Source organism: Cyprinodon tularosa, unplaced genomic scaffold (assembly GCF_016077235.1).
Source record: "Cyprinodon tularosa strain WSP-4 unplaced genomic scaffold, ASM1607723v1 ctg569, whole genome shotgun sequence".
Taxonomy (NCBI): Eukaryota; Metazoa; Chordata; class Actinopteri; order Cyprinodontiformes; family Cyprinodontidae; genus Cyprinodon; species Cyprinodon tularosa.
This window is the reverse complement of record NW_024039306.1, coordinates 286,674-358,762: the sequence shown is the minus strand read 5'-3', so window position 1 is coordinate 358,762 and position 72,089 is coordinate 286,674. Positions and strand designations below refer to the sequence as shown.

General features: G+C 37.8%; 1 protein-coding gene across 1 annotated transcript; it reads left to right on the top strand.

Annotated features, from left to right (window-relative positions):
- The first annotated feature begins 39,716 nt into the window (after nucleotides 1–39,716).
- Nucleotides 39,717–70,565, top strand: mgmt (O-6-methylguanine-DNA methyltransferase). Its single transcript, XM_038305874.1, has 5 exons — nucleotides 39,717–39,808; nucleotides 42,805–42,950; nucleotides 60,487–60,647; nucleotides 66,641–66,780; nucleotides 69,796–70,565. The coding sequence occupies exons 2-5, from the start codon at nucleotides 42,814–42,816 to the stop codon at nucleotides 69,922–69,924; spliced, it is 567 nt and encodes a 188-aa protein (XP_038161802.1). The 5' UTR covers nucleotides 39,717–39,808; nucleotides 42,805–42,813; the 3' UTR covers nucleotides 69,925–70,565.
- The last annotated feature ends 1,524 nt before the right edge of the window (nucleotides 70,566–72,089 follow it).

Below are 72,089 nucleotides of genomic sequence, written 5' to 3'. Positions count from 1 at the left end.
TAATCAGACCAGCCAACTGTAACTCTATTTTTGTTAAGTCAGAATGCACTTTAATTTCATACGATCAAGCTAAGTATTATTATCGCCAGGCAAATATTAAAGGATTTCTCTGCCTTATATGATTCTAAAAACACTAAAGAAACAATACAGTTCTATGTGTGCTAAAGGTTTAATGATATCCAAATCACCAGAAATGCAAAACAAAGTGTGACCTAAAGGTTTCATGACAATACATATGTGTAATAATCATTTTGAAAATTGATTTTAAAGTTGCGCTGGGAGCACTGGTATGTTCTCTTTGTACCGACTATGCAAAGAGAACCCACCAGTAAATCTCCACATCCTTTTACATAAAACTCCTGCTTTCATTTTTTGGATTTCAAGTTAAGCATACTCAGCTGACATGTTTGAAATTTTGTTATAAATGGTGTTTTTATAATGGTGTTTACTGTATGTCTTTCTAGATGATAAAAAACATTTTTATTTAGTGAAATATGTGAAGCAACCACACACCTGCATTGTTTTGCACGCTTTTGTTCCCTGACCCATAAATTACCCAATCTTAATACATTCATATGACTTATTAGACTTGTACTTTGACTTATACTAATCACAACAATTAAACTTTCTTAAACATTTTAAATTGTTTAAAAATTGGTATATAACTATTTTCAAAATTGGTCCATCCATCCATCCATTTTCTTTACACGCTTGTCCCAAGTGGGGTCGCGAGGGGTGCTGGTGCCTATCTCCAGCAGTCAATGAAAAAATCGGTATTAAAGATAATTGTGTTAAAGGTATATTGGAGGATATTCTTTTTCTAGGTGGATCATCAAAATAAGTGGTCCTCCTAATTGTCAATCATTCTGTTGATATGTTTATGTAAGGCCATCCTACGTGCTGGCCCCCATTTCCATTTACCAGTGGTGAGCCTGACATGGAAAAATTGCAAATCTTCTTTTGGAAAGTAAGCTTGTATGAGCAATGCAAACAGCAACTGTTAAACAGAGCGTGCACGAAGAGAAATGGGCTTATGCATGTTCTCGTACACGTCTACTTGGTGTTTCCCCTTGGGAGCGGGTACAGGGTTGTTCATGTACATTTTCGTTTTAAAGTAGAGAGGGCGGGTCTTTTCAAAAATTCGCGAAATTCCTCCACTATACCTTTATGGTTGTTAACCATCTCAACACATTTGACTATTTTTAAACTTTAAAGACACGGTTCTGAATTTTAATATCACCTACTATTTGTATAATAGTTTAATTGAATTTTCTCAAATTATATTCACTCCTACATCAGTGCAACAACATAACCCCTTCCACCATTCAGCTAAGCTCCTATACAAACGTTTTATTCAAACAAACCCTTCCTTAAATGATACCTTCAGCAATTTTAAACAAAATTACATGTCTTATTTTTTAAAGTTTGACTTTTAAATGGCAGTAGCTTAAATACCTTGAAAGGCATGAGGAAGAAAATATTATATGTCTAATTTTTCCTTATGTTATCCAACAAAAACCAAAGTAGATGAATGGTTTCGATTCATTGCTGTTAGCCTCCCCTCTTCTTGGGGGGCTAGAAGATTAAAACCACCACATTTGTTTCTCAAACTTATCTGTATGAAAATCCTCAACCATACTGAGTCCAACACCTTTAAAACATGTGACACAGCAGTCTGTAATATTACTTCTGCATGTATAAAACTTCTTTACCAGGCTTCATTATAACCTGACCTTTTTTGTGTCATTATGTATGTAATGGATAGAAACATACATTTTTATAATTTTTTAAGCGCAAATGGAAAAAAAAGGAGCATTCTTGTTTGTTGAGTTTAATAAGGCCTTATAAAATGGGAGTTAAAAATAGAAAAGAATTAAAAAAAAACAGTGATTAAGACAACCACATTATTTTGTGTCCTATTTATTTGCTGAATTATGTAAAACTATTGATATTATTGTCAAGCAAAAGCCACACCATCCTATATTATTTCATTGTTTGGCACTAAAAGAAATTGTGCTAACAGGCTCTTATGACCTTGAGCCACATAGATCAAGTTTTAGGTTTGCCTAAAAGAAAAAACCCTGAGAGGAAAACCATTGCATGCCTGTGTGGTTTCCAGTTTGAGCTCTCAAGATAAATTCCTTCACATCAGCCCTAATCGGAAAAAACACATCTTGCAATGAGCGGCAGCAGCAGTGTAGCAGAAAAGTAAGTATTACATACCGGTTGTCCAAGTGGACCACTTAAAAAGTTGAACTATTGATAGTGCATTAATGTGTGGCTTTAAACGTTTGTCGCAAAACTTACTTCAACAAGGACCTCCACCCACCTAGTTTGCTGGGAAACCCATTACAAATGGGGAATGCTAAACACATTAACAGAAAAGGGCTGGAGAGTAAAAAAAAAAAAAAAAAAGAAAAAAAAAACAGAAAGAAAGATCATTGTACCTTTGTCCAAACCCATTACTGCACTAACCCTCCCACTCTGACTTCAAAGTAACGGTGATTGAGTTGGTGTCATCACAAGAGCAGACTTCCGTGCCAGTACCTGGAAATCTCCTTTTTCGAAGTGGGCTCATTTGATCATGCGTTTGGGCGACGCGTGTCAAACCAGGGTATTCCCACCGTAAATATCCTTTCATAACCCGCCGCGTGAGTTGAACTTGATTATTTTGGCACCTGGGCAAACAGCTCCAGCTTTCAGATGGTGCGTACAGTACAGAGTTCCCAGTCACAAGGGTGATCTATTTGCTGAAAAGGCAGGGCTCTGGCAAAAAGACTCAGCACCTCAGAGTAATGAAGCCAGCTCTACGCTGTGAACACAGGCAGATTGGGTTACATTAGAAATGCATGGAGGCCAATAGGTGGTTACCTTAGGTTTGCTCCAACCCATTTATATTCCATAAACTCATATCAAAGAAGAAAAATGTTGCTGGAGTGGCGAGTGATATTGAAATGTCTGTGTAAACTAAACATGCAAAAGGATTTCCCTTTTTTTTTTTTTTCAGGAAGCATAGGCCATGTGAAAATATGTAGTTGAGTCTAATTTGGTTGTTGTCAGAGAAGGCAAGAGACATTTCCTGGAAAGGCTCAGCAATGGCTTGGATAACGGCTGGCCTGGATAATGAATCATACTCTTTGCAATACTTGAAAAAGAAAATAAAAAATTTCAATCTGTAATTTTTTTCTTTTTTTCTTTGCTTTGCTGTCTCATTACCACTGTCCACTTGGCAGAAGCAGAAGACCGTACTGCCGTGGAATGAAGGCCTGAACCTGGGCAACTTTCCTGCTGTCCACCCACCCTCTCCACTTTTGCATTCCCTCTCAGAGACTTGGTGCTTACTTAATCATGATTAATCGCTGCCTGGATAATCAGATACAACATCAAAAGGTTGGAGATGACAGTCCAAGGACGCCTGGGAGGAAACAAGGTACACCAGACATTCATTAGCTTTGGCATGGCAGTCATACATTAGCCCATAGCCTTTTATTGTCCTAATTAGGCTGGAGAAGGGCTGCTAACATTAACATTACCAATATCATAAATACACATGCACCAATAATTCTCCTTAGTTTTGTCCACATGTTGTAAAGTAAACATTAAGGACCCTTTAGATCATGCACGCCTATTATTTTTTTATTGTCTTCCATTTTTCTGCCCAGGTGGCAGTTTGTCCATACAGTCCATTATGTTCGCTCACATCCAGCCACAAAGCCGGGCAATGTTTCTGATTTACCATCACTTGCTCAGGACAAACATAAGACCAGCTTTTCCTTCCTCCATTATTTTACTCATCTCACTTCACACTGTGAGGTGCAACCTATACTGTATATTTCATTCCTTTTTTCCCTCCTCCTTCGCTCGTTTTAAGTCTCCCTGGATGGAGCCTGGCTTGCAGTGCACCATTTTCCCAGCTACAGTAGCAGTGGTGCTGGGCCCTGTTCAACCCCATTATTTCTGGGAGCCAAATTCCCATGGTCCCAGGAACAGGCGTGCCAGCTCTGCCGTCTTGGCTCTCTTCCCTGGTATTGTTTCCTTTGTTACATCCAGAGCTGCATTTCAGCCCGTTAATGTTTGCGCTGGGAGGTCCGAATTCCCAGTGTTCAGCTTTAGAAAAGGTAACTTGAAGTTCAGAATACAATCACTTTTTTCTCATCCTCAAATTATGTCTCTTTCTCCTTTATTTCTCCTATTTTTATTGTTTGTTGTTATATACAATATTATGGGCTATATGGCAGTAATAACACCATAAACGTGCTAATATACTATTTTTTTCAGACAGAGCATCTATAAACAACCAGCCTTGGAACCTGCTTCAATTTTAAAAAGACTTTTCAGGATCTTTTTTTTTTTAGGTGAAGTTCTAAAAGTTTATAAGGACTTTATCAAATGTAGTGTTTTTATTTTGCATAAATCCATTAGTTGGCCTTCTGACAACATCTTGTCTTATCAGGGCGATTACACAGGGCATAGATTTAAGAGGCGTGTGTCACCATTTATCCCTGTTGTGTAAAATGAGAACAGAACATGCAAGGTATTTTTAGTCAGGATAAGGTCTGACTGATAACAAATGGAGTACAAGGAAATATTTCATAAAAGTTTAAGTAAACAGTTCTTTACTGATTTTCTGCAGCCTTATTAATTCCAGTTTGTTACTTTAGAGTTCCTTAGTTGTGCTAACCTATTGAAAGCATCAATTTTTTTAGCAGGTATTCAGACACTGCTTGTGACTCAGAAAAAAAAGACTTGTAAAAAATCTAGTGAGTTTTTCTCTGATATTACTAACTCAGATTAGAAAATTTAGCTTATCATTGTAAGAGCTGTTTTTAGCCTCTGTATACTCACAGACGCACCACCCCTTACAGTACACAGCAGTCAGTCCCTGGTGAGGTCAGAGCAGAGGAAATCTATTTATTAATTTTACAAGTCCCAACTATGAATAAAGGGGGTGGGATTAAACTTTGGTTTGGAAAGTTACAAAAAATGAAATGGTTTGTAGTGTCATTCATATGTTGAGTATTTTTTTTTTCTTTTTTTCTCCCAGTTATTGTTTCTCTCTCTCTAACTGTATCTATTACAACTATTTACCCATGGCCGATGATGCAAATTAGGTGACATCACTTAGCAATTTCCAGCAACTCTTAGGTGTATCAACTGCTAATTCCTTTACAGCAGATTTAGCAGCCATGATTTACAGTATATGCTCTGAGTTTGTGTTGACACACATAAATACGCACAATGATTTTTAGAAGTTAAACTAGTGTTTTAGAGAGGAATGTTTTTTAAGACAGTAGTCAATTTTGTTCTAGGCCTATTTCTGTCTAGCTGCCTGCTTTAGTTTAGTCCACATCTATTTAATATTTATAGAACATAAAAATACCAAGTGTCGTACTAACTAAGATACTAACTGGATATACATTTATGACAAAATCCACTTAAAATATACTGATCTGCTTTTGATGAGTAAAAAAAAAAATTTTATAATAATGTATTAATTGTAGCACTTTAACATACATAAAGCACACAATTCAGCCTTTGTGATAATCACTGAAATGTCTCCACCTTTAATGTTAACAACATGACAGTATCTCCAGATTACACAAGGTTGATCACCAAACAGTGTATCCCTCTCTGTATTCAGGCATGATGGCATTTCCTAATCTGTAATCCACTTTATCACCCATCATTCCAGCCTTAGCACCTTAACTCTTTTTCTCTGATGTCAACTCATGTAGCCATCATGGCAGCTCACACATGGGATTAAATGCAGGGTTTGTTGGCTCAGCGCAGCATGGAGTGAGCATTTCTGACGGATGTTGGCTGTTCCACTCTGAGCCACAGCACTTGTCTCCCAGAGCGCAAACACGACAGTGTCAGGTAATTCTCTGAGGAAGAGCCACACGCCCCTGCAGAGAGCAGTGGGGGAGCCTGTATCACATCTCAGGAGTTGTAATAGCAGCTTTGAAGACTTCAGTCCGCTAATCCCACATCATGTGATCATGTGTTTAATAGACCGCTTCCTAATTCACAGCATTGTGGGGGATTTTTTAGCTGTCACTTGCACGGGTAAAGGTTTACGGTGGAAGAGTGTTATTTTTTTTTTTTCATTGTGAGAAATAAATGTAAGAGACTCCTGTAGCTACACTTGAATGCACACACACACACACACCAACACAAGACACACAAAAAGAACTGGAATGGAACAGGCAGACATTCGGTTAAATTTTCAACAGTTTGAAGCTAAAGTAGGAAAAGAAATCGTTTTATATGTCTAAAGTTATCAGAATTACAGTCCACTGTGAAATGAAATGATCAACAAAGAGCACTCTTTGTGCAGCACTAAAGCTCCCCCTTAATAAACAGTTAACAGAATTTATATTAGGTCAGGCCTATGATCAATAATAGCATCTCTGGTGACTCTGCAGACAGTCTGATCATACATCACAGACAATATCTCTTTGCAGGAAATTTGAATCAAATACCTTGAAGACTAGTCTCATAGAGGAGAAATAGTCTTCTCCATAGTCATAAGCTGTCAAATCTTGGAAAAGAGAAAAATGCAACAAGACCCTCTGAGTATAGCGTGTGATCATTGCAGAGGCCCAGGTCTGCTGAGGCTTCTGTGACATTTTTAAGTCCTTTCTTTTTTTTTTTTTATGATTATCTTGGAGGTGCCGTGCACATTAAATGGCTGAGTTAACCTTAACACATGTAAAACCATTACGCCTATTGACAACAGCAGTGTGTAATCCTGCTTTGCAGTTTGATATTGACACTCATGATCAAATGCTAAGCTCTGCTAGCAGATAGGTTGTCCCTCTCTGGGGGAATGAGAGACAGGCAAATGAAGCAGCACCAGATTGATGAGAAATGAGTGCTCTGTAAATTGTGTGTGTGTGCGTGTGTGTGTGTGTGTATGGGTGGTTGAATGTAGGGGGTGTGTGTGTGTACTCTCCTCCTGTAAGGGATACTGCAAAGCCAATCAATTAATACTTAAAGTGGAACCAATTCTTGTTTCACTTGGGAACTTACTGAGGGCTTTGCCCCTTCATTTTAATACAGAGGCCTGCATTCCTAATTATGAACAGTGCAAATGGATGTTAAGCCATGCCAAATTAAATCTTAGTTCATTAGATATAAGCTCTTTAAAGATTGAAGGAAAATATTTGAATTTTTAAAAAGTTTCAATGTGCAGTGTCCCATTTTTAATGAGGGCGTTGCAATGTGAGGGAGGGAGGAAAAAAAATAAAAACAGAAGGAAACGTCTTTGTGCAGAGGAATAATCTATCCAATATGAAATATTAAGTCTCTGTTTTACCCAGTGTTTCTCCTCAGTCTGCAGTGTTAGGCTGGATAATAGAAGAGTTTCCTTTGGTGAGACTCTGCTTTGAATGAAATACAGGGGTGCATAAAGGGGGGAGTAGAACTGTCTAGAGGGAGTTCTGAATCACACTGTAAATATATTCATTTTTCCAAAAAATAAAGGCATTGTTGACAGATGTCAGTTCCATCATAAGAACTATGCAACGCTGAGCAGTAAATAACCACACTCCCTTTTTTCTTCTTTTTTTTTATCAGGAAAAAAACTCACTTTTTTAAATTTTTAACAATGTTTGCTCTCTGGGTGAACAGCGGCATTATAATGTTAGCCTAATCTATATTGAATGTAGAAGCTTACAACGATCCCAGCCTTGCCGAGGAGTGCTGGGGTGCTGCTTACCTGTAGCTCTTAATGTGTTCTTGGCTCAGCTTGCAATGGGGAAAGCAGATGTTCAGTATGGCAGCACCTCCTCACTGCCTCTGTAACTACTTTCTCACACTACATTGGGAGACTAATGGAAATCTATAGGAAGTTTCACACCAGGGCTATTAAGGGAAAATTTCATCACAGGCACTGCCTTTCGACTACCTCATCAAAAGAACATAATGTAACACACTGTTAGCATTACAAATTAAGCTCCCACCAATTACTCTTGTCTTGTTCTTTTCTTTGCCATGACATACTTTTTTCATTTGTTTGTCATTGAGTGACTTACAGAGACGGATTGCGGTTCCAAAAATGGGAAGCTCTGTGGCCCTGGTGCCGTAAGAGGTTTACACAGTGTCCATTGTGTAACAGCTGTAAAACACAGACCAAATTATTAACTCTGCATGTTGCTCTGCCTCTGATAAAGTGGGATCCCAGAGCAACCTTTGGATTTTGGCCAATAACCTTGAAGGAAGATGGTGATTGAAAACAGTAATCTGAATCCAGGTCAGACATTAAGTTTCAAATAAAGATACTAGATCTGGTCGGATGAGACTTTAGTGTTGCTATGGCGAAGCAAAATTAAAGAGCATTCATATAGAAACCTAACTCATTTCATCCTAAATAATAAAATCTAATTACAATGTAACTCCATAAACAATTTTTTTAAAGGTTTTATTACTTCTATAGTTTAATTATGTTTGTATTGATGACCACATCTTTCAGCTAATTAAATCACAAAATGCAGAAACTTGGCCTTGACCTTACTAAAGATTTTATATTCAATACCACAGGGTCAGCCTACTGAAAGTGTGTCTTTGTTTGCACCCAACACTTGGTCCGTTTTGCATAAATTTGAACCATGAGGCGATAAGTCTGCAGTTCAGCTGTGATGTAAATGGATCCAAGGTTGCTTTAATAGACGCTTTCAATTTGTCTGCAGTTTTGGTCCACTCTCTTTTTTTTTTTTTTGCTGGGTCAGTTTTCTGGCTAATCCAACACAGCGTTGTCATGGTCATTAAAGCTGGCAGTGATAATCCTGCTTTGCGGTTTTTGACAGGGTTGCTGGTCCAACGGTAAAATGACATCATCTCCATAAAGCATAAGAGATTTCCGTGTAGATATCTGCCTTAACACCTAACTTGATCAAATTCAGTAGACCTACTCCAGCAGATGACATTGCTCCACACACTCTTGAATTATACTCAAGACTGGGATTATTGCCATCAAAGTTGTTTAACCTTTTGAAACTCACCTAAACTTTTGAATTTGGTTTTCACAACTTAACTTTTTATTAATATCTAAGGACTTTGCACTCTGTGAATAGCCTTTATTATTGGTGAAAGCCTTTTGTGGCTTACCCTCTATATAAATGCTGTCAGTGAGGCCTGAAATGTTCCCCTTGATTATTTTTTATTATAGCACAATCATAACATAAAGCTTCTGCAATAAAAAAAAAAAAAAAAAATGTGTATATTTGTCCAAGATTTAATTAGTTGTATATTAGAGAAATGGTTAAAATCTAGGACCAAATAAAATTTTAGATCATATTCTTTACTGAGATTCTGGTTACCACTTTTATTCTGGCAGACTTTTGCTTTTTAAAAGGATAACTCCTGGCTTTCTAATTTCACAATTTCTTGCTTTGTTGATTCTCACCTTACCTGTTGGGATGGAAGGAAATGTCGAATTTGCTCTAGCATCTTTTAGCTATGATATGACACCCAAAGCCCAGAAGTGACTGTGTCTCTTTCCCCGCAGGAGAAACAAGGAAGATGATTTGTCGAGGGGCCCCGGGGAATGCCTGCGCCTTGAAAACAGGTGGCGCAACATCGCACTGCAGTGTGCCTTGAGGGAATATTTGTAGATATTCAGGAAATGCAGAAAAACAAAACACCTCCCCTCCAACAGAAGCAGAAGCCAACTACAGTATATGTTTCATACAGAAGGGGTGATTAACTCCAACCCAGACTTGTTTGCCCTAACGTTATTTCCTCACACTCGTGAGGTTTTATTTCTCTCTTTTTTTTTTTTTGAAGTAGGGGCTTTTCATAGAGATGAATGCTTGTTATGACTTGGGTTCTCATTTATTCGCCAAGTCTCACCAACTGAGTCACTCACAGCTGAGCGAGATAGGTCAGCTGGAACAATTTCTTCATTTTGACAAATACCTCCAAAATGTATTAGCAGAGAGGCCAACTGTCAATCCAGCTGCCCAGAGGTCCTTACTGGGCCTTTTGGTGGGTCTGAAAAATGATGTAATCAGCCTGTCCTTCCTTCTCACCACCACTCCATCCATCCTCTCTAAAGGCCCAGTCCCCTTGGCCTCGCTCTGGATCAAGTCCCCATAAGGCCCCCTGACCCCGTTAGAGGCGCATGATGGGCGGTCCTGTCACTTCAAATGGCTGCCCAGGTCCGGTCTGAGAGTAACCCCTCACTGTGAGTAAACCTCCACGTTATTTCTGTTTTATAGGCTACGGGCAGATAACTGTGTGGAATGGATGTGGACAACTTAGTTATTGTCACTCTGGGCGAGGGAGGGAATGTTGTTACTGGGATGCGAATAGGACTTGATTGAAAGGTATGAAAAGTTATGTGCTGTAGTTTTGCAGAGTGAGAAAAGTGAGCCACATTTCTTATGCTATGTAATGTGAAGTTGGGAGGGTGAGTGGGTGGGGGGGAGAATTCAGCTAAAGTGTCTTGTATGAATGTTGTAAATTACAGCACCTGTAGTTACTGTACAGTGTGTTGCAATGGTGTTTATATTACTTCAACTTTTCACATTCCATCATCTTACAACCATAAATTTCAATGTTTTTATTGGGATTTTATGTGATAAACTAAAACAAGGCGGTGCTTCAGTGTGGGAGGAAATTGGTACCCGATCTAGGTATTAAAAATATGCTATATACTGTATTTGTAAGTTGCCTTTTTGATTCAATGCTTTGTAAAACCGTGTTATGCGGAAATTCAATTCTCTTTCGGATTTAATAAAGTTGGTCTTGACTTGAATTAAAACTGCAAATCTAGTAAAATATTTCTTTGTTGGTTTTACACATCTAGAAACTCCATTTTATTTGGCAATAGCTGAAGTTTAATCATATTGGATAAGGCATATCTGAAACATATATTTTCTGGTCATACTACTGATTTTGAAATACATTTAAGTCTGGTGTTGATTAGGGTCAAATTGGAACATTGGTCCTGTATTGTCCTGTATCCAGTTTAGTTTATTTTCTCAAACAACGTGCCCAGTTTCCCTGTCCCTTATGAAGAAAAACGAACCCCTCACCATGGTGGGGTGAGGACAGCAGAGAAGATCATCAAGGACCCTCTTGCCTCCATTAAAAAACATTTAATTCCATCACTGTGTGTCCCCAGCCCGTAACATCATCAGCGATCCCTCTCACCCCCACCATGGACTGTTCTCCCTGCTGCCCTCTGGGAAGAGGCTTCGCAGCATTCGATTCAGGACCAGCAGATTCTGCACAGCTTTTTCCCCTCTGCCATCAGGATGTTGAACTGTTGAAACTCTACTCAAGACTCAAATCAAGATCTTCCATCACACTTGAAAACATCATATTTGCATTACCAACATGGCTGATCCCTTTAGACGGTACAAAACTCAATGTTCTAGTGCATTTTGCACCATATTTATTTATTTTGCACGGCACTGAACCTTTCCATATCAATGTCTTTTGCAACATGAATTTTAACTGTTAAAAGTCAGTTAACCACTACTGCACTTAATAAATGGTAATGTTCATTTCACTACTAAGCTGCTCCTTCACTGTTGAAAGGTGTATGCATCGAAATTTCGCTTTGTAAACACTACACAAAATGACAATAAAGTTTTTCTAAGTCTAAGTGTAATGGTGTTACCACTGCCATGTATTATAATATATAGTATATTTCATTTTCAAAACGAGTTGTACATTTCATATATTTTCATTTGCCTGACTTTAAGTTAGCTTTTTGCAGTGCACACATTTAGTTAACTTTATTTGTCGTTGAGGTTATTTGAGGTTGTTTTTTTTTTTGTCAAGATGCAATTGATTAATGTCTTTTTTCTTTGAGTTGCCAGTTTCCTTGGGATCTGCTGGTGGAGGGCTGCAATGAGCTCCAGTTTTCCTCAATTGGCTGTTGCCAGCTAATCAGTGGGTCAAACCATTTGTAATGGGAAGGGATATTTGTTTATCATTTGTTTAAATATTCTTTGTTTGGGTAATTTTGTTAATTAGTTAAATTTGACATTTTTGTGTATTTAGTGTCTGGCCAGTATTTATCTGTTTAATTAAGTTTATTTGTTTATTAGGCTTGTTAGTCAGTTATCCACCTTGTGTGTCAACAGTGGTCCGATCAGCCACTATTTAAGTTTCCCTCATGTCCTGTTTGTTAGGTCAGTTTGTGCTTGAGTTTTTTATGTTAAAGCCTGGGTTGAATTCTGTTTTGTTGACCTCTGTTTTTGGGCCCAGTTTATCATTTTTTGAATTTTTTTGGGGATAAATTAGGACTTTAAAAAAAAAAAAACAATTCAGTGGTTTTCTGGCTAGTTTGTGCAGAATCCCTCACATTTGGTGTCAGAAGTCTCACATAGGGATAACATACTGTTGTAATGCTGATGTACACTTTTAAGTGTTCCGGCACTTTCTATTGGCCAGAAATTGTTTGGCTTAGCATATTTTTCCTATATTAAATACCTTTCAGGTGGCACAACTAATAGTTGTCCTGTTAACCACTTAAGCTTTGGATTGCTGCAGGTAATCCAGAGACACCATGGACACCTTGTTTTTTTTTCCTCCAATCCATGACCACTTTACCCTGCCTGTCAATTTACAGTAGGTTTCCCATCATGTTACCATTGTCTGTAACTAATATTTTAATGACAGGGTTAACCCATGCTTCATACGATGGTTAAAAGCTTGGGATGACTCAACTCAAAAAAACAACAACAAAAATCCACAAAATCCCAGAAGTCTAGATTTAACAGATTTATTATATGCAATCTCACATAGGTGGACTCTATCAAACATATGGAACTTTGGTTGACCTGCCAAAAACGTGAAAAAGTTCAAGGGGTATGAATACTTTTGCAAGGCACTGTACTTATGTGGCCCACATATTTCCAAAGACATTGTTCAAAGGAGTTATTTAAATTTCAAGGAAGATGAATGACTCATATATGATGTGTATCTTCACTTGTGGAGATCTGTGCCTTTGATGGCGGGGGAGATGTGAGTTTGTTATTGAAGTAAAGAATAATAAGGCCACTCTCTTCCCTGTACAAAGACCTTGATATGAATCCAATGCACTATGTATGGCCCTTAGAACAAGTAGGGATACAGGAAAGCACATGGCTTTTGATCCTATTTTCCTTCTGTTGTCTTTCATCTGACCCATCCACCAAAATTGTCACAAGGACTCATGTTGAAGACCACACGGAGATCTCCTAATATAACCCTCTGGGCCGTGATGCATTTCTCACTCACTTCCAGTTTTGGATTGCTCTGGGACATTTTTAGTCATTAACTTGCAGGAGACAGTGCCTTAAGTGCTGAAAAACCTTTAGCTATGTACATTGCTGTCCAAGCGGATAGTACAAAAATGCTATTCTAGTTTTGTATCCAGCATTTTCTGTTACCTTTGGTAAACAACCCTATCCATGAGTAAACCGTGCAGGATGTTTGAAGGGGTGCCAGGTTAGCTGCAGTTCTAGCTTCGTATATGCCTCCCCTCAGAGGTAGTGGGAGAGTGCCTTCTCTTAAGTCTCTGCATGGTGAAGATGTCAGCGAATTACACACTGTGAACAACTGATTGAGGCTATGAAGGGGAGGGCAAACCAGCGGATTATACATTTGGTTTGGAGACGATCCGCTGAACATACATTTTTTTTCTTCCACATAAATTTCCCTTGTCCGCCCTCTGCAGCAAATGACCCCCCCGCCCCAAAAAACAGTAGTAGTTTACATTTTTTCTATGAATTCAGCATTTCAACTTTATAAATTTTATTTATTTCACCTAAGGGTAGCATTCATAATCAGGAACATTGGTTTATGTGAACATTAAATGATGCATTTGGACATTTTAGTGTTTCCATACCACAAGCACAAGGGGAGTCTGCTGGGGAGTCTCCTGCTTCAGACAGTTTTGACATTGGACACCGGCGTATATTTCAGGTGGTTGCAGGGATGAACCAGTGAAGTACACAGCAAAACCTGCCTTGTTTAAAAGCAATAAAATAATCTGTTCCTGTGCTACAACATGGTGAGGGTATTTCAAAGTTGAATCTAAACCTCCCTTTCCTAGACATCCCATTCCCTCTTGATGCTTGTTTTGTCCATCATGACAACAGCTAAGGGCAGAATTCCTGTGATTTATCTTATCCACATAAAACAGGAGTTCTCATTTTCAAATTCAACAAACCAGAAAATCTATTACATCAGTGTTCCATATCAGTTTTTTTAGGCAACTTACCCACTTTCCAAGGTTATAAAAAAAAACAACCAAAGAAAAAACAAGGTGTTCATATGATAATAATCATAATACGTCAAGTATCCGCAGCCATCAGAGATGCTAGTCTCAGTTTAATGATTCTGGGAAATTGAGGATTACCCTGGATATGAGAGCAAGCCTACAGTTTTCATATAGTGTGGGAGGTTGCAGGGCTCTGTATTAGTAATCACAGGGGAAAGCCGAGAGGTGGGAGAGAAAATCTGCTTCTTCTCTTCTCTCATTCATCATAGCAGTCCTCTGGTGAGGAAACATGGCAAATGGCCAAATGAATGCACTTCATAAAGCGCAAATGTCTCCTCTGATGTGCCTCTCACTGAGGATCTGGAGAGAGGAGGGAGAAAGATTTCCACAGATATATTATTGTCAAACTCTGCTGCCCCCGCTTCCAAGTGTTATTATGATATTGTAGGAGATTTTACAATAAGATTTGGTGACTTCACTCGAGCAGTTACCATAACAATGTTACAATGATGGCAGCGGTTTTCAATACCCGCCTAAACTGAATGAAGCATATTGTCAGAGCGGATGATAAGTTTTCACAAAGAAGCGCTCTTTTTTAATGTTTTATGATGATGTAATTTACCAGGGTAATCTTAAGATGGCAAGAAAATCCTCAAGAGGTACATAAGAAGAGACTATAAGTAGAACAGATGTAAGATAAGATATTGGAAGTGTAGTCAGTTCATAGAGAACAGAACAAAATGGCCAGTGCCACAGGGAGGTGCTATGGATCTGTATCCCTATTACACTAAGCTCAAGTAATATTACACACAAAGTAGAATATTAGGTTTTTGGTGTATCTGCAAAATTTGTTTAAGATATGTAGTATTCTTCTTTAGGTGATTTGTTTGCTCATCATAACACCAACAACCAAAAATTCCCAGAAGAATTGAAAAACATGAAAAAAATCAATCAAACTGAAAAAAATGACATTTTTAAATAAATCACAAGCAATAAATGTGTTTTATCTTAATGGCTAAAATATAAAAAAGTGAGATATTATAACATAGTGGCAGTTTATCTATTTTATATGTACATATTACTCACAGGTGTGAGCCGTAAAGACTTTTAGGAAAGAAAATCACACAATTGTTTAATGTGTAAAAAAAAAAAAAAAAAAAAAAGTTATTCTAATATAATAATTCTCATTTGTGGAATCACCTGTTTCTATCCCTGATTAACAAAATACAATCCTTTCAGAAGAAAATAAACTCATAACCGTCTGAATTACTGATTAACAACTACGCAGCAGAAGCTAAACTTAATTACTCATTTTAATTAGGAAATACTTTTGTTACAAAAACAAAGTAATAAAGCGATACAGAAAAAATGTCTGAGTTAAGACCTTTTCAAATTAATTGAAACAATTTGAAAGAGCATTATTAGAAAGAAAACTCAGATACCAAAACAGGCAATTTACCTGGAAGACTGCTCAGGTTTTGTGTACATGTTTACTAGTAATCATGTTTTTTTACTTAGAGTCCCTTTGTATCACTGTATTAATTAAAGTATTGATTCTACTTAACACCTAACTCCCAAAAAACATAAATCATTTTTTCCCCGCTCTTAATTGTATGTTTGAACTAATTAAAGGCAGAGTCGAGGCTGTTGTCTTTGAAAAAATAATTATGTAGGATTGTTATTTATTATTTATTCCCTGTGCTGTCACAATGCAATACAAATGTTACAATGCTGTTTGTACACACTGAGACACACCTCACACACACACCCATATATACATATATATATATATATATATATATATATATATATATATATATATATATATATATATATATATATATATATATATATATATATATATATATAAAATAAAATAGTATTTTTGTGGAAAAGCCTTTTTACCATTTCAATTTAAATAAGGTTGTTGAAACCTTTTTTGTCTTTTTGAAACCTTTATTTTTTTTTCATGGATGCCATTTAAAAGCAGGTCTTCATTTAACAATTGCTAACAATACTGTACAACTGCCAATCGTGGCATTGGTACAGTATGGTGCTGCGGCTTTGTTTCATTCAACATGCCAACTTACACTTACATTTGGACATCTAAAGTGGGATTGTAAGATAAGCGAGTAGCACGAGAGGGCAAAGGAGGCGGGGGAAAGGGATCCAAGAAGGCTTGGCTGGTATAATTACACTCTCAAGATGGCATATTTACCATCTCTGCCAGCGAGGTCATGCCTTCTGTCGTAGTAAACGTAGTGGAGTATGAAAGAGCCAATTACGGCACACTGGGTGACCTTTTAACAACTATTACCACATCCCATCAACACATTATCATGATGGAGATTGTGATTCCATGAGAATTACAACATTATCCTGTCACTTCGTGGCCGAGATGGGCTTCCTGGGTGACGGCAGTGACAGACCAGCTTTGAAGAATCAGCACAATAAAGGAAGACATGTGAAATGAAAAAAGGAAAATAAGACACAGAAAGAAACAGAGAGAGATATGGAAGGAAGCAAGAGTGGATGCTTAGAACAATAGCCCCGTACAGTACATTAGCTGTGGATGTCAAGCACCCGAGTCATTCCCAATGAAAAGCACAACAAATAAGACGTTGGCCTGTTTGTATTCATTATCAGTCAGCACATGCCCCGGCTTCTGCATTAAACATTAGACAGCCTCTGATGTCTGCTTAACAGTTTAATTCCCTCCCCGCCGCTCAGCCTGTCATAATAAACCCAGCGAAGCACACACAAAGTCAAATAAGAGTGTGAGGGGGCCTCCTTTGTGTGTGTGTATGCGTGTTTGCATTGCTGTTTGTGTGCGCCTATGCTTGAGTGACATAAAGATCATTCATAATAGTCCGTGCCCTCTATTGCCAGACTTGCCTTTATTGTAGTTTATCTGATCACAGATTAAGTGGATCGCAGAGTGGCAGCCCTGTTTACCAGTGATCTGTGCTTGTGTGTAATATTTATATCTGTGTATACATCAAGTTTACAACTGCATTTATGAGAATATATGTGTGCATTGTTGTTTAGATGTGTTTATATTTCTGTCCCAGTATTTCTTTTTTTCTTTTCTTTTTTTTCCCCCCTCTACACTGCCTATCTCCTCACCACAGCCAGAGGTTGGCAAGAGCTACACATGGTCATAACAGTCTCCTTGAGAAGGAGACCAGCCTCTTAGGCTGGCAGCCTGGATGCCTGGCACAAAGACGCCAATCTCAGTCAGAAAGGAGAAGACCAATGGGCATGGAAATCCCTATTCAAAAGAGATGATTGGATTAATTAGATAAATCCACTGTATCCAATGCAATTGTGTGTTGTCCAGAAATATGTTCATGTTATTGGTAAAGGTACGGCCTCTGACACAAGCGTTCTCACTGCAACGCTGGCATAAGGGTGACCATCTGCTCTCTAATCTGACGGCACCGGGAATATGAAGTCCTTCACTTCCAATAAACATTTATACCATTAGATTTATTCCACTTTGATAATTTAATCCACTTACGAGTTTGCTCACTGTAGCTGGCTGTGCTAATCACTCGAAAACACTGCACACAAAAGCTGTCTTCTAATATTAATAAATCACAAGCAGTGGTGCTCTGTAAATATGTTTCTGCAACATTATCAAAGAAGGGGAGGGTTTCTTTTATTCCTCTCACTCTGGGAAAATATTGTAATTACCCCTTGGCGTTGTAGGAGAGCAAAACAGTTAGGCTTTTGCTTTTTTTTCTCCCATTACATCAGAAAAAAAGATGTAAAATTTAGAAATAAAAATAAATAAATATCTATTATCCGTATGCTAATGTTAACTCCCTGAAAAGGATTTGACATTTGTGTTTCAACTAATTATCATGGTTATATTCGGGGTCCTCTTAATTTTGTACTGAAAAGCTTTTATTTGTCTTGTAAACAGTAGAAGAGTGATATAATGCGTGTATGCCTTTTAAAAGCCATGTTTAGCCGGCAGAATGTTAACTAAGGTAAGCAGTGTTGTTTTAGCCCCTCAGTAACCACGCCAATTATCTGTAAACTTATTTTTTTTTTTCGACTTCCATGCATACTTAATGCATCCCCAGTTTCCCTCTCGCCATCTGCCCCCCACCCCCACCATTTCACCCATCGCCCCCCCAGCCCCCCCTATGCCCTCCCTCCCTTCCACTCTCCCTCCCTCACCCCAACCTCACCCCCCCCCCTTCCAACACTCTGGAATTTTTATGAGATAGGACAAAAATGGGCACTTCCCTTATTAACATCTCACAGTGGAAATCAAATATGCAAGGAAAGTAGTGTATCTACTAATTAGTGCTGAATTCATAATTACTGTGCTCATTGATGGAGATACATTTGAATACGTTCATTTCCTCGGGGAGAGAGGCAGGCTGTCCGGGATAGACTTAGAGAGAGAGAGAGAAAGAGAGAGAGAGAGAAAAAATCCCCTTCAGCACCCCTCCACCTCCTCCTCTCCTTTTTCTTTTGGAAATTAGGGATCCGTGGCACATGGCGATACTACCAGACTAAGATCCGAAGTGCCCGCAATTTTCTTCAGATATAATTAATCAAGTGAAGCATGTAACCTAATGAATGTGTTTGATATCCGCTCCTATTCAAATATGGGCTTTATCGCGATGTGTGCCGGAATTGCTGGGAGCTATGCACAGACAGTGACATTGCTTGGAAATGTTCTTCAACAGTTTCTCATTGCGTGTAAACAATATCCATGCTTGTCAAGGCATGAAAAAAACAGGCAGAGAGACACATTTTAATTGCAGTAAATTAATAACAATTAAGCCGCAGGATGCTGGCTATCTTGACAGTGCTTTGTTGTTACCCCTGGAGATAATTCCTCCAAGAGCCTTGCAGGTCTGACAAGCAGGTGAAAAGGTAGAAAAAGCAGTAAGATAGGGATTTTCCTTATAAACCAAGATACCGATTTGTTAAAACAGAGCCCCAAACTTAGAAGTTGGGGATTTTTTTTTCAAAGCCTTTGACCACAACATTTGACAGATGAGCTCAACTTTCAATTGAGGATCTGTCCAACAAGCGTACAAAAAAAATGAAAAATTGGAAGTTAGACCAGCTCAAGCTGACAGATAGACAAACTGACTTTGTGGGAAGATCCATAAGTCCTTACCATGACCTCAGAATGTCAGAACCGCAGAGTCACGTGACAGACAAAGGCTCTCTAATTAACAGAGAGGACTCTGGAAAGCCGCTCTGTAATGAGGCACCATGCTGGACGGGCCTCCAGTGAGGCAAACGGCCCATATGCAAGGCCAGCATTGCAGGAATTTACATACTGCAGGTCAATTGAACATATGCACACTCAAAACTGACTAATGACTTCCACTCGCGCTCTGATTCTATTTCACAGCCTGCTTTCAGGATGGGCGTAGTATAAAACACTAATGAGGATAACACTAGGAGGCATGCAGTGTGACAGCAAACATTAATATATGTTTTTAGACATGGGCTCAGTAGTAAACTTTGGTTGCTGGGGAAATAGTTGTAACCAGAAAATTTGCAGTGGCCCAACTTAGAGCTGCGTGACTTCACCTTCGTTACCCACAAAGAAAAGAAAGTGATTCATGGTGTTGCTGCTCAGCAGGGAAGTGAAAGCCAGTGTCCAGGAAAATGCCCATCCTTGTCCTCTTTTGCCACACATTTACACCCAGACAGCTGATGCCCGCTGCATGTAAGGCCACCCATTCACTGTTAAAGTCTTCCCCCAGCACCCTACAGTTTGGACAGTTTGGGGCTCGGCAGGGGTGTGCCCGTGTCCATCTGTATGTGGTCGTATGCTTGACTGCATGTGTGCGTCTCTGCTTGCATGTGTACGTGCATGAAAAGAGGTGGTCTATGTTGTGGGAGTAGCAGCAAGGAGTTGGAAGGTGTTAAAAGTAGGAGTGCTGCTGGTGGTGGGGGGCTGGCTCTTATTTGGCTGGGTGTAAAAAAATGCCCCCAGGTCTCCTGATGGAAGAGACAGGTATTAGCTCTGAGACCTCCATAGTCCCAGCTTGCCATTAGTTTCCTCTCCAGCTGCACCAAGATCCGGACTATGAATCTGCCATGGCTGGTCATTCATCAGTTTCACAGTCCGCACCAGCACACACACACATTCCAATAACAACACAGTGAAATAGTGAGTGAGTAAGAGACAAGGAGAGGGAGAGTAAAAGTGTGAGAAAAATATCTTGTCACACAGAGACTTTTACTTGAGCGAGTTAGTAAGGTACCTAGATGCATACTGTACCTTTGACTCAAATAAGTGGAGGTATGATTTGAGATCCAGCATGAGAGGTTCTCACATGTGAAAACGGCCACTACTCATGTTACTCTTTAAATGTATACATGTGTGGTTGCAGTCTTCCATAAAGAAAAGAAGTGATGAGATGTGATATAAATTAACTGTGGGTTCAGCGTGCTGCCGTTTCGCACAGTTGAACATTAGCCCTTGTACCACAGAGTGATTTGGAACTTCCTGTCAAACAGGAAGCATTTAAATGTTGGCTAGAGAGTTATGGAATTGCCTGTGGAAACATATCAGAGGGTGAGGGTAGGGGGGTCAAAGAAAAAGGTCAGCACCCCAAGACTTTCCATGTCAGGGTCCCCCCTCCCTGTCAAAACCCTTCAAGTCTTGCAGGTGGTTTACTTTAATTGTGATTTTCGATTATTGAAGTTCAAGCTGCACGAGATGGACAATGATGTGATTTCTCTTTTTGCTAGCAAAACGGTAAAAGTTCAATAAAACAAAATGAACCAACCGAAGCATTCACTTTGATCCAGATGACCTACCACACAAAAATAACCTTTTCTTCCCTTCCTCGCTGCTCTGAGTGACTGAAGGCCACAAGCTCTGTCATGTAGTGTATATGCTAACTCAAAAGGAAGGACAGGTCCTAGCGATTCGGTCGCTTGGGTTGATGTGACCAGGACATGGCCATGGCAGCAGTGAAAGCCCGTTTGAGCCGCAGTGACACGTCGTCTCCATCCATCTTCGGTCTGAAACATTTTACGCTAACTGACAGAGCGTGGCGCTTGCTTACCCACCTCCCAGAGGAAATAGTCCAGACTGGTGTCTTCTTGACATGCACTAAAGAGTGAGCAGTCCAAGGGTCCAGGGGGGCATTGTGTAGTCAGTCCAAGACGAAAGGTTAGATTCTCTGAAAAGAAAGAGTAGTTCAGCATCGTAAGAAAGTGACAACGGCTTTCCTTAGGTGGGTGGCGGTGTGTGCATGTGGGGGATGTTATTGAATCAAGTAAACAATTCAGTTGATCCATCAGATTTTTTTCCCTATTAATTCTGTATAGGTGTGTAATTTAACTCAAGTCAGTTGAATTCAGTTTTTTTTTTATTTTTAGTAGCAATTCACAACACATCTCCTATGAAGCTACTTTGCAGAGACAATTCAATCAAATCATACAGACAAATTGATTAAACATTTCCTATCTAAGGAAACTAAATGCATCAAGTCCTTGACTTTGCAGCACTCAGGTAAAAATGTAAATAAAGTACTGCACTTTATGAAATGGAAACTTTAATTTCACTGCTTAGCTGCTGTTCATTTACTGTCGGAAAGCTGTATAAAACAAAATTTTCTTTTGTATATACTATGTGTATAGAAAAGGACAATAAAAGTTATTTAAGTCTAACTAGATATGAGAAGTGTCTGTTGAGGAGCTATAAGCAAAATTTCACTACTGTGCTGCTAAGCACTTTCTGTAGACTAAAACAGCACTGCATTTACCACAACTTTCTATACAGCTCAAAAACAGGACACAGAATGTAGTTTTGCTATTCTAATTAATGATAATAATAAATGATGATAATAATAATAATAATAATAATAATAATAATAATAATAATAATAATAATAATAATAATAATAATAATAATAATAATAATAATAATAATAATAATAATAATAATAATAATAATAATATTGTGATTGATTCCTCCTGTGAAACTGACATCATGCCATTTGTAGAAGTGCTTCTTCTCTCAAACTGCTCTCCACCTTGGAAACGCCAGACCACTGTTAAGCGTTGTTTTGTCTCTTCTCTTATCTGACAACTTCTTTTCCTGTGGTAACAATGAGTAGTGAATTTCTTCAGGTGAATGTTTTGGTCTATTGGATGAACTGTCTGCCATTTTGCTTCTATACTACACTGGTAAACCCTGAATGGCAGCTATTCACATGCATGTTCATGCACGGTTCTGCATATAAATGTGCACGAGGCTGGCCCGGCTAGAGAACAGCACAGAGAGATGGTGTGTGATGTCATAACAACAGTTGATCTGAAAATATACCTTTAGTTCTTCACAAAACTAATTTTGATTCTTTTTTATATAAAATAATGCAATTTCACTTATTTCTCCTCTAAGGGCTTTATCTGACATTTTTTAAATCAATTCTGCAGGTTTAGAAGAAATCCTAGTAAAGATTTTAATTAGAATTTATTTTAGGATATTCAGTCAGTCAGCCCATATTCTTACTCAAGGTGCAGAGTGTCCGGCAGATAATTTAAGAGCTGATATTTATTTGGGTTGTCTCATCAGTAAATAATTTACCAGCATAGTAAATTAAGAACTGTCTGGAAAATTGGGTTGAAAAGGTTTCAATCTTTTAAATGGAGGGTCTGTGAAATAATTATCGGTAATAGTTCTCTTTCCCATCATAGAAAGATGATCAAACACTGAGGGTTTGCAGAAAACAAAGTAAATCTACAGCAATGTGGTTTAAATGAACTCAGACCGAACTAGTTTATATTTATGGAAGAAATGTTATATTAGTGGTAGATATCTACACATCTACATTAGATCATTTTCAAATTTGCCAATGTTTTGGGAGGTTTTATCAAATGACTTCTTTTTTTACCTTGCTAAGGATTTTTACATTTACACAAGCTGCTAACTGACACAGCATGTTTAGATGTTTGCTGATCCTTCAACTCCAAGTCCAACAAAAAGAGAAGTAAACATTTGGATTTTGTGATAGATTACAATTTGTAAAGCATCATTTTAGTATTGTAGTTATTTCTGAAAAACATTTACAAATAAACATTTGATCATTAAATGAGCAAATTTCAACTTTTAATCAGGTATGTATGGAAATGATTGATACGTATTATTAAACATTAAAGATCACTATTGTCCAAGAAAATCTAAATGCAAGCTACCATCCTGCTGTTAGTGAATCATTGATCATGATGTTTTAAACTTTGATTTTATTAACGAAATATAAGTTAAAAATTGCCTGTAGTGTCTAAATGTCAAGTCCTTATAAAGCAGGATGATAGATAGATAGATAGATTACTATTTTATTTGAGTAAAATAAAATTCTAGATTTGTTCAAATCAAATGTATGTAAGCAATTCTATAATTTGTTTTAGTTTATTTTTTTCATAAGTATCTTTTGGTAATCAAACTATTATCTTAAATGTATTGTTTCAACAGTATCTATATTAAAGGGATGCACTTTTAAGATGTTTATCTTAAGTTTGTTTTGCCAATGTATAGAAGTCAATAGTCTTTTGAAAGTATACAAATAATTATTTGTATATACTCAATTGTGTTTTGTTTGAAAAATCTATGAAAAAAGTATTACTTTGAAATTTTTTCCTTAATTTCCACAATTTTTCATAATTTTTCCCCCCATAGATTCACATATGATAAAGTAATTTGAGTAAATTCAAGTTTAAAAAGGCAAAAATACTCTAAAAACAATGTAATCTTCTCACTGGCGTGCTGAATTTTGTCCACACTTTTACTCATATCCTGTATCTCGGTCAGGTACCAAAAGTAGGGGGGAGGTAGAAAAGGAGAATTGAGCAGTGGCTGTAGTAATAAATCACAGGATCGCTGGTGACATTCATACAATACGGATACAGTGTTAACTCAATGAGTCGGACAGCCCTAGCCTGTTCCTCCATCCTGACCTTGCCTCCCTGTCGTAATCAATCATGTTGGCACAGCACACACGCTCCTTATTTATTATTACTGTGGACCCGCATGTACAGTAAACAATGAGTAGAATACATTTGAAAGACTGAGGGAGTGGGGTGCTGTTATAAGAGAGAGGTAAAGGTCCACTGGAATAACCGCGGGGCATATGTGTCCAGCTGGCTGGTTGAAAGAATACAGAAAAGGACAGTGAACAACCACTATGACCAACAGTCAGATGTAACCTGCAGAAATGACTGATACTAAGTGCCAATTGCTCGAAAAAGGTCACCTTACTGTCAGTAGTTAAAATTTACACGTGCTGCTGTTGATGACGAGAAAGTTCACCGTGTCATCCCCGTGCGTAGCCTCTATTTTTTTCTGCAAAGGGTGGCTCTCCACTTCGATAAGTGGAATCTATTTAAAGGAAGGTGGTGTCAAAGCTGTTTTCGGGTTTGTCCTGACTTCAAGACTACATTAAGAAACCGTCAGACAGATGTCATTTAATTCCATGCCTTTTGACTGCTTTCTTTTTTCCACATATTAGACTTTCTCTTCTGTTATTCTCAGGTAGCAGGTGTATATCCTGAGTGACAAAACCATTTTCATTGTAAAACTAATAGCTTACAAAGTCAGTGTAAATTAACAATGACCCAATGTGAAGCCTTTATAACACCACCATAACAATTCATAAAAGCCAGCCAAGCCCATCATCATACAGTCCCATATGCAGCCTATGCAGGGGGCCTGTCTTGGCAACAAAACAGGGCCCCATACAGCAGAGGGCCCCTGAACTCTTCATGAAGGATGGCTGGCTACAAGGAGGGCCAAGGGGGAGTCAGTTTAAAACACATACCATATGCAGTTAGGAAGAGCCTCATTTATCAGCTGCTGAAATTCCTTGGTTTTTACACTTCAGACCCCCCAGCACTTTTTCCTCTCCCCAAGGGGGTAGCCACCTTCTGACTGTACACCATTGATGACAGGTCTCAGAAACCGGGCTTTAAATGCAGACCCCAACTTTGATTTGTCTGACCACTGGAGTAAGAAGGTGCATCTAATCTAGAAAGATGTCTTAACACAGTTGATATTTGCTAAAGGAATAAAACAAATTGGGTTACTTTAGCCAGTGATATTCAGCATGTTTTCTTTGTTTTTTTAAAGTTGGGTTTATGGTTTTTTTTTTCGTGAAGTCCATCAACCTCTTCTGTCATTTTGCCCTTCCACTGCCCTTCCTGTTAGAGCTCTTCGTCACAGTTGGACATCATCTGGCCCGTGAATGGCACATTGTTATGCCTGCTCCTCAGCGGCCTGTATGAGCAGATGCCATGAGCAGCCCCAACTCTGGTCCCTGCACGAGGTAGGTAGCTTGCATTCACCACAAGGTTGTAAATTACATCACACACAAACACTATGTGCTCAACTGAGTTTAAGTTGTTTAGAGCACCATTAAAGGTGCATGGCGTATCCTGATTTTGTTTGAGAAAAGGCTAGTTTTAGTCAGCAGGGAAAGTGGCCCCATGGTGCACGACCGGGGCCTAGACGGAGAGATCATGTGCAAACAGCTGGGTTTTGAACTTCTTACCCCAATGCTCCCAGGGTCAGCAGATTGGTGGCTACAGGGGTCAACCAGCAGCAAGAGGCCATCTTATAGTGAACTGCTGGACTTATTTTGACTGGGTCCCTGTGGCACAATTACCCGCTGGCGAATGGAGGTGATGCTCTTCAGGGGGATCAGGTGAAGTAAAGTTTAGGAAAAACATTTGGATTGTTTGCATGAGTCTTTCAGTTTGTGGAAACAGAGAATGCAACAAATGTCTATTCAAATTGAAATCTAAAACAATTAGAAACGACTTGCCAGCAATATGAGGATTTATTTAAACAAAATCTCAAATAAATTCAAGGAGTTAAGCTTGCTCAAAGTGTGGTACATAGCACTATAGATCTCAGATGAGACACAATAAAAAGTGATTTGCAGGGATCTTGGGAAATACATGGCTCCAAATCCAATCAAAGATATCACCAAAGCATATTTGACGAAGACTCATCCTTGTTGCGCTTTGCTACAGACAATATTTACACACTCAAATCCCACGTCTAGTCAACGGATGCATAGCATCTTGCTAAGATATATGGGTTACTTTATTCATAGCACTTCAATTACAAAATTATGTTTTGGGGGGAGAATAGATTAATAATAAAAAAAACCTCTATCTGAACTTCTAATATTTTGCTTGGCGAAGGGAAACGAATTACCCTTTTCAGAACTGATGATGTATTACTAGCGTTTGATCCTTGGAGGTTTCGCCATGCTCACATTCATTACTTTCAAGTGCTGAGGTGTATCTGCAATTAGAAGCACCTTGCAGTGGATTTCTGACACTCCCGCAGACTTGAAACACCAGATCATAGAATCATCACAGCGTTATACGGCAGGAAAGGGGACGGTGTCTCCTTCGAATTGAGGCAACAGTGGAAGGGAGAAAGGGAGGGGGGGCGACGGGTGCTTAATTTAACCATGTGCCCGTAAATGAGGGGAGCCGGTAAGCAAATGAGGACCTTTCATTAAATCAAAGGTGATTTTTGTTCTGCTAATGGGTGCCCCAAAAATCTAGCACAGCAGTGAAACATGTGATCAGTCTCTGTGGAGCCTGCTATGCTGCTACAGACTGGTCAGGGCTATTCTTATTACAGTATGCATAATGTAATGAGCATGCTTGTTTAATTTAATCACACTGAGTGGACTTTAGTATTTCTTTTAAATGGCCTTGCCATAAAACATGGTTTTATCACAAGAAAAAGGATTTAAAAATACAACCCATTTATTTTTATTTATAAAAGCTTTTGCTTTTTCTAAAATAACACTTTCATGGCATAGTAAGTTGTCATGTAAAGTTCTGTGGTGTTACTTGTAATTACATGGTTAGGTTTCAGATTTTGGATGCCAGGAATTGCAATGTTTTTGCGTTGTTTTTCCTTAAGATTCACCCTCAAGTTATCCATTGATGGGTCGTGACAAGGCCAAAACAGCGACTGTGGCGAAACACCTCAGAGAAGCAGAAGGAAGTTTAGCCAAAAAACACGCTGAGCCATTATGTTAAAGTAAACGACAGCACTTCCTAATGTCATTTGGCAGTGCTGGCGCTCGGCAATTAGGGCCTCTCTTAATGCGTCGCTGGGAGCATTTCTCCTCAAGGTTAGCGCCTCATTTCCCCACGATGGGTCTGCAGGGCTGCACCAGATGCATTGTGGGAGCTGGGGGCGCAAGTTAGGACAGGTGTCCGCCACCTTGGATATCTCCCTTCGCAGCTGGCACCAGCTGGCACCCCCAGTGCCCCATCCGGACAGTCTGCTCTCTCTTCTCCACGGAGAAGGAAAGGCAGGAGGAGGAGTAAAGAGGGGGGAGAGGAGGAGGGGGGCATGTCAAGGGCAGACCTGATACAAGCTCACTCACAGGGCACCCATGCCATGACATGACCTGGCCACTAGGGGACCTGCCAGCAATGAGCGGTAGGAGTAATGTGGTGCAGCCATGCCCATTCTGAGACCCGCTCCAGCATCCCTAATGGACTGGCAATGATGAGGCCCAGCAGTGCCAGAGGGTCAGAGGCAGCTTCTGTGGAGGACGATGTTCTTTACACAAGAGAATGGGGGATGTCATGTCTGAAGGTGTTCTCTCTGGATGCACATCAGCCATTTTGCCAAGGGGTAAGTTGTGGAGGAATTACAAAATAGTTGTACATTTAGCATGGAAAAAAATATCTTTATCGAAGAAAGGCACACGTAAGGCCAAAAAAGGGAGCATTTAGAGAAGCTGTATATGTCCGGCATAATTTTTGTACACGGACATACCATTAACCATAGGTTTTATAGGGGTGATTATCAAACGTTTGTACAACAAATATCACCTCAGTCAACAATAATCTTGGATTTACAGTGGCTAGCTCTCTGCTGTGGTCCGATCCACATTTTACCCTCATTTTTTAAGTCGTATCATGCAAGTGCTATGATATGCTCCTCTGCAACTACCAGTGGTACTCAAAGAAACATGTGGGAATCATGCATTAAAACCCTGTGAGGGATCCAGGATTTGAAACAAATATATTGAAAGATGCACATAAAATATCAGTAAAAACTGCCTTGCTTTTATATACCTATATTTTTTGCATGGATATTTTTTCAGGAACTTGGTTCTACAATCAGTGAATAAAAATAAGCAAAATCCTTTGCATATTTTAGTCAATTTAATATGGATTCATAAGTTTAGGAATTCTAAATTCTAACCCTAAGCCAAGCTGTAAAAACTGGGGGTATGTTTTCTAACACAGACTAATAGATATTTTAACAAAGTATAACAGCTGTAATAAACTTTTTGAATTCTCATTTGTTGTTTAAGGAGCAAGTTTCATCATGCGAAAATTCAGGGTTTAGAAATTCAAGGTCTGCCTTGTACAAATGAAAATACCTAAAAAAAAAAACTATCATACATGTTGAAAAGCTAGAAATAAACAAGACTGACGTTCCTCAAACTTGCATTTTTACAATTTTTTAACAACAAAAATTAATGCCTCAGAGCTTGAACGTTAAATATTCAATAAAATAAATGATTAGCTTTAAACACTGCTGCTAGTTATACTGAGTTATTTCAATAAAGGGTTAATGAAATTTTTTGCACTGCTTTTATTGAGTCTTACACATCTACTGCTTTTATTGAGTCTGACATTTAAAAAGGATTCATGTGTAAACAAGTATTTTATCTGTTTTTCAAAAACGGATAGTAAAATATTCTATCAGTGCCCCTTAAGGCAGCCAAATTTTACCACCTAGGGTCCTTGCACCACAGTTTGAGAACCTTAATTCTTTTGTCAGTCCTGTCAGAACTGGTGACAAAAATGACACTGTTTAAAGGTCTCATTTTGTGTTTAAAAATACATACATATGTGACACTATAGTATATACATAATATTACCAAAACAAAAAACTAAATGTTTTAGTTGATAGTTTAAAAATAAAAAACTCTTTTACAAATATTTTACAGCAGTATTTAACATTGTTTTTACTATGGAGCCAGATGAAGCACAGTTTGAAGTTTTGAAGCAAATAATTATACATATTAAGTAGCTGACTTGTCTCCAGTCAAGAAAAATCACTTCACATTATGAGCGCATTATGTTCTAAGTAATACCACACAGTGGTTCCCTACTCATGATGCGAGTTAATTCACTTAATATGTCTTTAATGGGGAGAGCCTTTCCTTGGTATAAAATGGTTTCCACACTGACCATTATCTGAAATCAAGCCTAATGACGGCTTCTGTTTATGATAATGACCATTATCGCACAGACCACCATCACGTCTGCCAAATGATCAAATGATCCTGCATTTCTTTCTTGCTGTCTGAGTTTGTTAGTCATGTAAATTTAGGCCCTTGATGAGGCTCACCCCCCCTTCATTCTCCTCACATCTCTCTGTATAATATTAAACATCTACTGCTTTTGCTGCTGTTTTTCAGACCTCATATTGAACCGAATCTGCTTTTGAAGTTCTTAACAGCACATAGCAGATCATCTCTGCCCTCATCAGCCCTTAATGGATAAAAAGAAACACACAAGCATCTCATCCTCTCCTTAGTTAACACAGTCATCAGCTGCAGCGTATAAAGGTAACTCTGAGGCAATAATAATAATAATTTGTAATAACACACACTGGCTGTTGGTGTCTGATGCCACATGAATCCTTTGAAGTGCAGACTGTTGATTACTGTAAATGAGAGCTGTTTCAGGGTGGATTGTGGGTAATTATATGCAGTGCACTCCAGGGAGCAGTGCTTGGGACCCAGGGGACAGCGGTTCCACAGGAGAGTGAAGCAGAGACAGAGCAACACATGCTGGGCCACTGATTCCCAGCATGAAACAAGTCAACAGGCCTGTCTTTTATTTCTAATGTCTGTGATTTACATGAAAGAACCACCGTCACCCAACCGCAACCGAGTGTTGGATGCCACAGTTTGATTGACAGGATTTCATATTTCACATGTCCCTGCACCCCCCTTATCCCACTCCCTCCCTGAACAACTTGATGATGATTGCAGGATTACAGCATAAGACATATTGCCAGTTTAGCTGCTGTGAAATGTAACTGCTCTGTATTTAGCTTGTGCTACAGATGGTGTTTCAGACTGCCGAACCTAAAATATAAATTAGAAACAGAAGGTTTAAATTAATGACAAGACTAATAAGAAGGCAGGACAAACGGTAAGAAATGAGCCATTGTGGAAATGAAGTTGAAAAAGAACAAAACGTACATGCTTGGAAAATGCTCCTTGAATACATTTGAAAGCAAATACATGCGTGTATCTGAATGATTATCAATGTTTAGGTAAAATAAAAAAACATCTGTTATATAGATCTGTTTAATAAAAAATAGAAACCTATTACCGGTACCTATTATGTTTTATTTCTACATACTATCATTATAATATTGATGCAAAAAGGATATGTACATACATTGATTACCAATAATTTCAAAAGATCAAGATAGAATACATGGAATAAAAAGTCAGTCAGACCGATTCTAAAAACTTATTCTTAAGACACAATGATTTCTGCCATGTAAACAGAACAGGTATCAGTGAGGAAATAGATATAGAATAAAAACAAAAGATTATCAAAGGAGTTAGTAACATAGATTTGAGAAAATCTGGGGTTTTACAATGATTTAATTGTTATTTTACCTTTTGCACTTTTACTATTGGTCACTGACTTTCTTTTTGCAAGATATCACCCACTTAAACAATTGTGTGGGAGTAAAGTAGTGCTTTAAGTCTAGCGAAAGAAAAAGAAACCATGGCTTTAATAATTTAAGTGAGGAAGAATAAGCACTATAAATAGTTTTGAAATATGTAATTATTGATACATAAATCAATCACATTTATTTTCTTACCTATACATCTTTAAGGCATTCCACCTGGTTAATAGAAGAGAATAACTATTCATATAACTATGCAATATGCTAGAACTGCAAAGGAAACATGCTACAAACCAACAATCAATGAGTCACAACACAAATGGGAGGCAAGCTAATGTTAGCCCAGCAGATCAACAGTCGTCATCCTAAGCCAAGATCCTTAAAAGAAGGTAGGCTTCGAGCTAAGTCAGATAGTCTGTTAGAAATACACAATAAAATGCATCGATCATCCTTATTAGTGACGGACTTGAGTTTAACAAAATCGTAAAACTGCTTGTGATATCTAAACTTTAAGCAAAGTTTAAGGGTTTCTAATGTTTCACTTGAATTATTATATCTATATCAAGATTATTTGTCACCAAGCCTGGAGTGGTGAAATTTGTGTTTAGGTACAGCCCTTCCAAAACACATATACACACATACATATACAGTATATATATATATATATATATATATATATATATATATATATATATATATATATATATATATATATATATATATATATATATATATATATATATATATATATATATATATATTTATTATTATTCGCAAAAGACTTCATCACATAGCAAAAGCCACCAGTTAACGTGACAACTTGCAGGAACGTCAGGGAGGATGAGAAGAGCATCCTTTAGTTACTTATAATGAGCTGAATTTCAATAAATAATGTTACAAAAGCATTTAATTAATCCAAATAGACTTTAAGATAGTGTAAACTTAATCCTTATACATTAAAGACTAAGAAATCGTTGAAATTATGATTAAAAACACTTGGAATGAGCTGTATTGGATTACTTTGAATTTTTACAAATTTACTCATTCCTTTTTGCTTTACTGTCCAGCATTTGAGCAGTATGGATTACGAACAGTTCTGGACATACAGTAAATGCTTTTTATTTGCTTGTAAGCTGTAATCCAAACCTAAACAGAATTTGCTTCTTACCAGCTGTTTTGTAGTTTTGACCAAGTCGAGAAAGATTTTGACTTATGATTAAGAAATTGGAGAAAAAATGTCTGTACTGTAATTTTAAGTGGGAATTTTTTCACCATTTAATTGTAGTCTAGTTTTAAAATGCAAAATCACCTCTTTCAGCAAAAGTTTCTTGCCAGTTGAATGACTTTTTCTGCTAAAGGTGAACAATTACTGATATTCTGAAACTATTCTTATTCTTCCTTCAGCTACAGTAGCGTTTAACATAAGGTTCTATTGACAGCTACTTTAAAAATAAATGGGGGTTGAACTCACTAGTTTTTCTAAGTACATATTTTCTAATTGTGCTTTATCTCTCAAACATATATTGAAAATTGAATTCAAATTAGCGTTTCAATGTTAGCCAAAGTTTCTAATCATGCTGGGAGCCCTGCAATTTCTTTCTCTTCACTTGAGCTCATTTCTCCACTAATGACTTTGCCCTCTGATGCAAGCCAAGGGATCATCAAAGGTCCTTGAAACAAAAAGGGAAATATAGCAATTACTGGGACTTTCATCGGCAAGAAAGAGATTAAAAACCCCATCGCTGTATAAGCACCCGAGAAGCAAACCAAGATCTGTTTCACCGGCAAATGTATATTAACGTTCTTCAGTGCAGACTTTATTCATCAGTGTGTTCTTCCTTTTTACTCCTGCCTTCATTCATTGTTTTTTTTCCCCTACATGTGCGATAATAGAATCAAATATATTATGCATTAGTAATCACACAATATAAGCCTGTGGTGCTAGCAGTGCATGTAGATTCCAAAACGCTGTGCATGAACAAGAAAAGTCATTGCCTTTTTAACAGTGGCCTGAGGGAACAGAGTTGTCCCTTAGCCTCCATAACCATTGACACAAAAGGTCCCCAAACAATTTCAAATTACTGCTTTATTTCTCTCTCTTATATAATCCAACCACATTATTAAATCTTCCACCTTCTGGGACTTTACTGATACAATAATAGTACAGTACTAAGATGTTTACATTTGAGACTGCCGGCTTTTCTTGTTATAAACATGTATGCCCCCGGGACGTGTACGAAACGTATGCATACTACTTGGCCCTAAATGAGGCAGAGGTCATTTTGCTTTTAAGAAGGGTCAAAATTACCTCAAGCAAGGGGCTGAGGCCGACGCCAGTACCTGACTGAGCAGAAAATAACTCCCAATACATGCAGATGAGATCTATTATACATTAAACATGCTAGTAAATATTCACAAGTCAGACCATTCAAATGGAAAATATGGTTTGGGTCAAAGGTCTATGAAAATAGTGTCTCCAGAGGAAGTCCCTGCAGAATAGAAGCAATAATGATAACAGGGTGAACCACCCATAGGGGACTGAAGAGAACATTAAGAGTTGTTTTACATGTTTGACTGTGGTAAAGGGATGATACTGGGGAGATAAATGATGGGCACTTATTAGAGTGAATGACCTGAAGTTATGTGCCCCACTTCAATGGAATGAAACATGCTTATTAATATTACAGCCAAGCAGATTTGAAGTTGAAAACATCTTTTTAATACCAAAGTAATGAGATTTCTTTTTTTTTTTTACCTTGAATTCAGAGGTTTACATGCTCCAAGATGATCATCTGAAAAGCCCAGATCATGATGAAATGGCTTTGTAAACTTCTTAGAGGTTAACCTATTTAAAAGGGGCACTTCTGAGGCCCATGCCATCTATTGTGGAAAAATGAAAAGAAATTAGCAAAAAAAAAAAAAAAAAAGAACAAAAAAAAAAACGGAAAAAAAACACCAAAAGTATTAGAAGAAAAAGCCTGGTTTTGTCCTTTTTCAAAATTCCCACATTTCCACGTTTGAAAGCATCCGATTAATTTGTTCCAAAGGAGCATAAACAGCATGAAAATATTCAGTCATCCTACCTCTGAGGAGAGAGAAGACTTCTTTGTATCTTAAATAAACATGTTTGGTGCAATTACCTGTATCAACCCCCAAACAATAGCCGAAGAACTTGTGAAGATGGCAGTTAAAGTAGGTCCAGTAAGAGAGCATCTTAATCCACAGGGAAACAGGTCAAGGACTGAAACTCCATTCTGAATAAAAGAAGAAACTAATACAACAAAAGCAAGATTATTAAAAGTCTCTAAGAAAAAAAAATGGAAATTATCGGAAAATATAACATAGTCTAAAGAAACTATTACATTTGAAGTGAAAGCAAGGATTCTTGTAAACCTTGAAAACAGCATTTTATTGGGGTAGCATTTATCGTACAGAAGTATTTAGGTGTTAGAGGAACTGGTCTACTTTAAATAATAGATATTATCATAAAGAAAAGAATATTAGGAAAACTCATTTGGAAGAAATTAGTGTTTTGAAGAGACAATGACCTAATATGAAATCAGTCATAAAGTGTTTTACCTACCACAAAACCAATGGTTTGATATGGTAATTTAAAAGCCCTGATCTTAAACAAAAATAGCTAAAACTGTGTTTTAGAAAGAAATCTAAAGAAGAATGGGCCATTACTCCAGCAAACTATTGTTTGGGCATCCTGAACATTTCTCCAAAGCTGTAGAGTTTCAAAGAAAGCTATTGAAAATACCAAGGAAATGCACGGGAAGTTTCAAATGTGAAGAAACTAATTAAAAAAAATTCTTACACTCTAATTTTTATATATATACACATATATATATATATATATATAAATTGATTAAGGTATATTGAAAAATACAACAGATGCTATTCAAAACATTAAAAAACAAAAAAAAACAAATTAAATTCTAAGAACAGCAAAAGGGACATAATAATACGTGCGCATCAATTTTATTAGTGGTCCGTCTCGTTGACAGGATCACATGGTTTGAAAATTATTTCATCATGTTCGAGTCCAACAGTGGGGACCAAGGCGTTATCTTCTATTTTTGTCCTGCTCAGCCATATATTTCAGAGGCCAGGAACAATGTACTCTGACAGACATATTCTTTATGAGGGGCTCGTGGTCTCTCTAATTTGACACAGTTGTCAGAGATAAAGCTCCTTAGAGAGTGTGGCCATGCTCAGGGTAAGAATGGGGATTAAATTAACACCCCCACCTTCACATCCTCTGACCCCAATACAGGGGAATAAAACATACACGGTGACTCAGTTCAGTACCCAATATCTGCGTTCAAACTTTACCTATGGGTGTATTTGGCTTTTATTACTAAGGAAAGCAATATTACTTGTTCAAGTTTCCCGTTTGAAGATGACTTTAAAGATTAAATAAGATCATAGGTTAAGATGGTTTTAAATATACAAAAAAATATATATAATTGTGGAGTTGGGAAACACTTGTTATACAAAGAACATTGTTCATCAGCAAGCAACTCTGCAATAAATGTAGGCAGTAAAAGGAAGCAGCTCACACCGTGTAACAATACACCTCCTCTCCTCAGTAGCCTCCTATCAAATGACCCGAGCACGTAAAATCAAATCAACACTGGAATGGATCATATCAAATTCTAATGAAAACATAATGTGCTCTTAAAATGTGTGTTGGCTCGGCAGCCAGTCATCCAGAGAATCTTCCCCCAGATGACGTGATGAATAGGGAACACCGTTGGAATATGCATCAAAGTCGAGCTCATGATTTATGTAATAGCAGTCACTTGGACACTGATTAGCTGCTCTGTCAAGCGTGTAATACGAGAGGCACAACCCCTGGTTTATCAGTCATTTATCTGAAGTGTGTCCTGATATTATCACTGGATCCTAATGTCATCATTATGCCGCACAGCATGTGCGGGCCAGTGTGTCAGGGTGCCGGTGACACTGCCTGTCAGAAGTTCAAGCCTCTTCATTTGCAAAAAATGCTCAGACATTCATAGCACTGTGTCAACAGTAAAATAGGGAAGCCGGATCCTATCAGTCGAAGGGACAGAAGCACACAGCCACACTAAATAAGTGGGCACTTGAGAGGTACGGAGAGATTTAGCCACATCTTTGTGGGTGAGGAGAAGCTTACATGACGATCAGGCTAATTCTTCAGAGAGGAGGAAATTGCAAAAGAACAAAATACTGTCTTGCAAAGGTAAAAATAACTCTTTAGGTTTCCCACATCTTACAAACAAACAAATCTTGTTAATATAACTAGATTTTTCAAGAGACAAATCAAAACAAAATAGTGCATAAAAGAGGCATAACTCCATGATATCCATGAATAAACTCTAGGTCAACAATAGCTTTTAATAGATTCAGAGATTATTAGGCATCTAAGTGCATAATTGGAACTTGATAGTTCTGTGGCTGTTGTATTCTTTATATATTTGTTATATTTTCACTGTGTCCAAGTTTCTATAATATTCCATTATTGTACACTGAATGACACAATTGCCTGAATACAATTTGTCTGTGTCTAATTGAAATACAGTATCAATAAAAAAATGTTCCTCATGTTACGTAAGAGACCAAGCAAATATAAGTCACAAGGTGATCTGATCAGATGAGTGCTCGTTTTTATGGTCCAGTTAGAAAAGCATTACGAGTAGGAGAAAACTAGTCAGCAGAACACACTATCCCAGAAGAGAAGCAAAGTGGTGACACCATTATGCTGTGGGGATACTTCAGTGACGACATGGGGGTGGTCAGAGATGATAAGAAGAGAAATGGATTTTTAAATGTTAAAATGGGTGTCCACAAAGACTCTAAATCCCACCTGCCAGAGCCGTAGCTTTTATACAAAGAAAGATGGGAAACACAATTAAGTCTCTAGATGTTCAAAGCTGCCTTTCTTCAACAGACATTTAGCTTTTGTAATGACAAAAACCCTAAAGCTGTATTAAACTGTTGCAGGGCACTGTAACAGTGTGCTGTTTTTTATGCCTGTCTCCTAGTTTGATTTAGTGAAACAGACATTACATTAATGTACCCTTGATATACACAAGAAGAACCCCCAAACCTCCTCGATGTGCAGTGTGAGGCCCAAAGAGCCATTTTCCCTGATTAAAATGCACACTCACACACACAAACCACAGCGTGAGAGGATAGTGGTTGTTCCGTCTGTCAGGACGTTCCCGCTCTCCAAGAGAATATCTGATATCATAAATGACTTCAACTCCTCCCACGCCAACATGAGAGAGGCAGAGAAACACAGGAAAAACAGAGCAAAGCTAAAGACAGGGAGCATTTTGTCTGAGCTGTGACAATCATACGATACACAGGATGGACAAAACGGCTAATAAACAATTTTGGCCACGATGACGAAAAAAAAGAGAGAAAAGGTTAGGGTTGTTATTGTCACAAACATCTGGGGCAGCACACTAAAAGGAAGCTGTGTAGCATATAAGTCTATCAACACCTCACACAAACAAAAATAGGGAGGGAAACTGAGCAGGAAAAGGAGCTCTTTGACTCCCAAACAAAAGATATCAAGCCTGGCTGCCAGCACAGACAGGGCACCACACCTTGGCAATGATACCGCTTACAATCAAAGGAACCGTCGTCATCAATGGAGCCCTGTTTTTAAAGGATATCTAAAAAGATTAAAAATATGTCTCATTATGGAAAACAATTGAGCCTTGAGTTTTTTTTTTTTGTCACTCACACGCACCTCGGGCACTTTGCTTCAATACTGACTAAAATATTTCCTGTTTTGATACACAACATTTACTCTTATGACAATAAATATAAATAACTTTACAAAACATGTTTTAAAATGTGCAAATATTTCTTAATATGTTTATTTAATCTGGTATTTAATCAAAAACAATAACAACTGTAAAATTAATGTATTTACAAAACATGAGAGAACACTGAGAAACATGTTTGAATTTTATAAATTAAAATAATCATAACACATTTATGCCAAAAAGCTTTAAAAAACACACACACAGTATTATAAGATAACAGTCTGGCAAGTGAATGAGGCATCTAAATGATTTCAAACAGTATGGCTCCAAAGATCCAGCAGAGGGGGCTGCTTACTGCAATCATATGCTGATTAATTGAGCTTGATTCTCCCCATGCTGTGAACATAAGTTGTCCCACACTGTAGGCTACATGTTGGTATGTGGCTAAAGGTTACAGGGCTTTATTAGAGTCACATTTTACCACAGGTATCCTTTCACATCATTTGTGATAAATGTTAAGAAAACATTGATTTTCTGATTATCCCTCATCAAGCCTATATCAAACTACGTTATGTTCATTTTTATCAATTGTGCATGTTCCACTAATTGGCTAATGAGAGACAAAAAGCAGGTATAGAGCAGAAAAATGCAAATGACTTAGAAAATAGCACAAAAAAGTAAATGGCAAGGCTGAGAATCATCCTTCATTGAAATGTCAGAGATAAATGGCTCAAATGTCACATCAATTAAAACGGGGGACAGTTAGTAGTTCATTAAAGAGAGAGCCATATTGCACCGTCGGGTACCGTTGCCAACCCTTACTATCTGGGGCAGACTGGCAGCGGGTCCAGATGGCACGGAAATCCTCACAGATTTCAAAATGGTCTCTGCAGGGGTGGCGTTTTCTCCCCCCGCTCCCATCCTTACCACTGAGATGGGGTGTGGGCCACAGGCCCATGCCGGCCTACACTTTCCAAATGGAGGCATGCAGAGAGCTTAAGGCTTTACAGAAGTAAAAATGAACACTGCAGAAGACAACAGACACTTCAAAATGACATGATTGATGCTACACACTTTTAAAAAAGTGTTGTTGTGCTGTATGTTTATTAGAACTGGCTGGCATGAAATAACTACAATAAAAGAACTGAGTACTACTAATAAGGCGACTATTAGCTAATAATATCTAAGAGATCATTAGTTATTGTTCTCTTAAAGAAGTGAGTTATCAAAAAGAAATATGCCAAGGATTACAAATCCCTAACAAAGTAATTGTTACACAAAGTAATTGTGACCCTCTAAGACACACCCCCTTCCTCATTTGCAATAATGAGGCAGAAATGCATAAAGAAATGTAAAGGCAGAGATAAATAGCGTTGAAGACATAAAGAGGCTAAAAAAATACAAAGGAAGAATAAAACAGAGAAAAATATTATATCATGCACATAAATAAATACTTAAAAAAGTAATAAATAAATAAAGTTGAAGATTATAACGGACAATAAATAAATAAGGTAATTATTACAAAGGCGAATAAATAAAGAAGCTAATTAAAAGAGTTATATACATTTGTGTCTCACTGTATAATTTAATTTCTACCTACATTTATTTGTTTATCGTATTTTGGGGGCAATTAATTGAATGCTTATTTATTTATTGAGCATTTATTTATTTCTGTATTTATATTTAGATATGGCAGAGTTGGTCCTCCATAGATTCGGCTCTGAATAAATATCTTGAATATAAGCAGAGCAATAACTACAGTATGTTTACAATTAATGCCTGAATATGCGTTATTATATGTTTATGAATATCAATCAAATACATAAATCAATGGCATCACACGTCTTTGGTTTACTGTGAGCCTCTAAAGAACCCCAAATCCCAACTTGACACCCATTAGAGGAGTCTTCTATCACTACTTGTAAGCGCTGGTCTATCCCTGGCAGGGGGTGGAACGGAGACTTTATCCTGGCCAATCAGAGAACAAGACAAGACTTTTGAACGTTCTGATTGGACAGTTGGACCACGCTGTTAAAAGAAACAGGAAGTATCGTTCACTGTTTGTGGGAAGAAGATTGAACACTAATCTTGCAGTCAGAGCTTAAAAAGGCTTCACTTGTAAGCTACATAAACAATTATTTTATCCATAGGAACTATAATCATATGTTAAATTAAGCGTTGAAATTGCCCTTGTATCACACCTGATCTGTTTTGAGATATTTTAACCTCTGCTAATGTTTTGGCATTTTAACTTCGTTATTGAATTAAATATGTTTTCGAGGGTTTTATAGAAAAATAATCACTTGTAGAAATCCATGCGTATATCATGCGTGGTTCGGCATATACCTTGCATTTTTTGCACACAAAAAAAAACAGCACATGTTGCTTTTTCACACCTGCACAGTCACGGCGAGCTTTCTGCTCAATTAATCACGCAAGTTTGACCAGGAGCTAGTCTAATGAGAAACCAGTGAAATGATTGACGAGCATTAGGATTCTGCCAGCCATACTTTTAACAACACAAGCTGCTTGCTGTTTGTTCTTCCTCACCGTGAAAAGCTGGGTAAACATCAAACATCCGAGCAGTCACTAAGTAGAACGTGCTGCCTAAATACTGAAGGCAGCATCAGCAGCACGCGGGACATTATTTTTTAATCAGCGCATGTGATTAGCAAAGACCATTATTGCCAAAGTCCATTATTCCAACCTGCGAGTCTATTTGCTAAATGGCAGACAGTGTGTCCAACGCTTATCCAAAGTGCACTGTACCATTGTTTGGCTCAGAAAATTTCTCGCCTTTATTTTGTCAGTTGAGGCAAACCCCTGATGAATACTGCGAGGGCTGCAAGAGTAGAAACAAGAAAGTTGAAGCAGACGCATTTGTGATCACATACCATGACAGATGTGCTGGTGTGCGTTTGTGTAAGGGGTGGAGGATTTTATAATAAAATAAACTTTATAAATCAGACAAAATAATTGCAAAAAATATATATATTCTATATATTATTCATTTTTTTTTCTATTATATTCTTTGTTTCATATTTTGATTATAATGATAACAGCGTTGAAGCTGTTGAGGCTCACACTCCAAATAAGCCCATTGCTTGTGCTGCCTGACTAACAGTGCATAGCTTCCAAAAATTTTTGTTTACTGTCCCTACAGGCTGTAAGACAAGTACGCTTGACAAGTGAAATCACACACAAGATATATTTTCCTAAGCTAGAGCAAAAGGAGTAATACTCATAATAAGCATTTCAGTTGAAAATCAAAGTTATTCCAACATAATTTAATATATCAGCATGATTAAAGTGAGTGTATTCATAGAAAAAAGAAATAAGACTAAACCATTTGCCTTCACTTTTTTGTTTTCTTTTCACCACAGATAATATAATAACAAAAATAGCTCATAATGGTTTTATTTAATAGCAATCATTTCAATAGCTCTGGTTTTTTACTGTATAAAATATTTGATACTCCATGTTTTTCTTCTATTCTTCTCTCCCTGTTTTTGTCAAATGATACAGAGTTAATAATGGATTGCACACCTTTTATTTTTGCAATAGTTGTAAATATGCTTTATACAATCATTTATTAAGTGTATATTTTCTGCAATTATTGCAATATTACAAATATTAATCAGCCTCCTTATGTAAGCATCAATCATATCACACAGTTTACCTGATCTTGATACATAAATGCAGCATTAAATAGTTTCAATATGCAAATGTAATAATAAAATTGATGAAGATCAGAATTATCCAATTACCGAAACTTCTGCTCCCTAACTGACTGTCAAACAACACTAAAACAGATTTATACTAAACCTTCAGATTAGTTTCTTTAAAGCTAAGTTAAAAAATATTAATACATGAAATATTTTATGCACTTAAATGCTTCAATACCGAATTATTTTAAGAATACTCATTATGTTTCGCAAATAAGTCTTTCAATGTATACAATCAGAGCTTTTAACATTAAGCAGATCAACTACACTGTTATGTGGTGCATAATTTGAGTTTAATCATATTTTAGAAATATTGTTTTTCTATGTTTTGTTACAAATGACAGCTAAAAAAAGTTTGGATGATCAAAATAACAATCCTGCATATTTATGTTTTTGTTTTAAGGGAGTTACAAACTTCATTAGTTAGACTGAGGCTTAATTATTGAAAGACCTCTCTCTAAATAGATAGATACATACATACATGCATGCATACATGCATGCATGCATACATGCATACATACATGCATTCATGCATGCATACATACATATATACATACATTGGTTGATTGATAGATACTTTGTATACATATGATATATTGTTTGTGTAAATTCATGCATAGATGATTGAGTTTATACTAGGCTGTTTATCCTTAAATCTTTACATAAATATATATGTTTGTGTTTGAATGTATATTTGAAAAAAGTTTTTTGAGAACTTTTTGTACCATTTTTAACTTTTCACATCAAGGTTCTTGGAAGTAAAGGTTTCTTGCAGTCAATGTGACCTTTATTTATTATAACCCCCATCTCTCAAAATCTCACATATAACATAGTCAATCATCTCTCAGTCCCTCAAAGTAAAAATAAAAAAGGAACTGCTGTCTGGTTATTGCCAGTATCCATCTCAGTCGTCAGAAAAGCTGCACGTTTTTGCTGTTGTTAAGGGCTGGAAACCAGAATCCCATTGGAGTTGCACCCCAAGGAACAAATTTAATGCTAGAAAAACATCCCGGCCATCAACCAAAAATGACGGATTGAAAATAATGTCGAGCTATCTTGGGAATCCCCCACCAGACAAGGGAACAGACTGCATTGTTTTTCTCATTTATGTGATGTATAGAACAGAAAGAGGGTAAAAAAATGGGCGATTTATTGGTTAGATAGGCGTATTCTGTTCCAAGCACAAAAGAAATATTTGAGAATAATGCAGGGATCAAGTCACATCATGACATTGTTGAAAGGCTAGGTGTTCAAATATGCAAGTCATCTGCTGTTGGTGGCATGCTTGGTTTTCAATAGATCACTCAATGCAAATTTTTCAGAGAAAATTGTGAAAGTTGCCACATGAATATGTCAATAAACATGGTGTAATTTGTTCTTCCTCGGCAGGGCAGCGAGATGAAGAAGCAAGGGGAGAGCCGGTGCACTCAGAAGACCATCTCATTGCTGAGCCCCCTGGGGACGATCCAAGTCAGAGGATGTGAGAATGGTGTGCACACCATCCAGATCCTAATGGATGTCGCACCTGCTGAAAGGTACTGTACAACAGCCGGGCTGGTGACGTGATAAACAAAGGTGTGAAATTTACAGGCAGACAGAATCCACTCCTGTGATGGAGTGCCACCATTCCTCATTGGAAGCAGGGCATTTTTGTAGATCCCACAAGAAATATCCTGGAGAAAGTTGGGCAAATATGAGCAGGCGCTAGAAATATGAGGGGCACTAGAATACTGTTGGGCTCGAAATTAGATTTCTGATGGCATGTGGTTGTGATTCTTCCTGCAGTATATTTGAAATTTCAGAAAAATAACTTGTTTATTACCCTCAAGGGAGTCGATTAGAAATGATGTCTGGGAGGTCAGCTAAGGCCACAGGGAGCATGGACTGCTCTCTCCTGTTTCTTTATGTTTCCTTCAAGTTGTATGCAGTAGTTTGGAGTGTCAACTGACACTCAGAAATGTATTATGTGGTTGCATTTCATGGCTCCCCCATCCCTCAAAATTGTCGGAATATAGACATTCCTACTGAAGCGACTGAAACTGATTAGAGTCGGCATTAATAGGTGCTCATTCCTTAGTTTTAAAGGTCCAAGTCCTACATCCTAGATTACTTTTGATGAGATTGAAATTAAATATCCATGTTTCACAGATTCACATTTGATAAACTTGAATGATCTGGGAAATTAAACCATTTCAAATGCATCCGGATAAGAAGTTATCCCTTTCAAAATGTCCGTTTAAATTCTAATTTATGGAAACCCATTAATGACCTTGTATATTACACCTCAACATGTGTTTCCTCCTTGACTGTCTGCTATTTCCCAAAATTCATCAAGCAGCAAAAACACTCCACTTGTTGTTAATGAGTTGAAGTGAGAAAATTAATAATATGGAATTTTGATTATGGAAGATGTCCTGTAACCATGCGCAGGCACCTTTCTCCGTCTACCCGCGAACGGGGTTTAATTTGTGCGTTCAGGTTCAGTAGGAATATGCAAATGAATTTAATGATTCGCATCACTAGATCATTTCTCAGTTTAATATCATTTGCGATGTCGGTCATAAGTGGGAGCGATCGCATCACTGTCTATATGTTCTCCAAGGTGTGAGCAAGAAGTCATTAGGAAAATGTTTAGATTTTATCTTGGCCAGTAAAATATGCCGTCATTGTTGTAGGAGATGGTGAAGCAGAGCTACCTCCGATATGTTGAGTTACTCTATGTAAACAGGCATTAAGGAAGGCGAGATAAAGTGACAAAATACAGACTTATCTTTGCAACCGGCTTTCCATGTAGATCTCACAAAAGCCTGTCTGTAGCTGTAATAGTTCAGATCAGGCATCTCCATTGATTTATTTATGACATACTAAACAAGGCTCTTCCCAGCTTTGGATGTGGTGTGGCGCAGGCTTAGGAAGTCAGTGTGATAAATGACCTCTAAGAGCATGTTTTGGATAAGAGAATAGATAACATCCATGCATAAAACAGAGAGTGACCTACGGTACATTTATAGGCTTGTGTGTGTTTTATTTTATTCTGTGCGTTTGTTTCTCCTGCTCTTGCAGCTTAATCGCTGCATGATGGGCCTGAATACTTTGTAACATAAGGTCAGATTAGTTCTACCAAAGAGGAAAGGGAAATATTTGTCCTGTTGTATAATTAAATTTATTGACTTTGTTACTGATTAAAATAACTACTGTAAGTGGACAACAGTTAGGAGACATTCTGGACCTGAATTTCATACCCACGTGCAGCCATTTTATTTGTACCAGTAAACAAACCCATTTATAATAATGTACTTGAATTATTGCATATCTTTGTTTTTCATTGCTGTAAGGCATTCAGGCAATGCATAAACATGATATGAGGAATGTTATGTATAGTTAATGTAGCTGTAAAATGTAATATTATGGTTCATATTAAAATCAATTTAGTTTGTTTATAAAGGCGGTTACAGATCAATTCAATCAAATGATATAGATAGATTAGGTAAGTGTTTTTTCTAAGGAAACAGCTGATTGCATCCAGTCATTGACTCCTCCTGGAAGAGCATTTAAGAACAGTTGACATTCCTTGGCCAAGTGTTGTTAACTTTGCAGAAATCCCTCACACCCAGCAAGCATTCAGTTACAGTGGGAAGGAAAACCTCCTGTTTAACAGGAAAAAAAAAACTACAATTACAATGTAAGCCTTTCATATCAGTCAGTATAATTATTGATTAGTATTTTGTATTTATCGATTTAAAAGAAGGACTGGGTTAAAAAGCTCAAACTTTAATTGTAACCATAACCTTAATTTAAGCATACATAAGCTTTGAAGTGGTGACAGTGCCTGTTTGAGGCACAGTTTGGTCTGTCTCTGTCATTGTGTCCTTGGGCAAGACCCTTCACTTGCTCTGCCTTTTGACATTGGTCAGTGGGCTTGTTTGTATCAGTGCATGAGGGGGTGAATGACTGAAATCTCTTTGCAAGTACAGGTAATTTACCATTTAACCTTAAAAACACACCAACATTGCTTAGTTTGGCTATAATTGAGATGGTAAATCTGTTTCTTTACCTACCGTATGTCCTCCAGAATGTTCAGTGAATTATGTAGTTTATATTGCCAACAGCTATGTCTAGAAGAAAAATGGAAATAAAGCTGAAAGACAGGTCCAAATGTATTATCTAAAATTAAAGTTTTTGATGGCAGAAGCACAGGTGATGCTTGCCTCCAGGTTGGGTCGCAGCTAATCAGAGGAATACTCTTAAATATTACTACTGAAACTTTAATAGCTGCTTTAACTAAGGTTGTCAGTTCAATCAGTGTTTTTAAGTAATAAACACTAGGGGTGTGGCAAAAAATTGATATGACAATATATCGTCCTGTATGATATCAATCTTTCAGTTCCTAATATTGACTTTTTAAAAAGCGAAATATGTTTACCTAAAAGAATGAGGGAAATAGGCAACCTCTGCACCACCACTCTGGTAGATAGCGCAGAGGAGTTGACTCAAACCTCAAACAACATGTAAACGAATATAACTAAATGATCTATATCTTCTGATTAATATACAGTATACAGCACTTTTATCTATAGAGACACTTTTTATAGTTGGGAAAAATACCTCAATATATAGTGATATTGCATTATTGTGATGATATTGTATTGTGACATGTATTGTATCGCAACACCCAAGCCAATACTCACCCCCAATCAACACACAAACAAAAAAAAAATCATTAAGGATAGTCATGCATTAAAAAACACATACAAACTGTCCCATTTCTGATTTCAAACTTTCAACTTTCCCTTAAATAATCTCTGCAGAGTATGAAATCAGTAAGCTGTTGCTTGAAGCTTAAAATCGGATTCAGAAAACCTTATCAGTCTAATAAAGGGAAGGTAATTTCAGCAACAACCCAAACATACACAACGGAACAGATGAATATGGGCTACAACAGTTCACAGAGGCTCCTCTTTCCTCCATTAAACATATTTCATCCCAACTCTGTGTGTCCCGTGCCAGTAACACTATCAGTGACCCCTCACACCCCACCATGGACTGTTCTCCCTGCTACCCTCTGTGAAGAGGCTTCGCAGCATTCGATGCAGGACCAGCAGATTCTGCAACAGCTTCTTCCCCAATGCCATCAGTCAGCTGATCTGTTGAGAAAACTCTAAATCATGACTCAGACTCTGCATCACACTGATAACACCAAACCAAAATACTGCATATTTGCACCAATTATATTTAATGCTCTGAACTTCAATAGCAATGCGTTTTTTTGCACAATTTTCTTTTCTTACTGCTGCACTTTATGGAATGGAAGGAAATGTTCTGAAAGCTGTACGAAACAAAATTTTGTTTTGTATGAACTCTGTATACAAAATGACAATAACAGTTGTCTAAGTCTATATACATAATTCCCGCTTCACCAAATATATGAAAAATAAAAGAAATTGAATAAAAAAAAATTCTTATTGTGGAAGGAATTAATGTTTTTTGAGTAGTGGTTGGTTCTAATCATAGGAAAATTATAAGGCTGACCTGAAAGTAATGAAATAAAACTGAGGATAAAAATGGATCAGTGCATCTATACTTATTTGCAGCTCTTATGCTTTTATTTAGAGACATGTGGTGTAAAAAGTTGTTACTGCACCAGGTCACAACAGAGGATAGAGCTGAACCATAGCCTTTATCATCTTTCTGGAGAAGTGACAAGAATTTAGCAAAGTGGAACAAATTGTAGTAGATCTATTTTATCAGTCATGAGGTAGACTACAATATCTTTTTACATTTTTTTAAAGGTTTTTATTATGAAAGTGGTGGGTATACTTGGTCTAAAATCATTAATCTCCAGTCATCTAGTGGATTTGGAAATAGGAATTATAGTAGATGTTTTTCAAAGTTTTGGAATTTGGCCCAGGTCAATAGACATTTGAAATAGTTCTGTTACAGCTTTGTTGAAAATAATCAGCACAGTTAGGCAGTGTGTATTCACATAGAACATCAGGTCTACCACCTTTTTTTAGAAGAGTGGTAAGATCAGTTTGAAAGGTTAAAATGTCTTTGGAGGAAACTAGTGACTACTTAAGATGAGAGTAAGTAGTTAGGTCTCTTAAACTGAAAAAAATACTTTGAAATCAGCAGGCAGTTCCAAGTCACATAATCCAGTGATTGTTATAGTTAATTCTTTAGAAAGGTACTGGTTGATTATGGCCAATGTTTTTTAAGCATTTTCAGGCTGCTTTTATTTCCCCCAATGCTAAACTAGATTAGATTGTGCTTTTCTTACCTTGTTTTTATTTTCAATGCTTACTTTCTACAAATCTATACAATCAACAGTAAGGAAAATGGTTGTCTCTTGACCATAGGCCTTCTTCAAGTGTTTAGTCACCCATGGTTTAATATTTTGGAGGAAGGTGACAGTTTTAGTTGCTATAAAGGGCTCTTAAGCAGCAAAAATGCAAAAGTGACAAAATACAAAAAGAATGAAATGGCTAGCACCCAACAAAACTAAGGGGTGGAGCCAGGCAATCAGTAGTCTGATATTCTTCACTTTGCCCTTTCCCACCATTGTGTTGCCCATGATTTGGCATTTCTTTCATTCCTACTTCAATTTTGAACCTTTAAATTAACTATTATAAACCCACGAATGAATCTCTTCTTTACAGTCGAGTATTTTTAAGAATTACACTGGTAAATATTTATACTCCTACACCTAATTTCGAATGTGTTTTGAATCTGTATTTTATTTTTACATATACAACTATTATTCTTGTTTCTGCTCCTTGTTTTGGTTAATTTACTCCTATGAAAGTTGAAGTATTAGGACTGCAGATTGGAATTAGATTACATCGTTTTCCTCTGGTACTCTAATCATATAATATCAAAGGATACTTGAATGTGTCTTTCATTAGAGGGGGTCTGGATCATTCTGCGGTGGATTCTGCAGCGTTTCCTTCTTAAATAGACAGTTATAAAACTACCAATATACCAGTTGGAGCCAACCACTTTGGAAAATCTTGTTAATGCTGTGTCCAACTGTGTATAAGCTTTGAAGCCAATTATTTAGGTAAAATATGCAATATCTAGTTTACAGTAAGGTGACCTGTGATGACAGTAAAATGGGCTAGCAGGAGGTCACATAGGGTTGTTCTGGTCTTATCACGGGTCATAATATCTCAGATGACCTCGCCCAAGGATCAAAACCAAAATGAAGGAAGTTAAAATGTATATGCTTTAAAAAAGGGAAGTATGAATTGGTGATAAGGCACATGGATCAAGAACCAACCCAACAACAATGGCAAACAAAAGGACAAAGACAGGAGAAATAAAAAAGAATGCTTTAATACTAATGGTTTTAAGGTCATTGTGGTTGGAGTTGGATTAGCTGGAGCACAAACAACAACAACAGAAAAAAAAACATTTGAGGCATTGATAGATGGATATTGATAAATGCCATTATAGCTACATAAACGCCCTTGAAGTATTGCTTACGCACCGTGACCGTCAGCTCTTTATAATAGAAATGTCTGAAGCCCTTTTTGCTTCCTAACTGATCTTAGAAGCATTTCCTGAAATCAGCCTCCTTTGCCAGTCTAACGACAGCCCTGAAGGCACCATCAGATGAACAAATTCATTACATCTCAACAACCCCTGTTGGCGCCCAGACTCTCTTTTAACCATTTTTAACCCTTTTTAGTTGTTTTAGCATTTCCTTGGCAGCGAGAAAAAAAAGAGGTTTGCATTTTGTTTACAGGAGATTACTGCTATTTGAAATATGATTCTTCTTGCCTCATTCACTCAGAGTACAGACATGCAATACAGAGGAAATCATAGGGCACTTTTTTATTAGGGTGAAAAATGAAAAAAGGTCTGGACTCCTGCCCCGAGACATTTTGTGAGCATATTATTTTACAATGCTTTGATCAATTTGTCTGTCAAGCTGGCTGAGATGTGGGGGAGTGGGAAAAAAGCAATTTAGCTTGTGAGGTCCTCAATAGAAATGTACTACAGGAGCCGGTGTATGACATGTTGCATTAGAACCTGAGTAGCCTTTATTGCCTGATAATGTCGCAAGGCAATGCTGATATCAATCACCCTTTAGCAGCCATGTGTGATGTGTTTTTATGAAAAGGAAAAAAAATAAATAAATAAAGTATGAAGCATTTCTTGGAAAATAATTGATTTAATTCTGAGCTTGGGGAGTTCCTGTTTTAACAACAGAAAAAAAAGAAGCAAGCACAAAATGTGTTAGAAGCTAAAAATTGTTAAGAGCAAGCTCTTTGCATAAGCCTCTATAGAAAATTGTAATTAATTTTACACGGATAAACACTTCTCACTCATTTGCATATAGATATAAACAATATATTTGTGCATGTGAATTCCCTGCACACTCAGGTCATGTGATCAGCCTAAAATCCTAAGTGGCTAAAACCAAAATTATCATTATACATCCCAGGCCATAAATCCCCCCACTCCGTTTTTTTTTTTTCTTCTGACACAAAGCCTTATAAATCTGTGTCTGATTTTTTTCACATTGCACATTGTTTTTAGTTAATGATTTTCATCTGTTTGTTGTTGCTGTGATAGCGGGGAAATGTACCATATGCTCCGGCAAAAGACAAATGATTAGCAAATGAAATTCTGGACAGCTGTCTGACTGAAAGCGTTTGGTTGATAGCATTCTGCTACCATAATTAGCTTAAGCTTTGGGTTAATTAACTTTCTACCTGGATATGCATAATAATAGCATTCTGTAGAAAGCCAAAGAGCTTTCCAGTATATCAGCTGCAAAGGCTTGCTGCTTCTTTTTTTTTTTTTTTTTTAATTTTGCATTTCAGCAGCATATTTCAATTTCAAGAGCCGATTTAGCTCGGGAGCATCGTCAAATATTGTAGATTTTACTCCCCAAGCCAGATAATTCTGAAACAATAGGAGTGTATTATGTGGCAGAAATGCCATTTCTGAATGCAATTAAAGCGGATGAAAGCAATCACAAAATTTTAAACGCCTTTGTCTAGCAAGAGGCCTGCTTATGAAAAAAATAACCATCAAGAGGAGAAAAGAGGCAGGAGAACCCCCAAGTCCTTCCATAAGAGGCCTTTGAGACTAAAGTGAAGTACAAGAGTAATTAGTCTTTTGTATGAATTTGCTGGCCATGGTCATGATTAGTTAAGCATATGAGAGGAGTGCAGGACTGCACTGTTCTTAAGAAGGCGGGTGTTAAACTCTATTTATCACCAGTTATCCTCACAGCTTTCCATTATCACCGACAACACTGGATGGGGCCTGAGAACAGCCTAATTGTTCTGATGTGGAGTGTTTTTGTGTCAAACCTGTCACCCCAGTCGCATTGGCATTCATAAGCAGCCAGACATTTTCCATCCACCCAGCCCTAATACCCAAGCTGTCACAACAGCTTTTACACACTACCAACGCTGGTGTGAAATATCTGAGGTGATGCATTTATCGTTTTTTCTCACACTCGTGTCGTGTTGTGAATCAATGTCCTGCTTTGCGCTGAATAGAGGTATGGTAAATGTGTTTCCCTGGTTAGGAACTGTTTACATGATGTGCTCACACATCGGGAACCGTAGCCCCAACGTATTTTCTGCTATAGTTTTGTTCTGGATCTCTTATATTTAAGTTGACTAAAAGCATTTCCAGACAAATGTTAGGATACATACTTATTACTTGGTATTTCCTTTTATTAGATTATGACTAAACATTACAATTAAGCCTCTAGGACTCTCTTTGAATGATTACAGAGAGAGTCTGACAGTTTAAAGTGAAGATTTACAGGAACTTGTGAAGATAGCTGAACTTTCACAGTTTTGTTTGTGCAGGTGAGATAGTTTTGGAGAAATCAAAAATGCAATGCCATGTTTGTAATATCACTTACAGTTGACACATTTTTGCCTGAAAACGTATTTTCTGCTTTAAAGGTTCCTACCACTCTGTGTTAGCTTTAGTATCAGGGCAATGGAGATACCCAAAATGTGTGGTCAGTAAAGGAAGTTAGGGTCCGTCCAACTTGCTAAGTTTATAAGGCAGGGTGTTACTGAAAAATAATACCTTACCAAGCAATACACCAAAGCATTCCTTTTCACAAATATCCGTTTCAGCATGAACATAGTCTTATAATGAGATGAAGTTGTGCTGAAAAAACCTGGAGCCATTGGCTTAGACCAAAAGTACAGTAAGAAGGAAGGCAACAAAGATTTTGTGGTGTTCCCTGCAGTCTTTTTACATTTCCCTCTTGGTTTTCTGCATTGTTGGCACAAAGATGAAGCATAGGACATAGAATGTGCTAGAATAGATAGTAGATTTTAAAAACTGAATATATATCACTAAGCAAAAAAATGAATGATTGTATGGATACATTTGGAGTTGATGTTGTAAAAAATGTCAATTTAACATCAACATTGATATTTTTTGTATATATATATATATATTACTCATTAACTTGGGGATAGAGACTCTAAAACAGCTAACTGGGCAAACTATTTACAGCAATAATTATACTAAAGTTGTAAAAACAATATATATAAAGAATTTGCATTTAACATAAAAACAACTTTTGCATCTGTCTATATGCTCTATCCAGAACTCCTCAAGTGTAGAAGTTTTTAGTTTCACCCAGTTTAATTCTGTAATAAAATCTTCTTTATGGAACTTTATGAAATCTGATTATTAATTGATAATTTGAAAAAAAACTAATCAACAGACTACTTGATTAGCAAAACAATCATTAGTGCAGCCCTTATATAAAAATATATAAAACCAATAAGACTTTTGTTTTACTACGTTTAAAAAAAAAAAAAAAAAAAAAACATAACAAAAAACATTATGAGTCTGCTGGTACAGAAGGACCTCGTTACAGTATGTACATCTGTTGTAAGATGTGTTACGGTTTCTTTTTGTTAACTTCAATCAAGAAAAATAAATAAATAATGTTTTTAATATGTAGTTTTGTCAGCAGTGGGTAAATTCTTTTCCTTTCCCAATTTGTGAAATTATTTTGATTTCTATAATTTTTAAAACCTCAAAGAGAGGCTAGTAAAGAAACTACTGGTGAAATAGTTGGATATGTAAAAGTTGATTAAGGCTGATCAGGTAAAGCCAATGCTTAGAGAAACAATTTGGCAAGGGTTGAGGTTGTTATCATTAAAACCTTTTTTGTAAGACCACATTGCTTTTAGAATAAAAGATGTTTACATCGCTTGGATTGTTTTAAAATTATACATGAAAATATTATCCAGTGTACGAATTGTCCCTGAATGAGCTCTAAAAGTTCAGCTGCTGTTGGCCAATTCCCTTCCTTCTGCCTGCATCTCTGCAGCTGTGCAACTTTTCCAGCAGGTTTAATGCTACTACCTGCAGCAGGATTTGGATCTTGGTTCATTATTTTACGGTACCTATGGTAGTGTGAGGAACCTTAATATAAAGAAAAAATAAACAAAAAACAAAACAAACTTTAGTGACTTTAGGCCAGCCAATAAATTAACACATTTAATGTTTCTATTACTATCTTTTACACAAATACAGCATTTGTGAAGTTGACTTTCTATTAGTTAATATAAGAACATATTTATAGATGAAACACAATTGTCCCAGATAAAATGCCTACATTTGTAACTAAAATGCTTTGTCATACAAACTGCAAAGTGCTGAAATACTGAATGAAATCATCAAAAAAGCAGCAGTGAGACTTTTTGACGTACTCCCTTTAGAAAACGTATGAATTATTCATTGTTTAATGATATTCAGATGATTTTTTTTTTTGTTCTATTTTTATGGCCAGCTCAGAATATTGTTTTGCATGTTTTGGAAGTGTAGTACTCAGCTGCGTATTCATTAAGGTGCTGCTCCCACTGGCCCTTGGACCCATCTGTGCTCTATGTTTGTGCCCCTGTCTCCCGGGACTCTCCCAATCAGGCTGCATGTGCCATTTCCTGTGCAAACCAACACCTGTGCAACACACTACCTGTAAACCGCCCCACGCAGACGAGACATTGACATTCGCTCCGATGAAATTCTGCAAATGTTGGGGTTTTTCTGTAGCAGAACCTCAAGGGTGATGTTTGGAGCCAAATGAGAGTTGCCGCTCACAACTAAAAGCAGCTCCTACCCCCCATCCCTCCGACCCCGTTACCCTGCTGTCGACCGTGAAGTTTTTTCCAGCATGAGGCAAGTTTGTTTCAGAACTTGATTGGATTCTATATCTGCAACGCTCAGAAGTGTACAGGGTGCGACATACTACGGCAATATGCAGAGAGATGATTCCGCTCTGACATCTTGGAGAGGAGTACGAGTCAATTATGCCCAAGTGTTGTTATTGCTTATCTTCCTGTGGCACCAAACAAGGATTTAGTCAAGGATTTAGGGGTGAGGGGGCGGCGGTGGGGATCATGGTAAGCGGTTCACAACAAAACACTCAAAACTCTTGGGAGCGGGCACTGATTTAAAAATAAATTACAGAAGACGAAGCACTAACACTCAAGGGCCCTCAGCAGTGCTGGCGTACACAGGTGAAGATTAGCCTCCTCCCTAATCAGAGGAACAAGGCAGTAATTTGCTCTGAACACAGACAGTAATTAGGACTTGGTGACACTGGATTCCCATAATGCCTTTGTGCTTGACGTGGTCAAATTTTGACAGAGGCTATCCATGCAGGGTCACTGTCCCCTCAGTCTCTTGGCCCTCTTCAGCTGAGTCTCTAAAAGGTCCCCGCAGTTACAGGGGATCCCTAATGTACTTTATGCCTCCCTCACTGGCTCCTTACCATTCGGGTAATTGGAATCTCTTGCTGTGGCACTTGAGAATAGAGGCTAAAAACGCTATTTGAAACTGCTCAGTACTCTGTTGTAGATAAACATTGCAGAGTCGTGGTGTGGATACACTACATAATGGAGTAAGAGTTAAGGCTCTGGTAATACATGCCTTCACTGACTCCTGTGGCTAGCCAGCTGGGAGAAGACCTAATTGTTGTGTGCTTTGTTGCCTGCTATGCAGTATTTCACCACCACCTTTATGTATTGGATTGAGCGCGCGGCCTCTTCCGTGGACATTCGCTAATAAGAGTTGCTGGATATCAGGAGAGCAGTTTATTTGGCCTGGTTGTTTTTATTTCGAAACAGCTGAGCACTAAACGCCCCCCCCCTCCAGCGTTTCTTAAAGCTTCCCAGTACTGAGATAGGCATCTGATCTCAAATGGTTGAACGCCCTGCATCGAGCAAGTGGCTTACAATTGTATCACAGCGTCTTGCTCAGACACCATCAGGATCTTGACATTCATAGAGACATGCTGTATTTTTTTCCCCCTTTTTAGACAGTCATTTTAGGCTTTTTTCATGCTCTCTTGAGTCTTTGACGTCTCCGAGTTAAGTATCTGCAGCTATAAGGCAGAGGAAAAATATTGAACGGCTCTTGGCCTTTTCTATTTCATCCTCTGACCCGCCATGTTACCCATGATCGGTGAAGGAGAACTCTGGCAGGCTGTGTCAAAAGTGACAGCCGATCGAGTCGGGATGAGCGCCATCACGCTTCAAAGGATGGAGGCTTCACTTCGGAGTTTTTCCCCCTTTTTTTGTGCGATACACCATTACACCCTTCGCCAGATCGCTTTCAATTAGATCCTGTGGTTAACCTGTTTCATTCTTACGTCTGAAGGTGATAGAAAAAGTCTTACTGAAGTCTTGAGCAAGTGGAGATACCAAATGGATCAAGGAAACTGACAGTTTTAATGCCAAATATTCTCTTCTTTTTTTTTTTTTCCTGTGTCTTATTGTTTCGTTGATTGATGGAATGACCTTCAACATTACACAAATGCTCAATTCATTCTTTATATTAGAGTTGAAAATAGGTGGAACTCCATGGCTCCTACTTTATGTAACAGTGATTTATGGTAATTGGAAATTGATTGTGACAGGAGCACAGTATTAGAAATTTTCTCAAATCACTATCTCGCATCAGGGGAAATATTCTTTTTAGTGTAGCAGATCTGCAGCTGCTTTTGAATTAGTTTCTTATTTCCTTACCTGTGATTGAATAGAAAATGGCCGAAGGACACTAAAGAAATATGATTTATGCAGTCAAAGTATAATTCAAGAGCAGTTCTACTATACCCTGATTTGTACTGTTTATTTGAACTATAATACAATTATTGAAGGGTTTTTATCACAATCAAGCATAAGCCTGTTTCCATTATCAAGATTTCTTTAGAAGTGATAGTTTGAAAACTGTTTACCGCACCGTGCCTACATTTTAAAGTTATTTTAATGAAATGTCAAAGAAAGTGCTGGAGTCAACATTGTTTCCCTTTTTTTTTGGTTGTATTAGGCAGCACTCCCGTCACCTGTTGCTTTGCACTGCTGGTCAGATTGCAAAAAAAAGGCTATTATATTTTTCTATTGCTTACAAGGAAGACAAATTGGGTTGCTTGTAAATATTTCCACCCTGAAAACCAGCGGTCCTGGTGTAGAAAAAAATAAAACAGCTTTGCTGTTGTTAAGGTAACAGATGTATAGAATTACAAGTATTATAGTTAAACATTATATGTATATGTACATTAAAGGTTTGTCATTGCCTTGTATTATTATTATTCAAATGTATTACATATAATGTTTTCTGTAATTTTTTTATAGGAAATTGGAAAGAGGCTTAAATAGGATAAAATACATTTCAATAAGTTTTCATTGTTATTCATTTAAAAAAAATGCTGCATCCAATTTAAACTATCATAAAAATATTATAAAAGATTTATCTTTATGGAAGTTGAGCTTTTCTTAGAATTGCTGAACAGAGCTTCCTATGTTTCTGCTGGTACTCCAGTCATTCAATTTTTTGAATAGTTACAAGATTTTGAGATCGGAACGCCTCCTTTCCATCGCCCTCATCTGTAGGTCTCTTAGCTTTTATTGTTTGTTCCAGTTAGAAAAAAAAAAAACATGTTAATAAGGTTAGAACGCTCAACTAGTTCAGCAGCTTATTTTCCCATGTGTTACTCTATGGAGAAAAGAATTGCCAATGGCTGTTATGTTATACAAACAAAGAGTTCACAGGAAACCTACCACCACATTAGTGGGTGATATTAGAGACAAATGCCTCAAGATCTATTGAAAATAATGAAATATTTGCCATAGATATTACTATTTTGTAAAGCAGGGTTTCAGCGGGTCATTAAAAACCATTAAAAGTCATTAAATTGTTATTTTTAAATTAAGGCCTTAATTGGCATTAAAATTCCTTCATCTAATGTAGTTATAGTGGCATTTAAAATGGTTTATTAAAGAAAAAAAAAAGTTTAAACAATTTCACCAGATATATTACATTAGAATTACGTGGTTCCGCGGAATTGCTTCCTGTTGATTATAAAGTCGTATGTTCGGAAAAGAAGCTTGAGGCTGAGAAAAAGCTAGAGAATAGGGAAAATGCAAATTGAAAAAAAAAGTGGCTGGAAAACGAGGAATTTGGGACATGGATGCAGCCTATCAACTGTAAAGATGATGAAGAATTTTGCCATATTTATATATATATATATATATATATGATATATTGATAGCGTTGAAATTATTTCTAAGAACATTAAAAAGCATTAAATTAGAGTTACCCATTGCTGTATAAACCCTGTAAAGGTTAATATATGTATGCATTTGGATTCATTGTTTTTAATATAAAATCAGGTATTTTATATTGCCAAATCTGTGAATTCATAATTTTTTAAATCTCTACCAGATCCATTCATATCATTGTAACTTTAGCACATTAAAAAGTTTCTATTTGACATTTTATTCTAGAAAATAATGTCAAATTTCATTTAAAAGGTGCAGTTATTAATGTGTCAGTCTGGCCTCTTTAAAGACCATCTGACGGGTCTGTGATTCACTGAAGCGTCTGGAAATGTTGCAGGAGCTCCATCTTCCACAGCCCATATGCTCTTTAAAAACAATCCCCCGTTGCACCAAGAGGTGACAGACTTCAGCACCACTGATGTTCTGCTTCTTTTATTTATTTATTCATATTTGCTGTTGTTTACCAGCCATAACATGTCCTCCATTGCATTAAGTTTTACAACTGTCAATGTCGTGTCGCTGAGGCAGCTTTTAAAGCTTCTGCCAGCCAAAGGTGGGAAGAGGAAAATTAGCCACGGTGACAAGCCTGAAGCACAAGCAGGGAAGGGGGGGTCAAAGGTGCCAAGCCTTAAGCAAAGGTGCACTAGCCTTTGTCCGGTAGATTGTAAGGGCATGCGGGTCCAACAGGAACATTTCCACACACAATATCCCCGAGCTGTCAGTGTGCAGCGTCTGGAACATCCTCTCAGAGAGAAAGAGGAGATGTGGAGGGGTGGAGGGGCAGAGGAGGAGGTAGAGGTGGGAGGATGCGAGTTGGTGGTGGTGGGGTAGAAAGGGAATGGTGGCCTGAAGATCCTAGCTGAGAGAAAGTAGGCGGGGGGGTGCGGGGGAGCCAAAAGAGCTGGTGTGGGAGGATAGAGAAATAGAGAGGGGGCAAAATGAGGAGGGAGAGCTAGGGGAGGAAGGAGGAGGGAGGGTATAGAAAGGAGAGACAATGACAAGTAGGGGCTGGCTGGGCACTCACCCATGCCGACAGAGATTGCCATGAGCCATGGCCATTGTTTGAGCGGGTCTCAGCGCAGAGCCTGCTGGTGGGTTTCCGAGTTCGCCAGCGCTTGGCTATAAACTGCTGCAAGGTTTATTTAGAAATGAGAGTATTTACACCTTTTACTGTATTTACACTCACCGTTAAACGGCACCCGGGAGATTTCCATCACACAGCCGCAACTAGCAGGCAGAGCGGCCCTCTGAAAACGGACCTGCTCAGTCATAACACTCCAGTAAACCTCAGCTTCACATGTCCAATATAAAACGCAGCTCAAACTGTGACCTGCAGAAGTGTAAAAACACTTTAGGGCTGCGTTGTTACGGCAGGCAGGAGGGAGAGAGCCTGTATGTTTAACAAAGTAAATGTCTATTATTAATACCATACAGGATAAGCCAATTTTGAAAAAAGGGGGCACTTAAATGGTGATATTATTTATTTATAAGTCCTGTACACCAGTTAATGGAATTGGCGGCCTGCTTTAGAATCCGCAACACAGCTTGAGGTCCACTTCTGAGTAATGCACATGCTAAGAGAGGACCTTCCCAGTAGGGTCTTTAAGTGTCAAATGTGGGTCAGCCTGCTTGCGTTGACCTGAGGGGGGTGGTCAGCAGCAGAGAGAAACTCAGCTGTTAAGTGATGCCAACTCAACCATCGGCAAATTCCTCCAAGCATCTACTCATGCTAAGATGCACGTCCAAGTTTAGTTCTGCACTGGCCAGCACTGCTCTGTCCAAAAGCACAAAGTGAATAAATCCATTTATGCTTGTCATGAACTCTAAACAAAACCCAAGCAGAGTTAAGACAGTTTTTAAGGCTCTGAAGTTTTTCTTCTTCAAAAAAACAGTTTTTTTGTTTTTTTAACTGGCTCTAATGCTTAAGAAATGTAAACTCTGCTCCTTGTGTTCTTTTTTTCGCTTTAACTTTAATCAGTTTATATATATACATGCTGTAAATCTATTGTTTTTTCTTAAGGTCATTTTCCTATCTTCTTAACTGCTGCTGGTACATTCTTATAAAATGCAAAATAGAAAATACATTTATGTAAAAAAAATAATTATTACTTTTTAGAGCAACCCTTTCGTTTCAAAAACAGCAGCAGGCTTTTAACGATGTAGAAACTGAAAATTACATGCATTGTTTTTTGCAAAACTGCTCAAAGTTAGTTAATAACATACAGAGAAGCAGTACTGTTGCATGATGCTATATAACTCTATGTAGGTATTCTGACCACAATACAATCTGTTTGCTGTTTCTCCTATGAGCAAATACAAGATTTAGTCTTGTGAATTCATTTAAGCTTTCTTCTGTCTACTTATTTTTACTTCTGACACACCCGAATCTCCCCAAACAATAAAGGTATTTTTATTAAAACCAAAACAGAAAGAACCGTAACGCAGGTATTAAACATGCTCTGCATGAAGTCCACATTTCTGTATTATATATGTATTATTTATTGGTCTGATATTGTATTCTGGACTCTGTTTTTCTTGGCTGTAGGGAAATGAACATAATTAACAGAAATAAAGGTTCAAAAAAATCATCAGTCTGCATGTATTTATATTATATGTTTAACTCAGTAAATTTAATTACGGAAATAATTAAAAATTTATGAAGATGAACCTGCATAGATGGCTTCTGGCAAACAGTATGACTTTGTTTTAAGGATTGCTTTATTCCCTTTTGTGGAGCATCTCACATATAGCTGTCCTCTCAGCAGATTCTCCCACCTGAGCTGGGAATCTCAGCAGCTCCTCCAGACCTACTGTCAGCTTCTTGGCTTTTTGTTTAATTAGTTTTGCCTCGGTAGGTCTGTATATGATCCATACTCACATGATAGATTTCAACAGAACTCTGTGAAATTTTTAAAGTTTGAAATTTATCCCTGAAATGTTTCCTGGCCTTTTGATGATGTTTATTTATTCCCCTTCCTGGTAAAACATCTAAAGCCTCCCACAGAAGAGCTGTAATTAATTAAACATCTCTATTTACCAATAAGATGATGTCTGAAGTCAAATGGTTGTGCTGGGTTTTTATTTTTGGGTGTCAGGTTATAGCGGGGATAAATTCAAATAAGCACCTGGCTTTTCAGTTTTGTATATATAATGACAAATGAAAAACATGTATCATTTTCCCTCTACTTCACCGTTCTGCACCACAGTGTGTTCGGCTGTCTCATAAAATCCCTATAAAATTCACAGGGTTTTGTTATTGTAATGTGACAAGATGTGGAAAAAGTTCACAGAGGTTTTATGCATTTGCATGGCAGTGTGTAACTTTATATTTTAAACATGTCTCAATTAACGGCTCAGGTTTTATTCAGCAGATAATGCCATCTTCCATCTGTGTTCCGTTATTGCACTCTTGTGACATTTTTTTTAGCACCGTTGAACCAAGAACCGGGGTAGTATGATTGCTCCTCTGATCCCCATCTTACCTCCCTGTCCTGCCTTACATCCCTCACAGGAGCAGCGAGGCCCCCCTGAGCTGTGTGGTCACCGATAGCCCGGCAGAAACGAGCCCCGAGATGCAGCGCTGCGTAGAATGGCTCCAGGCGTACTTCACCGAGCCGCAGACCGCTGGGAGTCTCCCGCTCCCTGCCTTTCACCACCCCGCCCTGCAAGGAGGTCTGTCATGGATAAATATTTGTAGAGCCGTGACTGGGATCAGGCTTTCACTCTTAATTGTCAGTTACATCACTTACACTCACTGGCTCACTGTGTTATAATGAAGTATTTTATGGCTGAGAGGGAGAGTGGAGGAAAGTGGGTGGTGTGTGTGTGTGTGAGCGGCGGAGAGAGAACAGAACACAGAGCTGTAACTTGGTTCAGTAATCTGTGGCAGCTCTTACCACGCGTGTTAGTCTTGGCAAGCTTTTTCATGATTCTTGGCACATTCTTTGAAACTGATCGAATTCCACTCTTGACATTTACAGACAGGAAGCTTTCTTTTCTTTTTCTCTCTGTCTTTTTTTTTTTTAGATGAGAACATGTGAATGGTGTAAAGTTTGAATGAGCTTATTGTTGGCTTGATCAGTCACTTAGGGTGTGTAAAACAGCGGCCCAGAAAACTGGACAATTAGAGCAGGAGCTTTGCTTGAAGAGGTTATGATAGAGAAGCTGAGGAATAAAAATGAAGGATTAAACGTCTTTGAAGGTTTTTATTTTTGCACACACAATTACTGGACCCTTATGTTTGAAATCAAATTAGAAAGTTCTTTTGTCAAATGGAATTATATTTTATTAGTTTTTTTTTTTATTCATAGTGATTCTCATCCAGTTTTAATTTAAACATCTTTGGATAAGAGCATTTATCCTCACATATAAAATATCTCAAGTGTTGTAAGTTTTGGCCTGTTTTCCTTTCAAAAAGGAGTAATCCTTTGGAGCCTTTAATAGGTTTTCATCCATGATTATCTTCCATCTCCCAGCTAAAGAAAGGTATCCCACAGCATGATGCTACCACTGCCATGTTATATGTTCACCATGCAAAGCATGATAGATAAGTGGTCTTACAGTGACTAGCTGTTCTTGCAGAGTAATTCGGAAAACTGAAGAACAAGAATTAAGAATCAATCAGCCTTGGTGTTTTTGTTTTTATGTCAAACTGATTTTTGAAAATTAAAAAGTCTGTGGTGTTTATAAAACTATTCATAATCCTTTTAGTTGTTTTAACTGATGCCTTTATTGCATTTCTACATAAAGATTTTCAGAACAGATCATTTAGTCCCACATGCACAGAAAAGGAATGCCTAATATATGCATTTAACAATTGTTCCTCCCTTCCCCGGCAATCAGGCTTTAGTTGCTCTCTAATTTCATGCAGATCTGCGGTACTTGAGTGATGGCATTTTCAATGAGCAGGTACTCCGTCGAGACCCTGTATACAGCTATGAGTCCCGCAAAGGCAACGCAGAAAATACATCAGGACCAATTACGATATCAACTTTCAGTGTGATTCCCTTCGCCACCAAGTGCTTGTGTACCAGCCCCGGGCTCTTTCAAATCACATCTCATCTGAAAGTCTTTGGGGTTTTAATTAAATTTCAGGATAGATGGAATTCTTCATTAGTACCTGATCTGAATAGGTGATTGTGGCGTGTTGCACCTCTTCCCCCCACTTGCCTTTTGTTTTGGGGCTACGTAAAATACAAGGTTTAGTCTTAGATTGCTCTCAGTAGTCAGAACCACAGGCCAAACTAGGGGGAAAATGTTAAATGTGAGCATCAGGAGTATTTGTCTTTTGAGGGTGAAAGAATAATTAATTTCTTGTTTTCTGTTTTTCAAAAAAAAATACTGAATTGATTGAGCTTTTATGGAGTATAAATTCTGTCTATTTGGAGTCATGCTGCTGCTAGCGGTCTGCAGGAAAGACTGGGATAAAAAGAACAAGTATAATCAGGTCATTACAATCTGTGACAACCAGCTTTTGTTTGCTCTGTTATCTTTGGGGAGAACCTGAACGCGACAGCGCTCTCGCAGCACTTGTCATGTAATATTGAGTTGTGACCTTCACTTGAAGTGTTGCCATGTTTATTTACACATTTCTGACAAAACAAGCCACTTTTCATATTAGCTGTCATGGCATACCTGAGAAACAGAGGTGACATGAAAGGAGATTCGAGGCGTAGTTCCCTATATCGTCTGACTGTCACGCACAACATCACACGGAAGTTTGGCCAACAGGGGTAAAGAAACGGTGAGAGCGTGTTACGCTCAGTTAGATTGTGTGTGTGTGCTCGCATTTGCTCCCTCGGAAAACCACAGACACCAACGTGGGTTCTTAAAATGATGCATATTCTTATCTCATTAATTATACATCCATATGTAACAGACGAGAGGATCTTAGTCTCGGTAAGCGGCACGGGGAATGTGCTGGGAGGGGGGCCGGGCAGAGCGGGAGAAGGGCGCTCTTCAAAGCCCAAATGACTGTGTTCCTGCAGGAGCCTGAGCCTCCCCCTGTGCACAGCGTAGGGCGAGATGAGACACTCACCAGGACTCGCCCCTGTGATGTGGAGAGGAATTAGGGAAATGAACGTTTTCAGAATATCGAATAATCAGAGAATCATCAGCACCCCGTCAGCCTTCAAAAGTATGGATCCCTGAAGACTCAAGAGACACTTTGACTGGGAGTCAAAGTCTTCTCTCCCATTAGACACAAAGGATAATGAGGTAGCTGCATTTCCACTATTGTCTTTTTACTCTCACAAGCTTGTAAGAGGTGACTGTCAGCTGGAGGTCGTCTCTCCAAATCTGTCATTAGCAGGGCTGATGGAAATCAGTTTACAGCTTTTTTTTTTTCCTCCTCAAGATTGCTCTCATATACAAAATTATGAGCAAATCAATCATATATGTCAATACCCTCATAATCACTAGATGTGTTCGATTTTTCTCCAAGTAAATCTATCTCTGCTGCTGCTGGAGCAGCACCATCACCTGGCCTCACAGCAGGTAATGACCTGTGACATGATTATGGGCCGTCTATAAACATGTAGGTGGTTTCCCTCAAGTTTTATTTAAACAATTGACATCACTGCACCCCAATCTAAAGAGGGTCCTGACCCCCAGACACACCGTATTAGGCTCTTTATGAAGTATGGGGCTGGGGGACCGCTCTCTGAATCACCACTGGTCACCTTCAGCGACCTGCATGAAGTGTCTGTCACAAACACTGATGAGGGCATAGTTCCTTAACCTCTGTATAGCAGATAAAAGAACAGACACTTGTTTTCCAGCTCAACCTGCTCTAAGAAACCAGATTCGTGAAAAAGTGTTATGAGGGGAGATGGACCAATCATGCTTTTCTTTCCTGATTTCCTGTTTGTTTGTTTTTCTGTGAGGTTTAACCGACTATTTCCATTTTTTTTATATTTTCATCCAGGGACTAGGATACAAAGGTTAGTGACCAGTTTAGAAGCATACAGAGAAGGGATAAATTATATTATGATCATATGGTCGCACAAACTCCTTACCTCTTATTTGATTTTTATTAAGCTCAGAACATCAGAACAAAGCACATAATAAATGTTGTGCTGTTGGTTGATGCATCTACTGTCTGAAAATCACTTATATTTGTTTTAAGATGTTTAACAGGAAAAAAAACTCATCAAATTCTTCGGTTTTTGGCCAATTGGAGCAGATCAAAAACTAATCTAGACAATAAAGCAGTGCACTAATTACAGGATTTATTTTAAGGAATAAGAAAGCACAGATTGTGGTTCTCTGAATTCTTGCTGTATCTCAAAAATGTGGTTATTATTATGCAGTGACAAAAGTAACCATAACCATCTACTATGAGTATGTGCTCATCTTAATTCTCAGAGAATTGTTTTGTTTTCCATCCTTTCTTCTCTTAAAAAAAATTATGGTGCTTTTTGTTTAATAAAAAGTGCTTTAAAAACAAGGATGGTATGATGATATTGAAATAATGCAATAAGAACTGCTGGAAAGATTTAATTCTAACTCAATTAACTGTCTGCATCTGACAAATTACTGACTTAATTTGAATGTTTTAGCATTTGAAATTCGAATGCTTTCTAGTTAAAATTGTAAACAGTCAAGCTGGTATCTTTATTTCGATGTAGGCTCACTAAAAGGAAAAAAAGCAAAGTTAATCTCGGTTTTCAGTCTGAGGCACAATGCACAAAAAAGCAAAGCAGTCATTGATGACATTAGTTTGACTTTCCAAGTACTTTCCCAGAGTCAACAATTCCAGATCTATGTGTGTCACAGTTAAATAAAAGTGATGGACTGTTCCTTCATCATGATTTATCATATGATTACACCTGTAATGAAATGGGCTACATTATACATCATTGACTGCAGAAGATGTTAAAAGAAAAACAAATATTGGCCATTAAGCATAAAGTCCACTGCCTACACTGTTTGTATAAGAAAGTTTAAAATCAAAGTAGTTTGGCTTGAAAACTAGGATTTCAGTAGTCATTAAAAGTTTGGGAAGGTGCTTGATAGCCTAGGTATATAAGCACACATACTAAAGCTGTAAAGCACCAGTTTAAGTCTACAAAGTTGTATTTAACTTATTTAAGTTTGCTTGATAATCTATAAAATAATATAGGTTACTCAAAATCTGTTCATTCTTCAAGTTCATTCATAGTATGTCCCCGAAATCAACTTCTTCATACTTAAGAAAAGCAGCATTAATAGCAATGTAGCCTGCTGCTAGGTTGATGCAGATTTTGTTTGTTTGCATCAACAGGGGTTTGTCATTACCTGATGGCAGACTCTAATCTCCTCATCAGTGACAAAGCGATATCAGGATTTGCCTCAGACATCACCAGGTCAAATCCGAGCTACAGCTGGGAGAGTGAAAAGCATGAAAAGGAAAAAAAAATTTGGGGAGGCGTATCTTATCTCCTCACAACATTAATGCTGTCTGCGTAAGAGCCCGTCATCTCGTTGACAGTGTGATTATTACCTGAAAAATTATTAAACAGTACCTACGGGCCTTGTTCAAGACAAAGAACTCACATGGGTGTGCATCAATCAAACGTATCCCCTTTAGGTTTTACACTTATTCCCCCCAGTTTAGGCAAATTGCCTTGTTCGCGTGGCTTTGTGTAGCAGAGAGTGACTATAAGGTAGCAAGGGAGCCTGGGGAGCAAAGGATGTTCGCTCTGTAGAAGAGAGACAGGGGTGTGACATGTTTTCACACAATGCCAATTTAGAGGGATTTCACATAGATCAGTTGTCATGTGCTCTCTTAGACCATATAAATGAGAGAGAATGGGAGATCACTAATTGAATTTTCATGACGGAGTACATGTGTATACTAGAAGAATTTCACCCAGTCTTGATAACGAGACTATTGTTCCCCGTCTTGTCCTGTGTGCAAAAAAAGAAAAGTGTTTTTCCACTGACTACACAAGCTGAGTGCATCAGTGTCTCAAGCTTTCAAGATGCTTCAAATACTTTTCTCCTTCTTCGGCAATCAGAGCAAGACAAACATGCCTCTCAGTCACTGCCTGGTAATCCAGAAAAAAGAGAGAAAGATAATACTGCTGCTAAAGTGCTAATGAAATCAAAGCCGTTAATATGGTCGGTTAAGCTGCGGATGATTTGAAGAATTCCGCCATTTAAGTGAAGATGATATAATGAATCTACTCTGAATAGAAAGCAATTAAAAGGACAAATTGGTCTGATTAACCTCAAAGTCATCTCACTGCCACAAATGGTTTTTGCAACATTCAAATTATTATTATTAAAAATCTGGAGCAGATTTGCAGTCTTTTTGGCCCCTCTTAATCCTTTTAAATGAAGGAGCGAACTTTTTTAATTTTAGCTGTGACCTTTCCGAAGCATAACCTAGATTTTTCTGCCATAGGAATAATTTTCTCACGTCTGCTGGTGTAGCATGTTAATACTGGTTCTAAGGTCAAAGAGGGGGGACTTCTTAGTATTTAATTTTTAATGAGTGTTGTGAAGAATAAAGAGAGACAGGACATTCTGCTATACATTAAGTGCTACACCAGGCCATATTTTCTACTGTTTAGATTAGAAGAGTTCAACTAATGTTCAAAGCATCTTGGTGTTTTCAAATCTCAGACAGATTAATCTCTCCTTTTCTTTTCTTTCTCTCTTTCCTCTGCCGCGTGGCGAAGACGCCTTCACCAGCCGCGTGCTGAAGGTTCTTCTGAGTGACGTGAAGTTTGGAGAGACGGTCTCGTATAAACGCCTCGCTGAGATGGCGGGAAACCCCAGAGCGGTGCGGGCGGTGGGAGGGGCAATGAGGAGGAATCCGGTAAGTGTAGATGACATTGATTGACAGGCTTCCATCTTTACTTAATTTATTCAAGCCAAAAGGGACAATAATTGGTTAGAGAGTGGAGCTATATACTGCAAAAAAAAAAAAACTGAAAAGATAGAATAAGTGATTTATTAATCCTTTCTAGAGGATTTCAATTGTGAGGAAGTTTAGAAAGACTTTCAGAAGTTATATTTGAAGCCTATTATTATTATTATTATTATTATTATTATTAATATTATTATTATTATTATTATTATTATTATTATCATTAGTACTATATTTATTATTTTATATTAAAAAAATATTGCAGGAATGATTATCTGGAACTAAAGTGCTTTGTCATATATTTTTAAATGTTTTTTGTGTGCAAAAAAATGCATTTTCTTAGATATGTTACAGTATAGAGTCCAAATTTTATACTCTATTTGCAGCTTTAAAACATTTAAATAGAAGAAATAAATCACTGCATGTTTTTGTAATATTTAACATAGTGAATAACTATATTTGATTTAATATTGACAAAAATATTTTTATTTTAGAAATGTATCTTTATTTTTTTAAATGAAATATTATTATTGTTAATTATTACTATTATTATTTTAGACTTAAGCAATATTTTAGATTTGAAGCTGCTAATTTTATTAATTCATGTCCTTGTGCAGAATCTCTACAGTCGGATTTTTCTTTCTGGTATGTAAGGGATTGGTTGACCTTCCCTTAGCTGACCTTAAAAATACTGAACATGCAGAGGATATGACCTCAGTTCAGCATACTGACCAGAAGCAACAAGTGGGAGAGGGGCAGAGCATTACCTATATCTAGTTTTAAAACTTGGGTGACTAAAGCAGTTTCTCTGGGATACTGTTAAATGTGGGAACAGTATGACGGGATTTTATTTTCAGTTTTTAACCCTAAAATCTTTAACTTGTCCATGATAGATGCTAACTTATTTTAAGACCAATGTTTTGTAGTTTTTATTATTTTGCTTTTGCTTTCTACAGAGATGCTATTTCCACAAAAGAACTTGTGTAAAAGTTTTCTAAACCGTAGGTCTCCTCCGCTAGATGCAGGCAACACCTCCCTGTGAGAGCAGGAGTAACCCTACCTCCAGTGCAACGTTTTCCTTTTTTTAAAGCCCACACCCTTTTGTTCCTGCTCTCTGCTGTCTGTAATGTTCACTGCAAATCTCCGATCCTTGTAGGAAACCTGGTCCGCATCGTTTTAACCACCAATCCACTGTGTACAAAATGGAAGGCCAGAGGGCAAGTGGTGTGTCTTCTTTTGATCAGACCCTTTGATCAAAGCCTGTTTAACTCTGCCCATGTAGTGCTGTGGGCACCACCGGTGTGCTCGGTGAAGACAGAGAGCACCTCCTGCATTATCTCCTTATATGCTCTATAAATTGCCACGTTGGAAATCTTCATCTCAATGCTTTTATTATCATCTGCTGCTGTTAGGAGTTTAGATTTTTAACAAAAAATGAATTAAAAACCTGCAGCTTTCTGTCGGCATTATGGCCAACTTTGGCTTTTAATGTACCGCCTTTAATTCTCCATATACTTTACACTGTGCAGTAGCCAGTGGCAATGCTGTTATATAGCTGTATAATAGTACTCAGCCTCATGTTTTACAGACATTTCTTTCCTTTCGCCAGGGAGGCTGGGAGCCTGAGCCCTTAGCTCCTGATTCAGATCCAGAGTCAGATTGTCAGTGTCAATTACTTGTCAGTAGCACTGCTCCACTCGGGCTTCAGCTGTGAAAAGCTCAGTGTGCTCAATCGATCCTTGCCTCTCTGTGGCACTTCTTCACCAGGATTTGAGTATTGATAAGCCTGGTGTAGTGCTCTTTTTCCCCCCTATGTGAAGAGGCAGATCCGAAGGCCTTGAGGGTACCCCGCTCTGCCTCCAAACCCGGGGAACAGTATTGATCCGAATACGCGAGCAGTATTTCTCTGTCTGCAAGGTTAATCTGGGACTCAGAAAGTTTTATTGCTGTTGATATGGAAGAGGGTTTAGTGATGGATTTTAACTGAAACACACTGCTTGTCCAACTTTTCGTATGAAGGGCTGCGAGTGGAGCCATCAATTCAGTGCACAGCTCTGTTAAATTAGAGGGATGCAGCGACTGTGCAGCAGTGGTTTGGGATGTTTTTCCTGTTCGTGCAGCTCGAACAAAACGAGGACAGAATTTACAATATTTTTAAAACAGACGATTCCAGCGGTTCACGCAAACTATTACTGCTTTCCTTGTTCCGATTCACAATGATCGAAGTCTTTTAGGCTTGCTTGTTTAATCTTTCTCCAGCCATTTAGTTTACAAAGAACTCGGGACCCCCCTGGCAGTCGTCTGCAACAAGAGTAAACGCTCCACCGACTTCCTCTTTTTAATGATCACAGGGTTATCAGATCTTAATGTTGACACCCTCTCGATTGAATATTCATCCTGCTGGTGTTTTTGCCCATTAATTTTTGATTGCTTCTTTGCTTTTCACTATTAAAGGGTGAAAAAAAAACATTTATATCCTAAGACTAAGCTATCACCCTGAATGTGAATTTGTGCAGCATCAAACCAAATAGTTCTGGTGTGGCACTTTGTTTTTGTTTTGTTTTTTATGCAGTGCAAGAACATGAAAAGTGAAAAATAAATCAGAAAGGTGCAGTTCACATCCTCTGCATGTTTGGTACCTTTTAAGTCATGAAATCCTTTCATTTATTATGTATCCCTGCTATCTTTTTTTTTACTTTTGATTTGCTGTGACAATGAATGCTAAAGTGTGACCTGAAGACATGCATTGCTATTATTTTTTTTATTTATTGTCTGTTTTTCTTTGATGAAAACATGTTTTTCAGCTTTTTTGTATATAAATGAAATAATACAGATTTAAAGAAAATCTGAATATAACTTAAAAGTTACCTTAGCATGAAAGTGCTGCAAAAATTTTTTGGGAAAAAAAGCAAAACAGCTCTTTACCCTCAGAGTATCATACTTCCCCCTGTCCATCTGTGCCAGGTTCCTCTCCTCATTCCTTGTCATAGAGTCATTTCCAGCTCTGGACAGAGTGGGCCGTACATGAGCGGCAGGGGCGACCACCTCAAACAATGGCTGCTCACCCATGAGAGGCAGAGAGGGGAAGGCTGAAGCATGACAGAGCCCGACTGTCCTTCATTCAGAGCACACACACACAATCCCTTTTTTATTTAAGAACACAAAACAAGGCTATAAAGTTAGGCATCTTGGCACATACTGTGGAACAACTGGAATTACTTGGAAGTAGTCACTATAGTGCTTTCTTTTTTTTTTTTATCTAAGAATAGAGATACTGCATCGTTAATGCGATACAGAATTGTTGCAGAATTAGATTGTAGCAAAAATAACTTAAACAGAGAACAGTAGGAATTACAAACATATGCTCCCGTGGGTCCTCGTTGCGTTTGCCAGATAGTGCTGGAATGGTTTTTCTAAAGCATTATTATTCCCTTAAAAATATGTCTCATGCATTGTTGTTGTTGTTGTTGTTGTTTTCCTTAGCAGAATTAGTCTTTGTACCTCTCGTTGGTTTTTTAATTTCCTGCCAAGTGAATGCTTTGTTCAACATCCAGTGATAAAGGCTCTGAATTTTATGGCTACAAAGCTTTGTAGTGAAGCATTTGTTTAGTCTTCGTTTAGATCTCATTGTTTGTTCTCGCCTTATAATCCACCTAGAGTGGAGATGTCTTACGTTGTGCATACTGTACTCTCCTTACGTTTATAAGTGTTGAAATAAATGCATTTCAAAATGACAAATCTAGCCTTTTCTTTGATTCAATTTTATTTAATTTAGTCAGCGGTTTCTTATAAATTGTGATCAGTTCGCCTCATTATTAATTATGCTTTGTGTCTTTTCTTCCCTCGCTGTCTGACTTGTCAGAGCTCCTTCTTTTATTTCTGAGTGGGCTTTTCCATTAGAGGGCAGTACAGAACGGGAAACAGAAAATCAACATTTCAACCTTGAATTTATCCGCTGCATTTAATCTGTAATTTAAATGTTTATGCCTTATTTCATTATCATCACAAACCTGTTTAATCCCTGTTGGATAAATTCTTTTTTTCTTTAAAGTCAGCATATGTGGTTTTGTGCATGTTTAGAGAAAACAATTATTACTGAATGTGCCTTAAACTCTTACTTCCTGTTTTTTTTTTCTCACATTAATCTATTGTAACAGTTACAGTCTGAATTCCTGATTTACATCCCTCTCTTCTGCTTCAAAGCCACCCTAACTTGCTCATAGTTATTCCTATTCTTTTTAGTCCAGGTAGCCTAATAATGCACTCTCCAAAAATAACCCTGGCTCTAACCTTTACAGAACCAATTCTTGTGGCCCGCCTACTGAATATATTTGAACTTTGCTGCATTTTTTGAATCTTCTTATCTGCCCAGATTCGGAGCGGCTGTCTCGCTGCGCTCACCGGACTCGGTTATTCTGCCATAGGAGCAACATCGCAGCGTAAATGTTGAGGCAGCAGACAGGCAGATGAAGAATGAGACTCAGTCTATGGTTTCACAGAGGGCTAATGATGCCTGTGGTGACTACAGGCTACAGTCAGCCCCCTAACGAAGGGAGCTGTGACACAGCCACAAGGGGTCCCATTTAAGCCAGGCGCACTCTGAAGTGCACTGTAAGCACCCTCTTTTTTTTTGCTAGTGGCCAAGTAAATTCTATGGAATGGCATGAATTTAGAAAGCAGAGCGACTGAAGTCTTTACTGTTTTACGGTTGATGTTTAACAACAAGTCTAGCATCAAAGCCTCAAACATGCTGCCTGTAATTGGCTCTGTAATTTACGTAGGTACCCAAAGAGTCCCTCTAAAAATAACCACATCATTAATTTCTCAATGTCCGTACATTTTTATCAAGGTATTTTAATATTTCTTGTAAGTAACAGATAGGTTATAGTAAAGTTTTCATACGTTTGACATATTTTCCGTCACCTTCAAATAATTTAGGCTCAGAGAAAAAAAGAAATCACTATATAGAGTCTCATCTACATTGTTAATCTCTGGAAAAAGAACTTCAATATTTTTTTTTCCCCACATACCTGCCTCTGTTTCACAAAGAGACTGCACGGGTGCACGCGTAGGGGCTGTTGTGCACGTGGGTGCGTGAGAACGTGGCCATGGATGCTGGTGTGTGCACATGTGTATGTCCATATGTGTGTGGGTGAAGTGGATGATATTGAGTCTGACTTCATAAATCACCCAGACACTGATAAACTCCCCATGCACCCACACACCGCTAATGGGCAACCCTTAAGGAGTGTGAGTGT

Bases quoted from the DNA above. Each gene is read 5' to 3' on its own strand.
- mgmt (XM_038305874.1), top strand. From the start codon at position 42,814: ATGAAGAAGCAAGGGGAGAGCCGGTGCACTCAGAAGACCATCTCATTG. The intron at 42,951-60,486 runs GTACTGTACAAC...CATCCCTCACAG, and splicing joins GATGTCGCACCTGCTGAAAG to GAGCAGCGAGGCCCCCCTGA. The intron at 66,781-69,795 runs GTAAGTGTAGAT...CATCTGTGCCAG, and splicing joins GGGCAATGAGGAGGAATCCG to GTTCCTCTCCTCATTCCTTG.